Consider the following 60,948-nt stretch of genomic DNA (forward strand, 5'->3'; position numbering starts at 1 on the left):
AGCTTTTCTAAAATCTTTTAAACAGTTTACTGGTGTCAATATGATTTTTAGCAGATGTTTGGCAGCCAAAATGTGTAACAATTCTTTTTATCTTAACAAAATATATATTTTGTTATCATTTGAAACCAGACAAATTGCTTTTTATGAAATGTTATGCTTAAAAAAAGTGTTCTTGCATTTTTTAAATTCTATAAAGCATGCTGTATCATATTTGATATGCTAATGTCTGAAGCCCTAAGTGATCAACACTTTGCTGAAAAACCTGTTTGACATAATATTCTACAGGCCTTTTGTCGTCTGACGGGCATTTTTAGAAACTAAAAGGATTTTCTAAAATTTGTACACATCTTTTGCTGTGAAAATCTTTTTCAATCTTTAAAAAAAAAATGTAATATTAAACGAGACAATAACTTTTATATTGTTAGTAATGTTTAACTTACTTTACTGAAGCAACTTGACTGTCCATCCATCTTTTTTTTTTCTTTTTTTAAGAAAAATAATGTTACATAAAAAAAAATTATTCATCAAGTTTTTGAGGAACATTTATTTGCCTCTCAGTCATCATTGCACTGCAAATGTTTTCCACCACAATAAAAACTATAGATCATCTAAGAATTTAAATATAATCTTACAAAAACATATTGGGATAGATAGAGTGATAACTGATATGTCTATGCATGTTATGTAAGTTGTCTGCTATACAGGATTTCACAATTTACATTACAAGCTTTCAGAATTTCATCTTACTTTCTGGACATGGAAACATCAGCAATTGCACCAATTGCATATTTACAACTATGTTCACTTTTAGCCTCTGAATGAAACTGAGGTGTTTTTTTTTCCTCCATATATATCATAAAAGCATGATGTATCAAACATTATACTCGAAAAACATGCATGCAAAAAAAGAGAGAGAAAAGTAAACAAAAATAGATTTTTCAGACAATTTTTTCATATGTCAGGCTATACAGGGTTAAATAAATTCCATTGGATTTGATATTGGGTTATATAATGCAGTGACCTTCATACATTAAGAGTATGACAAAAAAAAAATAACATTGCTATACCACACTCAATTGAAAATGGAAAAAAAGTTGAGTAAAATAAAAAAAATTGTTTCTAGGTTTCAGTCCAATACAATGCTGTGCTTGTCTGAAGCACTGCCAGAGAAGATTTCAGCATTAAGACAATAAGTTACTAGATAGACAAAGACGACTTACAATGTACTTTATATTGCTATTTACAACATCATGAAACCCCATTCCTATCCTCGCATCTTGACTGCTTTAAAAGCTGTTTGTGTTGTACAATTGGCCAATGTTGTCATCAACAGAGTCACAGGAGTCCCGTGTGTCACTTTTTATCTAATCACACTGATTGTTTGTCGCTCTGTAGGACCTTTTCATGCCAGGAAATTGGGCTAAACAATTCAAGCTTTTGTGTGCACATCTCTGGCAGGCCTTTCCCACTGTATGCAGTTACTAAGGAGATGAGCTGTTTCCACACAGGCTTTATTCTGCTGGTTATCAGACAAAAAGAATGAGAATCTTTGATGCTTTCCATTAGAATACTTACAGCTTTTAAACGTTACCTAGTAAAATATTTATTATAAAGTACTAAAGTAAAATAAATCTTTTCAAGAATGAAGCATTGATGTTTAATAATTAAGCATATTCTAAAGCATATTAGATAATTTCTGAAGGAACATTCAACTTTGGCCTCAACAACACAAATTACATTTATATTTACATTTTATTATTTATTATTATTTTTACTGCTGTCTGTGAGCCTGTCGGAACAGTGCTGTGACTCATTTTTAGCTTGTGACTTTGTGATATTAGTCATCAATATCTGAAAGAGTTGTAAAAAGTGTCTTTACATAAGTTCTGTTGTTGCCCCCTATGTGATCTGATGAGTGTTATTATAGCTTTACATGCACCAGATTGCAGTGAAGTCAGAAAGAAGGCAGGGTGAGGCTTTACCAAACTGACAAATTGAGTGTAATCTTCCCTGTGTGTGGAAACTATAATAAGGGGAATGCCAAATCTGCATGCACTAAACATCACCTAAAGTGAACACAACCTAAAGTTGGAATGCAATAGAAATTCATTTATTGTCTAAATGCATGTCGTTGGTCCTATTGTGAACAATTCTTTACAAAATAATAATAATAAAAAGAAGAAGAAGAAGAAGAAGAAGAAGAAAAAATATTTGTTTTTTTTAGTTTGACTAAGATGTATGTCACAATTCGTAATAAAATATTTGTCACTACTTCTATAATATGTCAAAAGAAATGCAATGCTAAATTTAATAAAAAATTGCATGATTTTACAGTATCAGTCATATTTAACACAGGTAATAATTAACTACTCTTTATTTATTAATTTATTCAGCTAAAAGGTATGAACATTATTAAAATGATGAACAAGGAATTTTCAATTTTCAATTTCAATCTAAATCTTCAATTAGTATGTATGAGATTATAACAAGTTAGATGTATTGATGACAAATATATAACCCTGATTTAAAACACATTCAGTTTATTAGTACTAGGAATCTGACCTGTTTATTACATTTAAGTTTATTAGCTTTTTGGTCATACTTTATTTTATTTTACTCTACAACTTTTGCCTCCATAAACTAAAAAAAGAATTAGCTGCTTATTAACAGTCAGAAAAGTCGTTGTTAAATTTAGGTTAAATTAGAATGGGAAAATAAGAAAATAATATGGGCATTTGACATAATCAGTATTGTATAAAGTGCATACAAAGTGCATACAAATTTGACTTGACTTTATAAGTACCAATAAACAGCTAATATGCTAGTAATATACATGCTTCTTAGTGAGAATTGGTCCTTAAAATAAAGTGTTCTTGTTTGTTTATGATAAAACATGGCAATTCAAAGACAGAAATCTTAAATTTAGGCCTAAATACGTTTTGAGTGCAGTCAACAGTTCGGGAAATGACTGTTTGTGAACCTATTTGATAATTACGTCAATGGTGCTGACTTGATCTCTTCGCATTTTGGCAGACTAACATGTATCTCATATAGATCAGATGTCTGAATTCGATTGTTCATGTCACAGCATGTGTTCAGGGAGTGAACATCACCAGTCTCGAGTCTCTAATCAGAGGGACGGTGGGCGGAGAAGCTCTGCTCCCCGTCCGATACTCAAGCACCAGTCTGGATCTTCCTGTAATCAAATGGCAGCTGAAAAGGGACAAACCTATTACAGTGGTCCAGTCCATTGGCACGGAGATCATTGGAAACCTGCGACCAGAATACAGAGACCGCATCCTTGTGTTTGAGAATGGAACGCTGCTACTCCATAATCTCAAGCTGTCTGATGAGGGCACATATGAAGTAGAGATCTCCATCACCGATGACACCTTCACTGGAGAGAGCAGCATCGATCTGACAGTGGATGGTAAGTAAAATCGAACATAGCACAATCCTAACTGGTATCATCAATCTACTTATAGCGTAGCAATAAAACCATACCATGATATTTTGCCAGAGCCAATTTCTAAGCCACATGTCCACATGGTCACCTCCACCGTGCTGGAACTGATGGAGAATTTCACACTGAACTGCACCCATGAAACAGGCACTAAGACCACCTACGGCTGGGCTAAAGGTGGTCATCCATTACTCAACGAGACCCGTCTGCTGCTGTCCCCGGATCAGAAGGTCGTGACCATCACACGTATTCAGATGGTTGATGATGACGTCTACAGCTGTATGGTGGAGAACCCTATTAGTAGCATGAGAAGTCTACCAGTCAGACTCACCGTTTATAGTAGGAATGGGTTTTTTGAACATAATTTTACATATTCAGTACTGTACATACAGTATTTGTGTCATGTTTACAGTTCTTTAAGAAGTAAGAACGGCTGAAAATGTTCTCCTGTTTCCAGAAAGAAGCTCTCTTTATATCATACTGTCTACAGTTGGCATCTTCCTCCTTGTCACCCTTGTAACTGTGTGTGCTTGCTGGAAGCCGTCTAAAAAGTATGAATTTTTTTTTCTTTGCCCCTCGTCCATCCTCAAGTTAACAATGTTGGTGTAAACTGTTTGTCACCATGAATACTTTCATTAACAGATCAAAAAAACAGAAGTCCAAAACTATCAAACCACGATCCAATTCTCAAAATCATCACATCAGGTATCGAGACGTCAATCCAGAGGGTACGTAATAATGCTGGGCAAACAGACTCACTAATTAAGCTTAAATACGTTTAGTTAGGAATTAAAAGAAATGTTCTAATGTATTGTTGATACCATAAAAAATATATATATATTTTATTTTACATACTGTACAACAGACCTACAATTTGTATTTTTATTGCTTTTAAAGATTTTTATTTAATTGTATATTTATTAATCTTTCTATATTATAATATAATATGATTATGGCAAATTTATCATCACTCCCACAGCCGCTGTATTAGAAACACCCTCAAAGCAGCATTAATATTTGATTCAAAGGTAATATAAGTATAGTGCTATAATTGTACATTATAAAAAAAAATGAAAAGGATGCATAATGCTGGAGAGAACAAATTTAAAAAAATATTGTGTTCAGCAGACGTTTATTATATTATATTATATTATATTATATTATATTATATTATATTATATTATATTATATTATATTATATTATATTATATTATATTATATTATATTATATTATATTATATTATATTATTAATTTTTAATTTATGTTTCTAGATGATGCCATCCCAGTAATGACTGATCACGAGCGCAGGAATCCTGTATCACTCTACATCTTAAAAGAGAAGGTATTATGACATCATTATTGAAGTTCCCTCTCCCAGCACACCTGCTTCATGTTTAAAAATAGCTTTTCAAGTGGATGAGTGGTTCAATACCTCAGTAGAGCTGTCTGTGAGTCAGAGAGCAAAGCATGAACCCTGACTGCAAACATCTCTTTACATCAGACATTAATATTCATGCTTTCACCGCATATTCTAATATACTGTTCAGCAGAATAGGTCATGAGAATAACATATTTCTGTGCTACAAAACCAGCCTAGAAGTTTCCCGCGCCTTCATAATATGAAAGTGCATTGATGTAGGCGTGTGAAGACTGTAAATGTCTGCACTTAATTGACATCCTCAGGATTCTCTTCCTGCCGAACCAGCGTCAACGTGTGAAACATGCACCTCCAACAGCAGCAGCCCACCGAACTACAGCAGCTCAGTACCTCCTCCATCCGACTTGCTTGAGCCGCCAGCGCGCTCCTCTCGCAGATACCCTCGCACCCACACTAAATCCCCACCGCACCATCGCCGGAGGAAGGGACACAGTCAGAGCCCACCAGCCCCCTCCTCGCCCAGCAGCCGAGGGTCTGTTCGAGCCTCTCAGCGCACTGCGTCCTTGTCTCCAACCAGGATTCCTGAGGATCCATCCACCCCTCCACAGGAACCCAGAGGCTCCCCAAACACATAGATGATAGCATTGACCACGTCTACCGACTAGCCCACATGCTGCAAAAAGACAGATACTGTACTGACCTGTGCAAATACTTTTGCATTAATGTACATGTACATGTTTGCTACAAACCTGTTTAGCTTTATCATGTTAAGACACATTTTCAAAAGCACTTTTTGATTGTTTAGTTGCTTCCACACGCTAGGACCTCTTCACTCTCCGTCTGGGTACTTCAATGTGATTGCGTTGGCTTGACAAAGCTTTCAAGCCATATCCACCAAATATTTATACACCAATATTTTATTAAATACTTTGCATAACACATTAGCAACCAGTCAGAACACCTTAACGGCCATCTACAGAGCAACCAGCCAACACCTTTGCAACTACCTAGCAACCAGCCAGAACACCCGAGGACAGGGTTCCTCAAATCCGATCCTGGAGTGCCGCTGCACTGCAGAGTTTAGCTGGAACCCTAATCAATCTCACCTACATGTGATTCTCTAATGATCCTGAAGACCTTGATGAGCTTCCTCAGGTGTGTTTGATCAAGGTTGGAGCTAAACTCTGCAGGGTATAGGCCCTTCAGGACAAGACTTGAAGAACCCTGCACCACTGCCTAGTAACCAGTGTTATTTTAGTATTAGTGAGATACCATTAAAGTTTTTGAAATATTTGAATTCATTTGTATTTCACGTTTTCATTTTAATTAAAATTATAAGTAAATTTGTTGTCATTCTGTCATGTAATTAGTTATTCTTTTTTATGTCTTTATAGTTTCTATGAATTTTATTTCAGTCTTAGTTTCAGTTATTTTAGTACATCAAGGCTGCACCCAAAATCCCATACTCTCAATAAGGTACATATTCTGAAGTAATTACTCCACGACTGCATAAAAGTATGTTCTATATTAGATTGTGTGTAGGATGAATGTATTCTGGAATGTATTTGTACTACATTCACGATATTGTCATTGTCACATGTCCTACCAGCATCAGTTCCATTCCATTACAAATCCTCTCCCATGGCCTCATGGGACAGTGAAGTGTCCTCCGTATGCACACTTCAGAATCTCACCAGAAGCAGTAGGTCACCCATGTACTTTTTGCCTATACCCTTAATGAGTACTATGAATTTGATATACTTCTTTTGTGGAAAACACTTTTTGGCCCACTATATAGAAGGGAAGTGCGGGATTTCAGTTGCAGCCCAAGTTTAAGGTAGGGTAGCAGGTTCTGCTCTAGTGTCATCTAGCAGAACTATAAATATAAAGCAAGTTTTCAGACAACCTTTGAAAAACGCCACTCTCGCCCTCCACGCCTCACCCAAAACACGATAAACCCAGCTCATACGGGTCTATAAAAGTGAAGGCATGTCTCAACAGATAAAAGTAGGCAACTTTCAACAAAAGATCCAACATACCAGGAATACTTTTAAGTTAGAATATTGAGCTAAAAGTTTTAACTTTCACTTACCTGACATAGAAGACACACACAAGTTTGTTGTATCGACTGAAACCCAAACGTTCCATCACATTCCTCCATATTGTAAAAACACCAATGTTTACCCTTTTTTCACTTTGTGTATGTCTCTCTCTGTATTTTGGCATGTCTCTGAAGTCTTCTTTTGGCTTCCACTACAGGAAACAGGAATCTGAGTGTCTTTTTCCCATGCTTTTTCCACACCGGCTAGACACACTTAAGCTCAGCTATAATAGCCATGCTTCAAGCTCTCGCTTTCAGCTGTGTGGATGTAGGAGTGGAGGTAGGACATCCTATCATTGTATTCGGACCCATTTTTATGGTATGGAGTCTTCCATAGGCCCTGCACTTAAGCCTCGCAGTCTTTCTCACAAACATTCATGACATAACACTGCATTGACTGTTGGTTAGATGCATACTGCGGCACTTGCCTCAGTGCATGTGTGAGCTCAGAAATATTAAAATAATAAAAAATAATAAATCAACAATTTCTACAACCAGTCAAAACTCTTAAGCAATGCCCTAACAATACCCTATCAACCACCTAAATAGGTCTGTATAAACTGACCCAGTATTCAAACTACACACTTACAGGTTCAAATTTGTTCAAAACCTGTTGTATTTCCTTTTCTTGTTTCTCTATTTCCTTTTTTATTTTAGTGAAAGTAAATGATAAATAGAGTTGATCTGTAATGAAGTTGTTAAATAAAGACCTGAATTCAATCTTTTACATATTTGATTTTTTCTTGTTTTTCTCCTGCTCATTATCTGAACATTATGTAATCGTCTCTCTCTCACTGAAGTTCATACTGTTCCTGAAAAGGGAGAGACAATGTGACAATGTGAGACAGTAGGCTCCTTGTTATGCATGGGCATGGCTGTTGAGAACAGGCATTGTAAAGGGAGCAGGCAGTTCTTGTGTTGATTCATACCCATGCATAAATGTATAAGTTGGAGACAGAAACCCAAATAAGCGCGGGGAATGCTAACAGATTACCCTGTGGAAAAACAATGCCTAGAAACAGTTCCAGGCATGAACAAAAGTTTTAAAAGACTGTAAGTGGTGGAGGAAGAAAGAAAGAAAGAAAGAAAGAAACTTTTTACAATTCAGATTTTAAAGAGGAAACTAAGGCAACTTAAAGGGATACTCCATGCACCCCAAAATGAACATTTTGAAATCAGAAAAAAATGTTTTACTGTCGTTTTTGATTAACATAACACTTCCCGACTGATTGAAAGTCAGTGTTATTTTAGTATTATTTATATACTTTTACAGCATTTATTAATATTTTTAATTAGCTTACATTTTTACATTTTGAGTTGTATTTTTTATTGTACTTTTAGTTTTGGTAATTTTTTATGTACTTTTATAATTTTATTAGTCTGTTTATATATTATATATTTCTTTCATTTATATTTATTTCAATTTTAGTAATTTTCAGATATTTATTATATTGCCACGGGAATATTCCTTTTTTTATTGGAAGTGTTTCATGTAACTTTTTATTTTTACTTTAATTTCATATATTGAAATATATTTTTAATAGTTAATATCAACATTGATAAAAGTAATTTTTGCAAAAACGTTTGACTCCAAACCTTTGAACGGCAGTGTGCATGGTATGAGAGTGGCTAGTTTTTAGAAAAAGCCTTTTATTGCTACAACAACCATAAATTTCTGAATGGCTGTAAAAAAAAATTTTTCTGAATGGCTGTAAAAGGTTGACAAAAGTCATGTCACCTTATTCTCTTAAAAAAAAGGGACTGGTTTTGCTTACCAAATTTGTCCTAACAAATGCGTAAAAACCCACAATCAAAAAGTTATTTGTGTGAACTATCTTCAGGTTGAATGTGAAAGCAAAGTATCGCAACTAACCAGCAAAGCAGCCCATCATCTTACACCTCAAACCAATTTATTGCCTTCCTGGACACATGGGGAGCGAGCAATCTGCAGTCCCAGGACGGAGGCTGTTTCTTCACATTGCCATACACATAATATACGGGTATTTACAGAGCATGATCCTTATACATCTATGTGGCTCATTTGGTTTTTGTGATTTGGCAGAATGTAGCTGTAAGGGTGAGTTTCTTTACGTTTGTCTTGGTCAGTAAATCAGGAAGCAGGTGAGACACAGACTAGCCGCTCATCAGAGAGTGCAGGAGGGTGATGAATCCTCACAGCTGCCTGGTGGGAGATGGAAACTATCCCCGACTAGAGATGTGAGTCATGCATGATGCATTTGGGTCATTTCTGAGACCTGAATGTTCAGTGTTGTAGTATTAATATCTTCACTTTTTTATATATACAGAAGCCAGAATCACACTCTTGGAGAGATACTGAAGGTACAAATTATGGAGAAGAGGAATACGAGCAGGAAGTGGAAGATGAGATGCTGTTGGGGCAACATGATCAACCTCTTGATTTGCATCACCACAGAAGCAAGACTGTAACTTTTCAAAACGATATGGTAAGAAGATCTTGTGTGGCCTTAAAATAGTCTGGTATGGCGCACCCACATTCATAGACATACAGTGTAAAAAAATAACTGCACAGGTTTTTATCAGTACACTGGAAAGTATGGCTTCGCTTATAAGTTATTGTATTATTATATTAGTGTTCCTGTAGCTCAAGTGGTAGAGCATTGCGTTAACAAGCGCAAGGTTGGGGGTTCGAATCCCAGGGAACACATGTTAGGAAAAGTGTTAGACTGAATGCACTGTAAGTGGCGTTGGATAAAAGCGTCTGCTAAATGCATAAATTTAATTTAATTTAAATAAGTTACCTGGCAATAAGTGCTTCTGTGGAAGAACCAGTATATTGAGTATATCTGAGGTTGTGGAATAGAATCTTTAAAAGACAATGGAGAGTTAATAAGATCCATTAGAACAATATTATATGTTGCTTCATTTTTGTGTAATGTTCATTACAAAAATTCAGGGGTTTCATCTTTAAGATGACACAAATATTATCATCCTTTAATCATTTTTCTTTAAACATCATGTAAAAAACTGATTGATGGTTTTACATGTAGCTCATGCAGCTCCTTGTTTAAGTGGCTGCTTCAGAATAATTGTATACTTTCTGAATCAGCGCTGTTTGAGCACACCAAATTACGTTTATGACATGTTCAACAAATTATGATATTACATAATGTAACACAATGCCTTTTATATTCATGAATCCTGTCCATGTTGGTGTCTCTGATGTCTATGAGCCAGCCACTGTTTGCTTCACCACTGACTACAGAGTTTCCCAAGTGCTTTGGCCTCATGAGAATCAGGAGGAGCTGAAGAGGCAGGTGGGGAATCATGCTTTATTTAGCACCGTGTCTCCTTTTTTATTAAGGAGGTCATAATATTTGCTGCTATGAAAGTAAATATCTGATTGTTAGCATATTAAACCATTCAAACATTTTGGATTTTTAAAAATGTTTTTAAAAGAAGCCTCCTTTGTTTACCAAAGCTGCATTTATTTGATCATATATATATATATATATATATATATATATATATATATATATATATATATATATATATATAGTTAATATCGTGTTAATATTGTGAAGTTAATATTGTGAAATATTATTACAGTTTAAATATTTTACTAAGTGTTTCAAAATAAAATAAAAATCAGTGCCACATGATCATTCAGAAATCATTCTAATATGGTGCACAAGAAACATTTCCTCATTTTCATTGTGCTGCTTAATATTTTTATAGACACCATGATATAGTTTTTTTTCAGGATTCTTTGGTGAATAGTAAAAAAAAGAGCATTTATTTACTAAAATATAAACTTTTAATTATTAATTATAAAAAAGTTGAGTTATTTGATTTCTGTTGAATAGATGTAATGTATAAATTAGATTGAATGTTAAATAAAATGATCAGTTAAATGCATAAATAAATGCATTATTTATATTTCGCTGAATAAATATATTATTTATATTTCCAAAAAAACAGCTGACTCCAAAGCTTTTTTTTGTGTTCTCTCTTTTCTTACCAACAAAATAAAAATTAGTTTTCTTTAAAGCGCCCACTGTGTTGTTTCAGAGGCAGACTCAGCTCCTCGTGTATCGACGGCACTTCATGGACATTGAGCGAAAGTGAGTGAAGGAGCACAGAAGACATGGGAACCAAGAGAACTGCCAAGGTCAAACCTCACACGTTTACAAGTATCTTCTCTATAACAGCATCACATTTACGTTCTTTATTTCACTGCTACTAAAAAAGATGTCTATTTTCATTCCTTTCCACATGATGGTTGCTCACTTCTCTTTTGGTTTCTCTGCTGTTGTCAGGCTACAGTAAATAGTTTAAATGACTGACTAGTTACTGTAAAATAATGATAATAATGGAGTAAAAATAAGACTTTTAGAATAATTGCTAGGTCTTTTCCACAAAAACCAGTATAAAAAAGGCATGACTATTACTCAATTAAATGTCATTCTGATTCAGATAATGTGTAGGATTAAGAATGAAAAAGAACAACTCAGGAAAGCGGAGGAGAAAAAGATAGAGAGGCAGCGACGGCAGGAGTAGGAAAGAAAAGACATGGCTGAGAGGGAGGATTTGATTTTGGAGCGATTGAGGCTTGATGAGGAGGAGGCAGCAGAGAAGGTAGAGAGACAAGAGAAAACAAAGAGCATCAAAGAAAGCAAACGGTACGTACTGCCAATATGTGGCAAAAGTTATCTTTTTATGGGTATGTTCATTCTAACCGTAAATACACACACACACAAAAAATCCTGTTGTGTTATATGATGGTTCTGTGACAGGTACATAGAAGCCATGCAGGCTCTAATGAAAGAGAAGCTGTAGAAGGATAAAGTCGAACTCCTGTGGAGACACTTTCTGGGACAGACATCCTGACACCTGCGCCAACAATTGCATCTTCTACAACAATCCTAAAGGTAAACTGCTCACTCTGTGTCCATTTCATATTTTAGGATAAAGTATTCTGCTTCTCCTTGTCTTGATACACAGTGCATTGTGTAATTCAGATTTTTTTTGTCCTAATAAGCAACAAATGACACAATATTTTCTCTGTTGCTTGGTTCCTATTTCTGTGTCATTGCTTGGGATGGCTCCGCCCACAGAGAAATATCATTGGTCATTAATCCTGCTCCTCATAACTGAACATCAAAAATGTTCTGATTGGTTGTGATTGTGTTACTGGAAACTTGTCGTATCGCATCTGTTTTTATGTCGTAAATGTTCTTACTCACAGTACCATGACTTGACAGACAATGGATGTGGGGTTTCTGTTGCAACTGATGTCTTTTGTTTTTCCACTTTCCATGACATAGTACAACTTTAACTAGACAGTGTGAAGTTTAATCATGGATTTAGTTCATCACAGGAACAGACTTATTTTATAACAGGATGAAAACAAGTTTTACATACCCTTGTGAAAAAAAAGTACACTTTAGCATTTTTATAACTTTAATTCCATTGAAACTGTGTGTACGGTCTACTGTCCATGTCCAGAAAGGTGAGAAAAACATCAAATGCCTCAAATGCATCAAATGCGGGGTAAATCTAACATGTTTTCTTTGGTCTGTATTTAATTTATCTATATGTTAAAATGAAAATAAAAAAGGCAAATCTATATAATATTTCGTTTCATTGTAATGGCTGTATATCCCTGAACTAAGTACATTTATGCAGCTGTTATGTTTAAATGAAAACGAAAGGAGGCAGTGGTATTTGATTTCCTATTTCGTTTTATTGTAAATATACTTGAGAGGAAAATTGCAGTAGCCAAAGCGAGTTGAGTTCACGCAGCATTGATTGAGTTCAACCACCATTTATTCAGATCATGTTCAAAATATTACTGTTATTGTGTCATGAAATGTAATTTTAAAAGTATTTCAGGCGAGAATGTATTTGTTTAAAACTCAAATCTGTGGTTTATTTATAAAGACAGCGCCTATTTAAAATTTAAATCTAACAGGTTATCTTTGGTCCGTATTCAATTTATCTATATGTTAAAATGAAAATAAAAAAGGCAAATCTATATAATATTTCGTTTCATTGTAATGGCTGTATTATTACACATATCCCTGAACTAAGTACATTTCTGCAGCTGTTATTATGTTTAAATGAAAACGAAAGGAGGCAGTGGTATTTGATATCCTATTTCGTTTTATTGTAAATATACAGAGAGGAAAATAGTAGCCATGGTCAGCTGACTGAAGTTATCAAGTATATGCTGCTGTTTGCAGATTTCCCAGTTTTGCGTCGTCGCGGACATCACACTCCCGAGTCGAATGCACAAAGTCCGCACTACCGAGAATGCACGTCCAAAATCAGCGTACTTTGTATTGAGAAACGCGCGCAGAGCTACGTCACCAGTCTATTTGCCTAATCTTCCCGGTACATTACACCGCTGTGGAAACGCAGAAAGCAACAGGTCTGGGGGGGGGGGGGGGGGGGGGGGGGAAGTTCCTGGGAAAAAAAGTTCCTGGTACAAATGTTCCGGGTAATTTCGGTGGAAACGCGGAAAAAGTAGTCCATGTGACATCAGAGGGTCAGTTAGAATATTTTGAAGCATTAAAAATACATTTTGGTCCAAAAATAGCAAAAACTACGACTTTATTCAGCATTGTCTTCTCTTCCGTGTCGTGATTGGTCAACTTCAGATAAATCAACAAATCGGCTCATTCAACCGCACACACGAACTTTTTAGACATGTTTAAAAATGATCGGGAGGTCAGGAAGTGCTCGTAAACCACTCTGCTCGGCTCGTAATTCATCGCAAATGATACGAGCCGCGACCATACGAGCATACGCGATTTCCACACGATTGAAAAAAATCGCATGCGAACTCGTACGACAGCAAAAATCCTACAGTGTACGCCCGCCTTTAGTGCAGTGTGGGTCCGTGCTCTCCCGTGGCGTTGGAAGTCACACTGCTCTCTATGGGAAAAGACAGCGTTAGCCAAGTCTTGTGGAGACATCTCTCTCCTCTGTGCCCGCTTGCGGGGTTTATGAGAGTCTCTGCTGATGAGGCGCAGGTGTGGCCGCTCAGCCGGTGATGAGCAGGTGCAGGTGTGTCTGCTCCGTTGCCAGGGCGACGCTGATGAGCGCTCCGGACACGTGTCACAATACTTTTAAGATGTGGAACACACTTCTTCTTTTCAAGGGAAATCTTGGCCACATTGCTCAACTTTTTTGACTTATGCCACATTTACACATAGCCGGGTATTTAGAGAAACGAATATTTCCCCCCCTCCGTTTTCAAAAATAACATCGTGCACACAACATCGTTTTCAAAAAAGTTGTCGTTTACATCAACCCGCATAAATACGCCGTCGAGCGCCATCATAACTATGCCAAACCTATGGGCGGCAGTGTAGGGAGAAGGATAAAGCCATGCAAGCCAATCAGAATCCTCAAAATCGAGCAACTTCCTGTTCCTTTCAAAACAACACAGACAAGGCGATATAATACAGCAGTTGTGTTTGCAAATGCAAACAGACCAAAAGCGTTTGCACAAACGTAAAAATGAGTACCACCTTAACAGCATCCATGATCAAACAGTAACGTTACCCAAATAAACTCTAAACATAGGGCGCTCACATGACGTTAAGCATTTTCTGGCGCATAATGTGACGTTTGAGAACCTAAAACCCCGTTTCTCCCAGTTGACACGGCAACACATAACCGGCATTTTCAGAAATCTCCACTTTGGCCGGAGTTTTTAGAAATAATCGTTTCCAGGGATAAAAACGGCGTTTTCGTGTAAATGACAGGCCAAAACGCAGGGAAATATCTGCGTTTTCCCATCGTGTAAACGGGGCCTCACATTCATTAAATTTTTGAGTTTATTTATAAGTTATTTATGATTGTTTTCTGCAGCTTATGTGATCTGAAGTAAGGAGGCTTTAGACAGTATTCATCCACCTGGAAGGCATCCTCTATGGATGTCCATTCTCAAAGGAAGTGATTGCAGTCCATCTTTAAAGTCATTATTGAACATGTTTTAAGATTGGACAGCCTGAAGTGTAATGTTGTATTAACGTAATGATTCATGGTGTGATTCTTTTTTTTATTGTACTCATAAATGGTTTTAAAATACCTGACATATCTCAATGTAACCATCATTTTTACTTTTAATAAACCTTACTGAACTGAGAAATACAACTGCTGTGATTGTTAATTGTATCATAATTTGGTTTTCTTAACCTAAATGCACCTAAATGTGTATGTGACCTTTGTACACTTATTCAGCCATTATACGCAAAGTCCCTGATTATATGCTTCAGGGTTGAAAAGTCATTAACAGAATGGCAGTCACATTTATTTCTGCCTTTGTCTGTGGAAATAAGAAGTATTCATTTCCATTCCAGAAAGCAACGTCCTAGTTCCTAGTCAAATGTAGGTCATGTTTAGTTAAAAAATTTCAGTTTGATACACTGCATATATAACAAATTTATCATACTGGTATTTCAGTGTAAGCAGATGCTCATGAACTGAAAATATTTGTGCAGTGTATTTACAGATTTGCACAAACAGATTTGGCATGAACACTGTACTAAAGTGTGTGTGTGTGTGTGTGTTTTTTTGTTTTTTATATAAAGTGTGTTTAAAAACAGGGAAATAAGCACTCAAGACTGGGTTACAGTGATTTTATCATAATAAAGGGTTATACACCTGCTAAAATCACTGTAACTGACAGTGCTGTATTGCTTTAATACATGACCGAAACCTCAATAGACCAGGGTTTGCCAAAATGGGGTTCAAATAAGGAGCCCCTGTCTGTTCCTGAGGGAACTGCAGAGGATTCGTGAGTTTATTAAATTATAATTTACTAAATAATACTAAATAAAAAAATAAATCTTTTTAAAATTACAACCATTAAAACGAAACTTGCTAAAAAAAATTAAATATTTTATTTATTTACCTGGATGCCATGTCACCATTAACATGCGACATGTTTGCTAAATTACGGAAAATGAACATACAATCTGACGATACTTCCTAATATATAATATTCACTAAATAATAAACAAAATGTTTCGGTCAAATTGGTTCGGGTGACAAAAAGAAAGAAAAAAGCCAACAAGCTGTTTAATGAAGGGTTAATTTCCGCCCCGATGACGTCACTCTGCATCACATGTCCACGCCGCCAGATCCAGTTTAGTGTTTGTCGCAACTCCGTCTGGAAAATGGAGACGCTACACCAGGACCGGACGAGCTAAAGATCAATTAATGCTCATGTGATTTTTTTTTGAGACCAGACAAGCCGGTATTAATAGCACCCGGCTTTCAGTCAGACGAACCACTGGCCGAGGCAACCATGGAAATCTTTGGGAGTTTAGAACGCATGAAGGTGTTTCCACATCTGGAAGTGGGACATGACAACACGTCTGCGATACTTTAAATGCAACTTACAGGATCCCGGCTTTCAGCATGATTGTAGATTGTACTTGTAGTTTTAGGTCGTGAGAAATGAGCACAAACTGATCAGAGACACAAAACGATTAGTCAGCTAGTTTCGTTGTATGTTTTAGTTGTTCTTGGTTTTAATTTGAAACTTGTGTTTTTAGAAATAGAAATGGGATTTTTATATATGTGTATATATATATATATATATATATATATATATAATTTAGAACGCCAGTGATATTTTAGTTACTCTTGTTGTTTTAGTTACATTTTTATTTTTTTGCAACGAGACAAATAACAATAAGGGTAAAAATGAGATCGCTTGCCCCGGGAATCAAACTCATCACCTCTTTCTCTAGAGACAGCTGGTGAGTAACAGGCCCATGCAAACACAACATACTTAAACACACAACATGCTCAGTGATGTTAAATCTATCCCATCATCTGGGTTTTTATTGTAACAGACGTTATTATTGATTTTTTGATAATGCTTTTGGTTTTTAGAGCTACTTAACTTCCTCGTTAATCATTTCAGTCAGCGCATTTCAACGTGTTAAATATATGGTCAAAAGATAATTCATTTGCTTACTATGGGAATTGAGCCACAATTTCTATGCACACAACTTAATTTATTTTTGTTGATTAATTTTTGGATTTAATTGTTAAGAACCTTCAATCACAAGTTAAACATGCTTTATGAATATAAACTTAACAAGTTACTTAATGAATGAGAAATCAGTTAAAGCACAGTACTGTGAACTAAATGTTAGTGGTTTCTTAGTTTGCAGCATGCATAACCCTCAAAACTGATGTACACCATGTTAAGCTTGCTTCCCCCACAGGAAATGTAAAAAAAAACGTATAAATCATTCAGTGTTTGTGTGTTTGCCTTCGGCGAGGCTGTTTTCCTGTAGATGTAATGTGGTTTCATGTCTATCAGTACCTGACTGTTTTATTTAATACTGCAGAAACCTCCAGCTTTCGCCAGGCTTAACCACTGTTGATGCTCTTTGACTTGTGAATCTTTTTATTAAGGAATGTATTTCTTTTGACAAGGTACCGGTTCTTCATCCTCATCCTCACGTTTGTCTTCTATACCACCTATCACCTCTCTCGAAAGCCTATCAGTATTGTCAAGGTAATAAAATAAACATGATCTAGCTGCATGATAGGCCTAACCTGAAAAGAAGAACTGCAACAGAGTTTTTTTTATTAAATCACATGACTGAATCATATTTGTTATATTAAATCACATTATTGCATTTGTATGTAATAAATAAAGTGTACAATTTTAAATAATAACATTTTTGCATCTTTTGTTGTTGTGACAGAGCCAGCTGCACAGAAACTGCTCTTATGTTATTCATCCAGCAGACCTCAACATCACTGACAATGACACCTGGTGCGATTGGGCTCCTTTTGGTGAGTTTGATAATTAAAATATTTTGTTTTCGTAGCTTATACCATATCTGTCAGTGTCCTGCACTTCATCTCTATCAAAGTCTTTTATGCTCACATTTATGTATTAAAAAAAAGAGAGAAAAAACTGTTATATGGTGACATATTATTACAATTTGAAGTATCTGTTTCCTATTTAAAGTGTATTTTATGCCTGTGAATGCAAAGCTGAATTTTTTTTAATATGCTGAGTTGGCGCTCAAAAAGAACATTCAAAAGATCAGCATTTATTTGAAATATACATCTTTTGTAAGATTATACATGTTTTTTGCCCTGTTGAACAAATGTATTATTGTAAAAAAAAAAAAAAAAAAAAAAACTTACTGAGTCTCAACTCTCAATGGTATTTCATATTAACCCATCAATGCATTTCTTTTTGTTTTCTTTTTTTTATTCAGACCAGAACAATTACCAGTACCTATTTGGAGTGTTGGACAACTGCTTCCTCGTTGCTTATGCTATTGGCATGTTCTTTAGGTACGATATTGGATTTTCTTGGTTAGACTTTCTTGGTTAGTGTGTTCTGCTTGAAGTATAGCACCTGGTTTTGAAATTGTTTTGACAGTGGGATGTTTGGAGAGCGATTGCCTTTGCGTTACTACCTGAGCTCAGGGATGATTCTCAGTGGCCTTTTCACTGTTCTCTTTGGCCTGGGCTTTTACTGGCAAATCCACTCTCTGTGGTATTACTGCTTAGTTCAGGTAAGTTAGTTCTCCTTTATAAATCAAAACCAATCTATCAAAGATTTCAGTCAATCAGGACTTAATTTAAAGTGTACCAGAATTTCACAATGTGCAACCAAAAATACAGAAGTTATTCTTTTCCAGTGGCACGTTTCTTGTCAGGAGTTTTCAAAGTGAAATTTAAAGTATTTAAACTGATAAACAACCTTATCAGTGCACGATTGAGATGAACACATCGTCTTTTTTTCTTCTTCTTTTCTTAGCCCATTGTAGTCCAGTCTTAATGATCCAGAGCTCATTCATAGTAACCTTGAGTCATGTTGGAGTGAGTCACATGGATAACACATGACTGAATCAGGCGGATTACTTTGCTTCTTGAATATGTCAAACCCATGTGCTCACCAGACTTGCTGATTACTATGTTTTTTCCTTTACAGGCCTTGAATGGGCTGGTGCAGACCACAGGCTGGCCGGCGGTGGTAGCATGTGTTGGGAACTGGTTTGGGAAGGGAAAGTAAGTGACTGTTGTGTTATTTGCTGCTTGCTCAGTTTGTGAGCTGTTGACAGTGCAGAATTGTATCTGCACTTTTTTATTATTAGTAGTATATATACTTTTTTTTTGTTTTTAACCAAACTAAATGCAGATCTAAATTGTTGTTTTTAAGCAACTTCATTGATGCACAATTAGATACATGTGCACTACCGTTCAAATGTTTGGGAGCTTTTGTTTCCAAATTATATTAAGCACCACAACAATTTTAAGATGAATAATAATAATAAGAAGAAATGTTTCTTCATGATTTCTGAAGAGACGCATGACACTGAAGACTGCAGGATATTCAGCCTTGCCTACACGGGAATAATTTATACTTCAAAATATATTAAAATATAAATATTTCACAATATTGCTGTTTTTAACATATTTCTGAGCACATTAATGCAACCTTGGTGAGTATAAAAGACAGAAAAATTAAAAATACAATCCTCAAAATTTTAAATGGTTGTGTATTATATTATATTAGACTTATGTGCCCTCTAAAAGCTTGCATTCTGCAAGTGAACGTCACTTGCTTGTGCCATCCCAAAGAAGCACAAAGTCACTTTTACGGACTTTTAAATTAAATGTTCCCTCCTGGTGGAATGACCTCCCCAATTTGATCCAAGTAGCTGAGTCCTTAGCTATCTTCAAGAATCGGCTTAAAACCCATCTCTTCCATCTTTATTTGACCCATGTGTGTGTGTATATATATATATATATATATAAGACCTCTAACAATAGCTTACTCTATTCTTTTTCTATTCTATCTGTTTTCTTTTTATTTATTATACTATTTAAAAGCCCTTGCTACATGTACTGTGTTAAGCTAACTGAGACTTGTTATAGTACTTATATATCATTGCTCTTTTTGTTGTTTTTGATTGCTTCCACTGTCCTCATTTGAAAGTTGCTTTGGATAAAAGCGTCTGCTAAATGAATAAATGTAATGTAAATGTATTTATAAGTTGGTTTCATGTTGACTTTAATGTTCCAAAATAGAACGTTCAAAATTCAAAAATTCTGAATGATTCTCTGTTCATGTAGGCGTGGATTCATCATGGGGATCTGGAACTCTCATACCTCAGTAGGAAACATTCTGGGCTCCCTCATCGCTGGAGTCTATGTGTCGTCCTCGTGGGGCCTGTCATTCATTGTGCCTGGAATCATCATCGCTTCTGCTGGAGTCATCTGCTTTTTATTCTTGGTTGAAAGTAAGTCACACATGTTAGATTTACGGGGAACTTAGCTGTTTATGCAGGCAGGCTGTTTACAAAGACAGTTACAGAAGGGAAACCGAAACAAAGTTTCTACAACAAAATTTGTCATTACTTCAACCTAGATGGGTGTGTTTTTTTTTTTTTTTTTTATTGTAACCACTTCTGATTACTATTTTACTAGTTACAATTCTGTGATACAAACTCAATAAATAAAGACAACACACTAATAACTTTATCGGCAGTTATAAAAGGTATTTTTAACAAACTCAAGATTAATTTTGCAGAATGTATAAACATTGTTTGTTTTTTACAGAACCTGAAGATGTGAACTGTACTCTACCACAACACCATGTGAGTTCACTTACAATTAAAAAAATCTGCACAATATTGTGCAGTATGACTCTTCTACCTGCATATGTTACAATACCACTATGTCACTTAAAACCTGAATAACCAGCTGAACGGTGGTGCTGCCCTCCAAGCTATTTCATATGTGAGCAGAGTTTGTGTTTTGTGTTTCTGTGATTTTTCATGAGCACTGAATTTGCATTGCATTCAAACACAGATTTAACTATTTTGCCATTATTTTCTAATTAATTGTGTGATAAGTCTAGCTAACACTCATTTACAGCCATTTGGTAACAATAAATAAAATAATTTTTTGCCAAACTGAAAACAGCTGTAAATTTGGCCTCTTATTTGCAACAGGAGAATTGAGTCAGTGAATGTAACATTGTCATTCTGTGCACCTGTAGTTCACAACACTAGTGAATTTGGTTGAGCAGGGACCTGAGAATTGAAAGCAGACGTAATCGTGAACAGAATGATATCTCGATCTGTGTAATGATCTGCAAGAGTGATAAGAACTATGATAAAGCTGTCTGTTGAACTCTGTTGCTCTATAAGATTAACTATGTTGGTCTCAATGATTAAAGGCTGGACAACTTTTAACATTTGAACCGATTTTAAACTCTAGCCATCATACCTTTTAAACACAATAAATTCACACAGAAACACACGCCTCATTGATAAGAGACACATGGCAAATAAAAACAGTCTGTGTTCTAAAATCAGCTCAAAAATCCTCAAAAAAACACTGTGTTTTTCAGAGAAACTCAGATTGCCAAAAATCTGCAGGCTCAGGCTGTGACTTTCAGACTGTAAATTGGGGCAAACATATTATGTGCAAAATTTGTGTCGTGTAATCCAGCCTAGAATATGTACTTAAAGTACTGTCACTAACTGTTTTTCTTTTAGCAGACAGTTTTACCTTCATTGATGTAACACTAACAGGCTCTTATGTGTTTAGGAGAGTGTGGAGCAGGAGCCTCTACTGAGGAACTCATCCAGTAATGAAGAGATCTTCAGCACTAACACCTCCACAGCCGTAGAGCCGGCGGAGAATCACACAGAAGCCATCAGCTTCTGCGGCGCACTCAGGATTCCTGTGAGTGACCTGTTACTCTCAGTTTTACACCCACAGCTGGTAGTCAGCGAATGTAAGGTGTTATCTTTGAGAGATTGAGAGAACAGTCAATCCTGTGAAGAGTCTGGGGCTCTTGGATCACAAATCATGCTTTTGCTTTTCCAACCTAAATATCATTTTTTTCTTAAAAGATTAATAGTCTTACGTAATGGTCTTTAACCATAATACTCTGTTTAGGTCATTTTCACCCAAAACGACAATTTTTGGATTTGTATGAGGAATGCTACAAAATAAGAAATTCATCCTAATGAGTAACATCAGAAATTAGTTGATATGATGTTGCAAATTTGGCTACAGATGGGTACAGAATGGTAACAGTTGGATTCAGTTGTTGCCAGATCCAATGTAAATATCGTAATGTCACTATTGTAAAACGTGCCGTCTTTATGCTCTGCAGGGTGTGGTGGAGTTCTCTCTGTGTTTGCTTTTTGCTAAGCTGGTCAGCTACACCTTCCTTTACTGGCTTCCTTTATACATCGCTAATGTCGGTAAGAAACATTCTTCAGATTCTCACATATTCACTCGGATCTTAGGCACAAATGATCTGTCATAAAATTCCCTTCAAATTCCAACAAGTCACTGGGTCTGCTCTCTTCATTAGCTCATTTTGACCCTAAAGAAGCTGGGGACCTATCTACGTTGTTTGATGTTGGAGGAATTGTGGGTAAGCATGTGGTATTTTAAGATATTTTAATTATTTTAGCCATAAGAAGTATCTAATTGTGATTCTTGAGAATGTTGGTTTTATAAGGTTGTTTTTGTCGGTGTTAGGTGGCATCCTGGCTGGACTGATATCAGACTACAGTGGAGGCAGAGCCACTACTTGCTGTGCCATGTTGATCATTGCTGCTCCTATGGTGAGTCCAACTGTTCTTTTGTTTAGTTTTGTTTCTTGCTCAGACTTTAGGAAAAATGCCTAAATTACCCCAAATTACCACAAAATCTGTTTCAGCAAGATATTGTAGATTGATTTAATTTATTATTACTATGAGTATCTAAAAGCATTATTAAAGGGATCATTGTACTATAAAAACATCCTGTAAGTTTTAGAACGCCAAACGTTTTCTTTAGTCTGAAAACAGCTTATATTGAAGCCAATCTGCCAAAAGGACATGTTGTGGAATGTGCCACTTTACGACGTAATAGTGTGGCTAAAAACTTTGTCCGCAGAAGATGATCAACGCCTGCTTCTACAGCACTACCTGGTTAGCCCCGCCCACTGATTCACACATGTAGTGTAATTAACAAGAGAGACAAACGCAGGTCTACACAGAAACCAAACGATAAAGATGGCTCCGAAGACAAGACACTGTACAGTGCCAAGTCTTTGCATTGGCTTCTTCTGATCCTCACATTAGAAAAGAGTGGATTCACTTTTTTTTTTTTTTTTTTAGATCCAGACGACATCCATTAGAGTTTGGTCCTTTGTTCAGTTCATTTTACTGCAGATTAATGTACATGCAGGCTCAATTCGAAGCAGGATTTTAAGAAAGTTTTTAACTAAAATTCTGTATGATTCTGTGCCGACTGTTTTGGTTCAGAGAGTAATGTCACACCAAATGAGTGTGAGGAACCGTTTTTATTATGTGGTCACTGCTTTGTCTGTTATTACAGATCATTTGATTTGTACTGAGCATTTGTGCATTTTTAACAGAAAATAGCCTATTACTTCTAAATTATTATGCTATTTGAAAACTTTTGTTAACATTATAAGTGGACCTTAGAGAACAGTACAAAATTAAAAAGGCAGTTCATGACCCCTTTAAAACAGATGCATGTTCTTTCCCAGCACCGTAAAATTTTTACTTGGGAGTTTATTCCAGTTTTAATATGCAATGGTTATGTCCAGTTATGTCTCTCTGTAAATGTTTGTTGTAACAGATAGAGTACTATTTGCCTGAAGGAAAAAAAAAGCCAGCCTGGCTATTTCACAGCAACAGAATCTAAAGTGCTGTCAGTACATCTTGAGGTTTGCTCAGAGTCTTTACAGACATCTGTGATCACACAAAACTCTCAAGCTTGAGTTTACCTGTGAACCTGTGAAAATAAATGAAAGTGTTTCTCTTTCCTTCGAGATCTGCTGCTTATTCATGTTTGTTTTTCTTCCTGAAGCTGTTCCTGTACAATAAAATTGGGCAGAATGGCTTGCCGACCACCATTGGTAAGTAATACAGAGTGCCGGTTTAAGGTTTTGGTCATTTTTGACGTTTTGAAGGTTGCATCCACCTCTGAAGACCTGTTGCATGCCACTGGTCCATGATTTCGGACATGTATTTAACTGCATCTATAATAATTATGTCCCTGTAAATTATATCTTTTAAGTGGACTTAAATACATTTTTAAAACATGTTTGTTTTATTATCATTTTTTTTATGGGTGGTTTGAAATATGAAATGTAAAATGAGATCAAATCAGAAGGTTTTTTTTTATGATTAATTGCATAAATATTAACTTTTTCTTTTTATTCGTGTCTCCATTGAAACCATCATAATAAGTCTAGATAACTCTGGATATAATATTACTTTAAGTAATATTTTACAAAGTTGAATGTACAGGGAAAAGATGAGCCCTTGAATTCTCAAAGGAGGTGCCAAATCGACAACAAACAAACACACCAGCATGTCTCTTTAGTGTCTGTGTGTCCTCCTCTGACCTGCAGGCATGCTGCTGTGGTGTGGTGCTCTCGTGAATGGACCCTATGCCCTCATCACCACTGCTGTATCAGCTGACCTAGTAAGTGCTGGGCTCCTTTCCTCCATGTGCTCTTCACATGGACATTTGTAAAGTCTTAAATTAAGGATCAAAACAGATACGCTGGCTCCAACTTAGAAGTCCTGCTGTCAATAACTGATCAATAAACTATTTTGTAATGCAACGAGCGGTTTTTGTTGTACATTTCATAATGTGTTTTGATCTTTTAGGGGACCCACGAGTGCCTGAGAGGGAACTCTAGAGCACTGTCCACTGTAACCGCTATTATTGACGGCACTGGATCAATAGGTATGCAGGGAATTTGGCTTTTTTAATTTTTTCTTGAGCTTGATACTGAACTAACAAAGTCAAAAATGTAATGCACTTTCTGTCATTATCTGGCAGTGAATATTAAAAGTCTGTATTTAAAACGTTATTGACAGTCAATTTAAATGTAACATTCAGAAACCAGTGTTTGTTTTGAAAACTTAACCCCTGTCCCGTGATGGCTGTCACAAGTTGTGTAATGTGTTTAATGGCCTCTAGGCGCAGCTATTGGGCCTCTGTTGGCTGGTCTGATTTCTCCCACCGGTTGGAATAATGTATTCTATATGCTCATTGCTGCTGATGTGCTGGCCTGTCTGGTGAGACTTCAGCTCATGTGTATTATTATCTTTGTTATCATTAACATTGATGATTCCATTATTGTTTATAATATTATCCAATAAATAACTGCAGTTTTTCTGCTATCATGATGGACATGTTATTTTCAAGTTCTCCTCTTGTTCTCGTTTGTGTAGCTATTGTCCAGGCTGGTGTATAAGGAGGTCAGAGGATGGTGCGGATACACTTCACGGCAGAGAGGGTGAATATCCTTAAACACACCTTTGTTATTTGCATGTACGGTGAAATATGTAAGAAGCTTAATCAAATAAATGTAGCCTTTGTGAGCATAAGATACTTTTCAAACATATTTAAAAAATCTTTATTATTCCAAACTTTTGACCGGTACTGTATTTATTTTCAAAAAGGGGGGCAAAATGTTCCATGCTATGATGTTATTAGCAGATGACTTTATTAGGTTTATTTTTGACCTTCTATATTTAGCTAGTGGCCTTTAAATATGCTGAATTTGCCATTACATGTGCTTGATATTAGTGGCATCCAAAAATGTAGAGCGTAATAACCAAAGAACCCTGTTGTTGATTTAATTGGGCCTTCCTGTCCTCAGTATGATTCAGTGGAGGCTATTTTTAGTGTTTGCAAGGCATTCACAATTACTTTAAGAGGTTGCGACCCACCTTGGGATTTGTTCGTTTTCACTGTGTTCCCAAATGACTGGCAGATCTGTGTGTCAAGGTGGAAAATGATGTATGCACTTCAAGTGCAATATCATTAGGTCTCTGACACCTTTATAATTATCAGTACATTTTTGGCTCGAACAAAATCTGGTTATTAATTTTCCATTAAAAAAAAACTTGGTTTGTGCTTTTGTTTTATTATTTTATTATGTTGAAATGGTTTACAGTATCCGCTTTTGACATTTGTCAAAAAAAAAAAAAGTAGTTTATTTTACACTGACAGAATCGGATGATTAAAAGGGAAGCGTTTAATTTTGTACCATGTGTTTGCATTGGTTTCATCTGCTCTTTTCTTTCAGGTTCAAAGAGATCTGAGCCGCCCGTCGAACAAGAGAATATCACACCTGTGACGGAAAATTCCCTGCAGCAAAACGACAAAAAAAGGGACATGGGTTGATCCAACACACCAAGCCTTTTTATGCCCAAGGGTTATTTTATATGAAAATTGTAACATGAGACTTTCATCCTTTTATACTGATAATGAAACGAAGCTCAGCTGCTGCAGTGAAGGAGGAGGAAAGTTACAGACACCCTCGTATAACACAAGACAAACACAAGACGATCGTCATTTTAATACAGTTACTGAAGCTCAATACAAATGTACCTTTTTTCTAGCGTTAAAATATGCCATTAGTGCTTTGTCCTTTTATCTGCGTGATCATTCGTACGTTTCCTGTTCAAGCACATGTCCTGCTTGTTATTGTTATGTATTTCAGTAGATATTGAGGTCGTGTTAATGTGAATACACACTTAATCCCTCTCAACTTCCTTAAAATACTGAGTAGCTCCAAGCATCCCAAGAGAGCCTCTGGGTTTTATCCTCTCATGGTTCGTATGTCTGGAATCACATCACTGGTAGCTGGTGTTCTGGCTTTAGGGTATATAGATATTATCAGCTTCTGTCAAAATGAGAATGTGTGTGAAAGGCTAACAGTCTTCTGCAGAATAATGCTCTGTGATACACACAGCTCCTTTCCATTCATTTAAAGCTATTTTTCATTATAGAAAAGGTCGTGTTGTCATATTATAGTTGTCACGATACTAAATCCAGATTTCACTGAAAAACTGTTCTTTAAACAGTAAAAATGCACAACATATAAAAGTATAACACTGTTTTTAACAACAGAAATTGTAATCAACTGTGTAATTAATGGAATAGTTAAAGAATTGTAACAGTATACATTAACACATTTTCAGTTTGCCCTGACCTGACATTTATGAAAATTATCCTTTTTGATTAAAATCTACACTATCATTGAAAACTTTATGGTCAGTAACCTTTTTTTTTTTCTTCTTTTTTTTTTTTTCTTTTTTTGTCGTTTTGAAAGAAATTACATTTATTTTTAGCAAGGACACATTTAATTAGTGACAATAAGGGCATATAACGTTATAAAAGATTTCTATTTCAAATAAATGCTGTTCGTTTAAACTTTCTATTCATCAAAGAATCCTGAAAAAATATACTTAAAAATATGAGGCAGCACAAATTAATGTTTACTGACTGATTTCTGAAGAATTATGTGACACTGAAGACTGGAGTAATGATGCTGAAAATTCAGCTTTGCCACCACAGGAATAAATTATGTTCTAAAATCTATTCAATAGAAAACAGTTATTTTAATTTGTAATAATATTTCATAATATTCTTGTCTTGACTGTATTTTATAAATAATTGCAGGCTTAATTAACAATAGACTTCGTTCAAAAACATAAAACATCTTACTGACCCCGAACGGCAGTATACCTTTATGATTATTTAATTCGAAGACTGAATTCACAAAAATAATTGTATTAAAAAGTTGTAATTTAAGATTGCTACCAGAGCAAGACTTTTACCAAAACACAACTCTTGTGAAAACCAGCCTCTGTTTACCTTTTAAGTATATTATAGCAAAAAAAAAAGACACTACTGCAGGCAGATTTGATGTAGTCTGAGTTAATAAAAATATGAAATTATCCCGTTTTTTCCTAATAGTGTTCAAATCAAAGACTGATATTGTGTATTCCAACATGCACATCAAACCTGTTTTACTTTCAGTCACAGTGTGAATGTATTACCAAGCTATTTACAGTACATCATATTCCTCAGTATATCGTGTGTGTGTGTGTGTACACATACATATATAATAATTCTAAATAAAATTCAAATAACTGATGATGCATAAGGAAAAATGTTAGCAGGTTAAAAACAAGCATTCTTTATTGAATACGTTTGGGTAGATATTGCACGTGTCATCAAAAGGAACAGGGTTGTAATGGATACGTGTGTCATCTCCAAGATGACATGGAGTACATAGTCAGCTCTCTGCTTTTACAGTTCCTTGGCAACGCTCAGAGTGAGTGACAGCCTATAAAGAGCAGAGCTGTGACTCCTGCTGAAGGGACTGCATCCATCAGCTTCTCTGAATCAGCGGCTGCACAGACTGAATGGCACATGCTGAGGTAAGGCAACAGTTCTCACTGTACTGCCAATTCTCACCCCACACTGTTTTAGTGCCATGAATCTACTTTATATCCTATGAAATAAGTAGTTGCATATTACTTGTGTAGGAGGAATCAATACTTTCTTTTTAAATGCTGTTTTTTTTCTTTTTAAATGCTTTTTAAATTCTTTTTAAATGCTTTAAATGCAGAGAAGGAGCTAGCCATAGATTGTGTATCTATTGCCAAAGCATCAGAGGTCATCATGGGGTCGAGTTCTTCGTCTTATGCCCCTAAAACTATTTATCTGGATGTGGATGGAAAAGTGCAAAGGGTGAGTCTCAAGATTTCAAACATAAGAGCTGTATGTTTAAGATACCACTAAAATAAGATGCATTTTAATTGCTTATGCATTTGCTAATTTATGATTAGGTATGTCAGGTATTCAACCAAACATTCAATGAACCTATTTGGCGGCACACCTACAAATGTATGCATGCAATGAACCGATGGGGTCAGAAAATAAATTATGCTAGAGCTTCTCTGAACTTACTTCAGCTTTTTGGAATCATTTTTTACAGTAATTTCTAATATAGACTGGTGTGGTAACAACTTCAAGTGAATCTCTAAAAGTTACCACAGTAGTTCATCACATTATCTAGGGACATGATTCACCAAGGTTTGACAAACAGAACTTGTCACTGCACAAATTCTCTTACATTTGAACACTATTTTTATTGTTTTATCTTTACATTTTTTCAAGTTCTGGTTAAAAGTATTCTTGTCCTGGCTTACTTTAAGATAAATGCCAGGTTGTTGTGATATTTTTGTGTCTAATACCTCAAGGCTAAAATGTCCAAATACTTTTTTCAAGAGTTTGAGGTCGGTGGGATTTATGCTGTTTTTGAACATAGGAAGTCTCTTATGCTCACCACAGCTGCATTTATTTGATACAATAAAAATATGGTGAAATGATATGATTTATTTTGCCATTTGAATATATTTTAAAATGTCATTTATTCCTGCGATGAACTTATTATTCCAGTCTCTGAAACATTTCTTCTTATTATGAAAACAGCTGAAAAACGGTTTCTTTTTCTGAGCCTGTGATACAGTTTTCAGGATTATTTGAAGAATAAAAAGTTTAAAAGAACAGTGTTTATTTGAAATGTAAATATTTCTTAAATCTTAATATCCACCTACAATTTCCGAACAGTATCTACTTGTATAATAGAGACAACATTTTAATAATATGAATGTTATTATACTTACACGCTGTATTTGTTTAATGTGTTTTAAGACAAGCACTCTTTTTAGGATAACATGTTAAAAATATGTTGAGGGTCATTGTGAGTGACAGATGCCTTTGACATAAACAAGCACCTGTGATACCTGCCAAGGGCAAAATCAGCCCCACTCACTAGAGACACGGTCTTATTATGATGCACCTCTAGTTATTATTTAGTATTTATGATCTCTCATGTGTTTAGGTGATTTTCAGTCGACACTGTAGCCCATGTGATATTAAGGAGCTTCTTTGCTCATCATCCAATATTGCCAGGTCAGTCTCATAAATGAAGTGTCTAGTCCAGATTATTGTCCCAAATATGTCTTGAATTTGTTGCGTCTCTCCAGAAACCCGGCTATACTTCTGATTGACTCAGAAGGAGCACTGGTCTCTATTGATCCCAGCATGCCAGCAAACTCTCCAAAGTAAGAATTCAACTTAGTTGATCATCACAATAATTATTTTATTATTGTACTTTAATGAATAATAAAGAAGCATTGTTTCTTTCTTCGTTTCAAGCAACTTATATAAGGTTATGCCTCACTCCACAAACCAAGGAGGAGGTATGAAAAAAGTTTTATTCATTAAATCGTTCAGAATTAGCCAAAAGAAAACTGCTGATTTTATGTGTTAAGTAAAACTAGATTAGAAATAAGGCAAATAAAAGTGACGTAAACTATTTTGTATTCTCTCAAAAGAGAAGGAAGACATTTTCCAGAACGTTTTGTCACAAGTGACAGATCAGTTCAGCAGGTGAGCCATGTCATATCAATCATGTTATGATTCAGATGAGTGTGTGGAATTACATTATGCATGCATGGTAATGAATGCAATTTTTGTTTCAGGGCTTTTAGGATCAGTGAGCTGAAGACTGAAGTGACCAACCGACTGGCCATGCTGGAGAAGAGAGTGGAGCGTGAGTGATGCTCTGAGGGCTCATGCATGTCAGAACTCACACCTGATGTTGTGAGCTAAAGGTCTTTGTATCATTACAGTGGAGGGACTTAAAGTGGTCGAAATTGAGAAGTGTAAAAATGATCTGAAGAAATTAAGGGATGAAATGACCTCTAGAGGAGGAGTGAGGTAAGAACAGCTGTTTTTCATTTTATTTTATTTTGCACAGTAATTTCATTAGGAGTCTATGTTCCTTTACTTTTTAATTGGTTGTTTGTCTCTTTCAAACAGAACAAACTGCAATTGCAAATATAACTTTTCTGATTATGGGAAGAAACTGTCTCCCAGGCGAGATGTCCCAAGCTACCCAAAGGTAAAATGAATAAATACATTTCTGGGGGATACATACTGCAACCAGATAAAATCATTGCAGTGCTGTTGCAATCATATGTAATTCTGTGTTTTGTCACTCTGTTTTGTGTTTTTGCAGTACACACTTTCTCAGGAAACCATAGAGACTCTGAAAAGGCCCACCTTTGATGTATGGCATTGGGAACACAATGAGGTTTGTCGTCTTTTTTTGTGTCAAGATATCTTAAGGCATGCATGTTTTTATTTTTGCACAAGCCCCCACTAACAGGATTTTTTACATTTTGTATTATTGCTGTTTCATGGCTTAAGAGACTTGATGGAGTTCTTAGTTGTGTTTCACTTAAGTATCAGTTTTTGGTGGATTTTTTTTTTTTTAATCAACTAAAATAGGGCAGATAATTAAATAAACACTTAATCACACTTAAGGACACTTAATGGCATGTTAATTGCAATCAATCAATCCATCCCTCCATCAATAAATAAATGTAGATATTTAAAATTGATATCAAATGTACACTTAAGTAGGACTTAAATATAGCTTTATTTGTAATTTGTTAATTATTTCTATTGTCTTTGAAATATGGTAAAAGTGTAGTGCAAGCATTATTGTAATAAGCATTTATTTACTTTAATGCCATTTATAGTGAAACGTGTCATTTGTAATAATGTGGTCACAACTGAGCACATTTAAGCTATATTAAGTTTAAATATAATATCAAATAACACACCACAACTAAAATTATGATCAAGTACAGATTAAAATAAGTGTACTTCTTAAAGCACAACAAAATATTATTAAAACATTACTATTATCTGCAAGTACATTCTTAAATATATATTTGAAATATATATTTTTAAGATTTGATGTACTCTACCAGTGCACATTCAATACAATTAAGCACACTTCACCGAGGTGTTTTCTAGCACAGAAATTGGGATATGAATTAGATCTCATTAGTAATTTCTCTTTGTAAAAAAAAATGAAGTGTGTGGTTCTCAGCATTAGTTGTTTTATCTGACAAACGGGTCATGTGGTTAATTGTGTTTTTTCATTAAATGAATGGTGTATACAGATGCTTAGCTGTCTGGAGTATATGTATCATGACCTTGGACTGGTTAAGGAGTTTAACATGAACCCCATAACTCTCAAAAGATGGCTGGTAAGATGAGCTTTCCTGCATATTTAGAGGGGTTGTATGATGCTTTTATTTTGTGAATTAGAATATGTTGGCATGCTTTAATGTCCAAAAAAACACATTATTTTTCAACTCCTGTACATTATTGTAGGTCCTCTATGCCCCGCCTCTCTCAGACGCATCATTTTCTACAAAGTCCCTCCTTCCGACAAGCGCATTCTGCTCTGATTGGCCAACTGACCCAGTGCATTGTGTTTGGCCGATTACCACGGTTAATGAAACCACACCTTGTTTCTTTGCGTGAACATATATGCGGCATTACGCAAATATTTCCACATAGTGACATAGAGATGTGGGGGGCGTGTTTGAACGAGCCGGTTTAGGGGGGCGTGGCAAAGTTTTAACTTTGATAAATAATATCTCTTTGGATTTGAGACTTTAGTCTTTACAACTTTACAGATCTTCTTTATGCACCAAGAGCTATTAACACTCCAGAGAGAAAGGAAATTTTTTTTATTGCATCATATGACCCCTTTCATTTCTGAATGACCCGGAGTACGAGGCTTTTTATCTCACCTGCTGTGTCTCTGCTAAATAAAGCTTGCGATTCAAGAAAACTACCGCGACAACCCTTTCCACAACTTCCGCCACTGCTTTTGTGTTAGCCAGATGATGTATGGAATGATCCATCTGTGTAACCTTCAGGTGAGGTCATGGCCACACGTGTACCTGTCCTTCAGAGAGAGCGCTCGTATGCATTTGTCAGGTCAACATGCTACTTTTGTTCCCTAGAAGAGGCTTACCATGACAGACATGTGTATTTTGATGACTGCAGCTGTGTGTCATGACCTGGACCACCCGGGATACAACAACACGTACGTATATATCACTGACATATCCACTCTTTGAGAGAACAATACCACTGACAACACTGTCTGCCTTATTAGTTTCCCACTGACTAGTTGAATGTGTGTGGGCAGTTATGATGTAAATTGTCATTTATACAATAGGAATTGATAAAGATTTTGCCCTCTGTAATCAGGTATCAGATTAATGCTTGCACTGAGCTGGCCTTGCGCTATAATGATATCTCTCCTCTGGAGAACCATCACTGTGCTGTGGCCTTCCAGATACTCTCAATGCCTGAGTGCAACATATTTGCCAACGTGGAGCCTGACTCCTTCAAACAGATACGACAGGTACCTCCGATCCACCATACATGCACTTTAAATGGATGCATTTTATTATTTGAATGTATTGTCATTTATTCATGTGATGGCACAGCAGTCATTACTCCAGTCTTCACCGTCACATGATCATTCTGAAATCACTCTAATATGCTGATTTGCTGCTCTGATGAACAGAAAGTTGAAAAGCACTGCAAATCTTTACTGTCACTTTTGATAAGTTAAATGCATCCTTGCAGAGCAAAAGTATTTAAAAAAAATCTTTCTGACTGAAACTTTTGAGTGGTAGTCTATGTTAAACAAATATACAAATTATTGCAATTGTTGGCATTCTATAGATAGACTGTAACTTCTGTGCATTATAGCTAAAAATCTAAACAATCCTGCATGCTTTTTTTTTGTATCTGTTGTAGGCGATCATTACTCTTATATTGGCGAAAGATATGGCTAGAAATGGAGAGATACTGGACTCCTTCAAAAAGAAAGTGGACCGCTTTGACTTTACCAATGAGGAGCATGTTAAATGCGTATGTTTTGATTTAAACTGCATTCTAAAAACGTGTTGGCTCTGTACTTCATACTCAATTCTGTGTCTTTACAGCTGAAGATGGTGTTGATCAAGTGTTGTGACATCTCCAATGAGGTCAGACCCACTGAGGTGGCAGAGCCGTGGGTGGACTGTCTCCTGGAGGAGTACTTCATGCAGGTACTGCAATACAAGAAGTTTTATGAAAGCACTTTGAAAATAGATGTGGTAAGCTTATTTCGCTTCTATTATTTCATTATATGCTTACACTACCGTTCAAAAGTTTGGGGTCAGTACGATTTTTAGTTTTTCTTTTAATCAGTATGGACACCCTAAATATTTAATTTCTGATTATTTACAACAGAACTGGAAGATTTTGATTTGATCAGACTTTGGGACCCCATATAGCGTGGCTTGCTTTTTGGTTTGTTTTGGCAGAGTGACAGAGAAAAGACAGAAGGTCTTCCTGTGGCTCCATTTATGGACCGTGACAAAGTCACCAAACCAATGGCACAAATTGGCTTCATTAAATTCGTCCTCATCCCAATGTTTGAGACCGTCATGAAGGTTTGTACAAGCGTTTGTACATGTGAATTGAAATTGCATAACATAGAGACCCTGTGTCTGTGTTCAGCTCTTTCCACAGATTGAAGAGATCATGGTTCAGCCTTTGAGGGACTCCCGTGATCACTATGAAGAGCTTAAGCAGATAGATGATGCAATGTCAGAGGTAACAAGACAGTGCATGTAGAGAAAGTCCTAAAGCTTTGTAAATGGCCTGGTGTCCAAAACATAAATCAGAAGAACTACACTCATAAAAAAAGTTGAATGGGGGAGTTTCGAAGTGATTCCATTTTGGGTTCCCCAAAGAACCTTTCAGTGAACAGTTCTCAAAAGTACCATTTTTGTTCTTTGTGTGAAGAATGGGAAAAAAAATCTAAAGAACGTTTTGTTCATAGGAAAGGTTCCATGGATGTTAAAGTTTATTTGTGAAACCATAGACCTTTATTTTTGCGGGTGTAAGAATCTTTATTATTTTGCCTTTGCATTATGGTGTACTCTCTTTTCAGGCACAGAAGAAGAAATCAGAGAGCATGTCTTTAGGCGGAAAAAAGAAATAGGCAACCTGCTTCTTTTATGGTATGGAGGAACAACAACCGGACTTGTTGTTTATCAAAACAGCTACAAGATTGTCGTTCTTACTTCAGATTCTTCAGATTTGAGCCTGTTATTTGTGACCTTTGCATGAAAACTTCATTCATATCAAGCATTCTTGAATAACAGATGAAAATGAGAATCCTGTCATCATTTATTCATCATTTACCCTCATGTTTTTCCAAAACTGTAGGACTGATTTTGTCCAGGCATGTCATTGTATGGACAAAAAAAAAAAAAAAACAGACTTTCTCTTCCTCTAGGGTTCTCAGGCTGATCCAGCTCCCAGTTTCCTGAAAACTGAGGTTTTGAACTGTTTGGGTTCTCCAAGCACCCGTTTTCCGAAGGAGAGTGTTGGACCCCACGCTATGTGTGGAAACATCAAGAATGAAATGAAAAGGCAGTCATCCGTAGTAAAAAAGGCGGTCAAAATGACTGATTCTGTCGGCATTGCTGGTCTAATTATTTTCCACAGATTTATTTGCACTATTGAAATGAAGTGCTTGGCCCTCAAATATTGTTGTGTTGTCAAAGGCTTCAATAAAATAAACACCTTTCGGAAATGAGCAGTTGAGATATTTAACTTGAAGATACTTTATCAGATAATGGCATTATATGACTACACAAAATGATTTTTTTTTTGGTATGTATTGTTTTGAGTTTTGCAGGAACTGATTTCACCAGAGCAGCTATTAATAAAATGTACTCATGGAAATAACATGTTAACCGTTGCTCCAACGGAAAACCTTATGAATGAACAAAAATCAATAAAATGTACATTCAACTTGAAACGTGTCAGAATTGGTGTTGTGTTTATATTTTGAACAGGAATGTAAAAATCCAAGAGAAAAGCTATGTAAAATGAAAGTTATATACATTTCTGCATGAGCATGATATTAATCCCTGAAAAAAAATAAACTGAGGCATGTTTCAAGAAAGGCATTTGGTAAGGGGATGTGTCTAAGACACGTGTTTTTTTTTTTTTTGAGGGCTGCAGGTGCAAGAGACACGTCTGTTGCTCTCTGTCCTCACTGCATCTGGATTTGACAGTTAATAAACAGTCATTTACAGGATTACATATTTAATACTTAAATGTTGTGTTATTGGCCAGAAGAGGAGACAATTAAACACTTTTCTCACATACTGTATTCATGAAGAATAACATACAAGAAATGTAAATATGTAAGATGTGTCAAAATTTGTGCGAACACACCATTCTCTTATTTGGGTGGAAGAAATAGTCAATTAGGAAATCATCAGAAAAATCTAATCCAAACATAAATTAAGACATAAATATACTGTAGGACTGGACTGCCATGACAAATAACACATTTTTTGTCTCCATCCGTCTGACATTAGGTCAGTTTTTTTTTTAAATTCATTTTCTTTCCTTCATTAGTTTTCTGATGTAATGTGCAAAATAACAGTTCAGGGATATACAGAAGTAAATATATTTACATTAACGTATGGGTCATATTTGTAAGCCATGAAAGGTCTTGGCTACAAAAATCTATCAAACATTTAGAACCTGTTATTTATGGACACTGATTTGACAAGATTTTTTTTTTTTTTTTAATGAAATACTATAGTAAAAAACTAACACACGATATGTGTTTAACGTGATTTTTTTCAAACAAAAATGGAAAAGGCAGCATACAGAAAATTTAGCCTACAGAAATTGTGATTAATTGTATAGTTTTCAACATATTTCAACAAACATGGCAACATTTGACAATACCTATAAAATCAGTTTTATAAAATTATATTTATTATTTTATAACATTCTTTTATAACATTCTCCAATCTATTTATGAAAATCATCCTTACGTAATTTAACCTTTAGAGTCAAATACAGTATTTATATTGCATTCCTTTGTTTATGCAAGAGCTATTATGAAAATATACTATTGGAACTTCTGTTTTAAGAATAGACAGCATTTCTAATGGATAACCTTCTAAGAACTACATTCTTTAGTCATTGATTCATGCCTTTAGTTTCAGAGCACTTGTCTGAATCCCCTTGCCGCAGTAAGGGGCTCTGCTCATTTAAAATGACTCCAGAGAGTCTGGTGACAAATGAATTCATGAGGTTGATCTCCATAAACCTCACAGTCAGTCTGCTGGGGTCACAGCAGGTCAGAAGAGGCTCAGTTGGAGCACTTTACAAGACAGGCCATGTATTTCACAAATTAAACTTTCATGATGTTATGTGATAAATTTGGAGAGGTATGCTGGCTTTCTGCAAAACTGCAGAGAAACTTTAGTCGTATTAATTAATGTGTTAATTATAACGCACTGCTGTTTTATATGGTTGTGCATAATTATGCATAATTTACTGTTATTACTATTTAAAATACGGATAACGTGTAACATTACTGTAAAATAACGTTTTATCAAAGCTTTTAATATATGCCCATTATTTTATCTGTGATATGATGACATTATACAGTCTTTATTTTTTCTCAAGTATTATTAATAATTATATGGTGTGCAGCTGTCCTAATAAACGTTATGTAAAGTGCACTGCATACCAGGATTGTATGTTTAATGTGAGCCTACAAAAGTCTTAAGAAGATCAAAAGGTTAAAGTTCAGAAGGCTAGAAGTGAGGGTCACCCGCCACCTTCTGGCATCCTGCTGCCCCCCAAATCTGACATGAGAACTTCTTGAGAATTGTTTTGCATGAACAGTGTACTGGAGATTTGTTTGTTTGTTTTAAATAATACTACTTGGTTTGATTTGTGTGTAATGTAGTGCAATGATATTCATATATTTGTAGGTGTGACTTAAGAGTCCAAAATTTTGGAGGACATTTTTACAATGTTTGTTACCTTGCACAGATGCTTTACTCAAATCTCAAATAAGCATGTGGTGTACAGAAATGAATAGTGTCTTATTGTGAATAAGTCTGTGAATGTGATGAATTTTCTATGTGTGTGTGTGTGTGTGTGTGTGTGTGTGTGTGTGTGTGTGTGTGTGTGTGTGTGTTTTAATAAATATAAGACAACAACAACAATTATTATTATTAAATAAATTAATTAATTAATATAATAACAATAACACTACTAATACTACTACTACTAATTATAATGATGAAATGTATTAAAGCTCAGGGAAAATAATAATTCAAAAATGTTTTTTATTAAAATATAAGCCAATCTCCATGTCCCACAAAGGGTAATAATGAATTAATTAATATAAATACTTATAAATGCTTCATTCATTCATTCAATTCAATTATATTCATAAAAATTATGGCTAGCATATTGAGACAAAATTAACAACTTTTTTTTTACGATCCTCATCTCCACGGTAAACAGAGTAAGTAGCTTTAACAGTGTGAAATCTGAGCCTGTGTCTTTAAGAAGTGGCCCCATGCAGTGGGAGCCTGTGAGGCGCCTTTAGCCAAATTACTGAAGTTCAGAGGAAGTGACGGGAATACTGGAGCTTTACATGTTAACGTTAGATGAACAGGAGAAAAAAACTGTATAAAGAGAAGGCTTTTAAGAAGAAAATGCTCGTGTATAAATAACCCAGTGTTTTCTGAATCACGAGTAAACATTAAATGGAAATTCATACTTGATGGAGGCGCAATTTCTGCGATCACGATCGAGCTGCAAGTAACAGTTTATCTTACGTATATCTTACTACGTTATATGATTTAGTAATCGAACGTTAACTAGCCTAACGGCACCTATTTAAAAAGTTGTTTACATTCGCTTTCCACCGTTTTGTCGCCTGTTTTAAGTAATTTGCTCTGACGATATGTCCCATTGTTGTGTTAAATGAGTTTACATCCTTGGCGTCTTTTGTAATGAACTCGAGAGCGACTTTACAGGCTTCAGTCCAGACAGCGTTCGTCGCGTTTGCGCTGCTGTTTTCGGTAACGTTAAGTGTTTGCTCACGGTTGACGGTGCTCGTGCGTCTCAACGATGGACAAATAACGGAGGAGCTTTTAGAGGCGGATAGTGAGAAGGACATTATAACAGTTGAGTTCAAGCAGACAGACGGGACTCTCATCACATTCCTGTCTGATTTCAAGAGCGTGAGTATAAATCCAACTAAATATAATTCAACCACAAGTGAACTGAAAATAATTATAAAAGCGCACTTTTAAATTCCTGCGCAGCCCTGTTTTATCTTTATTACTGTGTGGCAACAAAACATAAAGTCTAATTGTGCAAAGGTTAAGTGTTTATGTTTGTTGGACATGCAGCACTGTTGGTATTCTTATACTTTGATATGTGAATTTAAATACTATGGTATCTCAGAGCTATTACGTAGCATTTTTCCTAAAAGTACCATGGTATTTAAAAATACATGGTATATTCCAAACACATGGATGTACGATGATACTTTTTTTGTTAGTTTTTAATTTAATTTTTTAAGTGACGTGATTATTATTTTTCTGTCTTATTTTATGAATCACATTACACACATGTATTTTTTTCCAGCTTTTTATGAATGTTATTTTAAAGGGTTGGGGAACTTTAAAGTGGCCCATATGCATCAGACGTTCAGTCAGCGGTCTGTGGGCGTGATGTCTGAGGCTGAGACTAGTGTTGATGTAAATTACTATCTGAAGATCATATTTTGTCCATAAAACTGTCAGCACACTGAAACAGCATTTTTTCTCAATAGACATGTAGAAATCTCTTCAAGACCACATTTTAGTCTGATTCCTTTTCATCCATGGAAAGTTGGATGAAATCAAGCTGCAAGTTGCCAAATAGTCTTGCAGCCAAAGTCATGCTGTGGACTGTATGGGAAACATCATGCAATATGCAGTGCAGCCAAAGAAATACAGGCCAGGGAATATCGTAGACTCCGTGATTATATATTATACAACATTGCAATTAAATTCATCTGTCATTCATTTTTTGTTTTTGTTTTTTCACACTAATTACCCCGAAACGTTAAAGCACATGATTTGGATGAATTTAAAAGAAGGTTTTGGGTTCAATACAAGTTATTGTTGGCATAGTGTAATAACATTAAAATCACTTTTCAGTGGGGTCTCCCTACAGTCGAAATCACATTTCAGGGGAGCAGGGAGATTTGCTTCGTCCATGGAAAAATAAAATAATCAGCAGTATAACAGTAGCTCAATTCCTCACTCTGTGTAACAAAATCTGCAAGACCTTTCCAAAACAAAGTATATTCTTCTAGCTTTTTTTTTTTTTTGAAGAAAAAGAGCCTGTTCTCTTGCTGATGTTCACACAACTCCAGTCATATTCCGTGTGAATACAGTAGTGCAGTTACCACTAGGACGGAGGCAAAGAAAAGCAGTATTGTTGTCATGAAAGAGAGGCTGTACTCTTGGTTATATGTGCATATGGGAGCAGTTAGCATGCTTTGCTCTGGGTAAGTTAGTGGATCAGCTGATGCTCTGAGCGTGGTAAGAAGTTATGCTTGAGTGATGAAGAAATGTTCGACAGCCTAAAAAACGTTATTACATCTAACAACATTTGTTGAGGTTTATAAAAAAAAAAAAAGAGAAGAGATTTATAAATATTCTTATCTTTTGCAGTTTATCCTCTCTATGAATTCCAAGTAAATGGCTATTGTTTAAGGATTAAATATTTTTACTGGAAAATAATAAATGTCTGTAAATGTAAACTTGTTCTTCTAATTTGCATGTCCTGTAATTTCATCGGAAAAATATTCTGGTAATACAATCCCCTAATTCATGGATTAAAATGTAGGTTATGACTCTGTGTCTAAGCACACATTTTCTTCTTCCTCTTTTTTCCTTCTAATAGCATGTAAAGATTTTTCGTGCACTGGTGCTTGGGGAGCCAGAGAAGGGCCAATCTCAGTACCAGGCCCTCTGCTTCATTTCACATTTGGATAATGGAGAGCTCATCCCCAGTGAGGCCATGGCTCGACTCAGACAGGTCCAAATTTAAAGAATTTTACAACACCATCTGTGGCACCCTGCTGAAATGAACAGCTTTGGCTAACTTTCATGCTGGTCATCAAATTTGTCTTTTACTCACCCTAATGTAAAATTCAAACCTGTACAGTATACAGTATTTCTTTCTTTATTCCATTTACTTTTGATGTATGGACAAAAGTAACTCCTTTTTAATCTACTGTATTTTGATGTCTTATAATGTCTTATGAATTATATCTTGTTGTAAATAAGTAAAAAAATAAAAAATCAGTAACACAAACTATAGCACATGAATAAATGTTAAAAACTCAAAAGTATAACCAAAAAAGTAAGACTTACACATGTATATAATGTATTAATAATCAGCAAGATGAGAATTATTGAATCACTGATGGTGTATTATCAGTATTTTCTGTGTTATGTGTCTTAATTTCTTAGCACTAACTTTATACCCTGAGGTGTTCTGAAGTTTCTTATTTGAACCCAACAGAAAAACCCTCATGTGGTGCGAAGTGCAGAGGAGAGACGCGGTGTGGAAGAGTTCACTATGAATGCGGTGCTCAACATAAGTCATTCCTGGCACCTCAGTACTCATATTCATAATGTCTGCAGGGATGCACGAGACCTTGTGTACACAAGACAACAAGATGTCAAATACTGGCTGGACAAAGGTTAGACAACAGGGCCATTAATGCAATCCCGCTAAGGCTGCAAGTGACTTTATCGCTGCATTTAGCTAGTGTTTATTCTGTGTCATTTATGCTCATGCACATTCCAAGTGCTGTCATTCTTATGTTATCAAAAGACTGCACATCTCAACACAGCAGAAGAAATAAGCAAAAGAGCCATCAATGTAGGAATCAAACTCAATAAGAATGCTGACAGTTCATTTTCATGCATTATTTCTTGTATCCATGAGTGTGTTTACAGACCAATCATATAGAATAGTGAAATTTTAGTTTTTGCTCTCGAAAGCTGTTCTTTGTTTGCATGTTGCTGGATGTCACCAGCAAAATAGTTGAATAGATGGATGGACGGACAGACAGACCGACCAACAGACAGTGAATGACTTACTGACAGGCAGGCAGACAGACAGACAGACAGACAGTGAATGACTTACTGACAGACAGACAGAGACTGACTGACTGACTGACAGACAGACAGACAGACCGACCAACTGACCGAAATACAGTGACTGACTGACCGACCGACTGACAGACAGGCAGTGAATGACTGACAGACAGACAGTGAATGACAGACAGACAGACAGTGAATGACTGACAGACAGACAGTGAATGACAGACAGACAGACAGTGAATGACAGACAGACAGACAGACAGACAGTGAATGACAGTAAGGCAGACAGACATCAATTGACAGACATAGAGACTGACCAACAGACATACAGTGAATGAGTGACAGACAGTGAATGACAGACAGACAGACAGTGAATGACAGACAGACAGACAGTGAATGACTTACTGACAGACAGACAGAGACTGACTGACCGACCGACTGACAGACAGACAGTGAATGACAGACAGACCGACTGACAGACAGTGAATGACTTACTGACAGACAGACAGAGACTGACTGACCGACCGAATGACAGACAGACCGACTGACAGACAGTGAATGACAGACAGACAGACAGACAGACCGTGAATGACAGACAGACAGCCAGACAGTGAATGACAGACAGACAGACAGTAATTGACAGACAGACAGACAGACTGACCAACAGACATACATTGAATGACTGACAGACAGACAGTGAATGACAGACAGACAGTGAATGACTGAAAGACAGTGAATGACTGACAGACAGACAGACAGTGAATGACTGACAGACAGACAGACAGTGAATGACAGACAAACAGTGAATGACAGACAGACAGACATTGAATGACAGACAGACAGTAATTGACAGACAGACAGACAGACTGACCAACAGACATACAGTGAATGACTGACAGACAGACAGTGAATGACAGTGAACGTATGCGTTTTGTATTTTTTGTATTTTTTGTATTTTTTTTTTCGCACCCATGATAACGCATTCCAGCGTTCACACGGTTGCGGTCCGTCAGTCCGTCGTTTTTTTGTTTTTGTTTTTTCACACTAATTACCCCGAAACGTTAAAGCATTCAGTGAATGCCTGACAGACAGACAGACAGACAGTGAATGACAGACAGACATACAGTGAATGACAGACAGACAGACAGTGAATGACTGGCAGACAGACAGATAGACAGACAGTGAATGTCTGGCAGACAGACAGACAGTGAATGACAGACAGACAGACAGTGAATGAATGACAGACAGACATACAGTGAATGAATGACAGACAGACATACAGTGAATGAATGACAGACAGAGACAGTGAATGACTGACAGACAGACAGTGAATGACAGACAGACAGACATACAGTGAATGAATGACAGACAGACAGTGAATGACTGATAGACAGACATAGTGAATGACTGACGGACATACAGACAGACAGTGAATGACTGACAGACAGACAGACAGACAGACAGCGAATGACTGACAGACAGACAGACAGTGAATGACTGACTGACAGAGAGACAGGCAGACAGTGAATGACAGACGGACATACAGACAGACAGACAGACCGACTACAGTGAATGTCTGACTGACTGACTGACATAGATTTTTTTAGGAAATTACTTATTTTATGTTGCATTAAATTAATCAAAAATTAAATGTATCAAAAATTTGTTATTTCTAGTTTTAATAAACACCGTTCTTTGGAGTGTTTTATTAATCGAAGAGTCCTAGGGAAAAATGTCACAGTTTCCACAAAAATATTAAGCATGGTTTTCAACAATATTGATATTAAACTGTTTTCAACATTGGTAACAATAAGAAATGTTTCTTGAGCACCAAATCAGCAGATTAGAATGATTTCTGAAGGATCGTGTGACACTGACAACTGTTATTATGATGAAAATTCAACTTTGTCTCTAAATTACATTTTGAAATCCATTCAAAAAGAAAGCACTTATTTTAAATTGTAATAATGTTTTCCAATATTACTGTTTTAGTGTTAGGGTTGAATTTGAGTGCAAAAAATGACTAATAACCTGCAAATCTCATATCACTCTATATTATTTACAGTCATTTTGTTTTGTGTCAAGAATTTATTTATTTATTTATTTATTGAAAATGATCATGATTGCATGCTGGGCCTTTTAAACCGAGTCTTTTTCTCTTTGACAGGGGTGGAAGGTTCAATATTTGAGGTCTTTCCTCAGAGTCTGAATGTGACTGGCTTGCAGAGCTGCAGCTCCACAACAGACCCGTGGCAGCCCTGTGCCTGTAGTTACAGGTTAAACCTGGAGTGGCTCCCCTGTCAGCTGAAGTACTGCCGGGGCCAGGGGCCGAACCCTTACAAGTGTGGCATTAAGAGCTGCAGCAAAAGCTATCGCTTTGACTTCTACACACCTTATAAACAGCTGTGCCTTTGGGATGAGGACACTTAGCAGGACCTCACAAAGGAAAATTACTTTTCCTCAAAATGTTTTTTTGTTTTTTTGTGGAAAACATTTTTGTAAGGTACTCTACAACAAAGTAAATCTTTTACTGAAAGGAACCGTTTTGATAATGAGATTATCTTGAAATTACTTGTGCGATTCAGTGTTTTGAATGCAGCTATACATTTTGTCACAACAGAGAACTTTCTCTAACTTTAATGGGAGTGGAAGAATGGGTATTTTTATATGGATTGTCAAGCCATTTGTCTTTTTTACTTTTGGACATCACTACAATGGTACCTCAGGGCAGGAAATTGTGCTATTATTGAAGTAAAGTTTTATATTTAGTTCTGCTTAGGGTAACTCTTGTTTTCATTCTTTTTAGTTTTTTCATGTTACAATTTTGAATGTAAAATTCTTAGCTATCCATAACATTCAAAATGTTGATGGTAGAATTAGTATAAAGGAGAGTATTTTGTTAAATATTCAAATCCCATTGTACAAAATAATTACAGTATGATGTCAGAATGCGTTTTTTTTTTTTTTTTTTAAGAAGGTTTCTAAGCTGTTTGATAGTTTTTTGTTTTATGTTAAACCTTATTCATGTTCTTTTACTTGCTTTTACCATGTTGCCTTCAGGAATAGTTCAGACAAAAATGAAAATGTTACTCACCCTCGGGCCATCCAAGATGTAGATGTAGCATGAAGCAGAAATGTAGCATTACATCACTTGTTGACCAGTGGATCCTCGGCAGTGAATGGGTGCCATCAGAATAAGAGTTCAAACAGTTGATAAAAACATCACAATAATCTACAAGTAATCCACATCACTCCAGTCTATCAATAAACATCTAAAAAGCTATGTGCTTGTAAGAACCAATCCATTTGGGACTTTTTTTAATTCTTTTTTTTTTTATTCGTTTTTGGGTGAACTATTCCTTTTAGTGCTTCAGAAGCTTGTGATTCTGCCTATTGCATTGTCAAATTATTGCCATGCAATACTCTGTAACTGCTGCAACATAATTTCTTTGAGTTTTCAGGATCATCATAAACATTTAAACAATTCACACTTTTGCTCTGTTTATAAAGCTAGGAATGTAAAGCTGTAAGAAAATGGCCTAAGTGGCAGCTAAGATTTTGTCTGGACATATTGTGGTGTCAATTCATTGCAAATTTATTCAGTAGATGCTAAATTTCTTATTCTCAGCTAAGTTGCTCTCCATAGCCTTGACTAATTCTAATTTACATTTCAATTGCAGCTGTCTTATGAAGAGTCTTTCGCTTTGGTTTGTGATATCTAACATGGGTGTGTGAGCTTCGGTCAGGCGAGGCTTTCTAAAGATACAGCCCATTATTCTCTTACTTGCTGCTTTCTTGTGTCATTGTCCTAAAATAATTAGCAAGTTTCTCTAATTTATATTTTTAGACTTTTTGTATTTACAAGATAAAGCATTTGTAATTGGTTAATGTGGTTTTGCATGCAGTGTAATTTTTCACATAACTGTACTAAATCTTGTGTACTTCCTCACAACAAGAGACCTCAATATTTATTTTTACATTTCATGTATAAATTTACAGTTATCTACACCTTGGTACTAATTTCAGAACCCCTTTGCCTTTTTTCTTCTTCGCACACTCAGATGGCTCAGACTGCACTTTTTTCTTCTTTGCACACTCAGATGGCTCAGACTGCATAAACGTTTTAGTCAGGTATGTCATCGTGACCTCTAATCAGTATTCATAGGTCTGTGTGGGACACTTAACACCGTTCACTTTGCGAAGAGACACTCTGGGTGCCACTGAAAAAAAATGGTGTAATTCAGAAATTATTATAAAGACACTGTAACACAAGTAACACATTAAACATAACATTTGGAAGAAGAAAGACAGAGATCGTATTGTAAAACACTCCAATAATTATAATGATTTGAAATAAAGCATTTTAAAATGCTTTAGTAGGCCAATTCCTACTATTTTAACAAGTATCTGGTTAATTGTTTATTTAAATTTTATAGTGAAAACACTAAACTATAGGCTACTGAGATGTACTGTACACTAAAACACTATCTGTAAATGTATGTACATTAGAAATGTGTGTAATATAGTATTGCTTATGCAAGAGTGCATACTTGTACTTCATCTGACTGAGTAGGCTATCTTACACTGGCTATTTATGTCGTGTATTTTTGCCTCATTTGTTATGATGCGGGGGATCCTTCAATAACTACTGTATCCCACTGTAAAGTCACCTTACCTCAACATGTTAAAGGCATTTGATTTCAGGTAAGCCTTAAAAAACATGATGTGCTCAAAGTACACAATTGTTTGTTTTGTTAAACCATAATCTACGTACAAATCTCATATGTAAATTGTCAACATTACGAGCACTATGCAGTGTCTCCTCTCCTGAGAGACTGAATGCTGCCCTCTAGTGTAAAGTCTTCATTTATGTTCACTCTGGATGGTGTGACGGTAAAATTCATCTTTAGAAGGTAAAGTTATAACTTATTAACGTAACGTGGTTAATTCATGAATGTAACGTAGAGGTGGAACTTTACCTGACAGAGTTTATATCTGCACAAACACGCTCTGCCATCCGCGAAAAACCAAACGCAGCTGTGCACACACGAACTGGATTAGCTAACCGATGTTAACGGTTTTTACTTTAGGATAAACGTTTAGTGGTAATGAAATCTCCGAAATGCAGTACAATGACACATGGAACAAATGTGACATGGATATTATTATAAATGATGGTGGCATTAACTTAGTCTAATAGGAATACATTTCATAATGCCTACATACACAAATAAATTGATATAACAGAATTAAAAATAATAATTATTATAGCTATTGTTATTACATCTCCATAAATGTTTACCTTCATTTGAAATCAAACCTTGGTTGACGCACACTCCCATTGGATTTGAATCTATTTGAACTAAGTTAATCGAAAGAAATTCGCAGAAATCAAGGTTTCCGTATAATAACACTCCACCCCTGCACTTCACATCCTGTAGTCATGAGAAACCTGCTGCTGGTCTAATCAATTGGAATACTGTGGGGGATATAAACAAAATCTCTTTGGATACAGTTTAATAACTGCAAAACGTAAATTAAAACTCCTAAGAGAGACTTTCAGTTGGCAGTTTTGCTTTCAAATCTATTTCCACAGAACTCTGGCTGAGAAACAATCTCTTGGTCTCTGTTGTGCAATGAATGACCTGTCGCCCTTTTAATGCAAGAATAATGAGGCAGACCTCTGAGATGTATGTTTGTAACCATTACATTTGACATAAGTGTAAAAACATCACTTTGGGAATTTATATAAAATGTAACTGAAGTCAAATCTGTTCTCACTAGTAAAAAGAACAATCATATTTCCTGCCTTTATGCATAGTGATGTATTTGAATAAATAGAGTTATGCCATGTTCAATCAAAGACAAAGCACACTTCAAGTTTGCCAGTGTACATACAGGCAGGCTTTCACGCATGCTCTTATTCTCAAGCTTTTCGAAGTTTGCCGTCTGCCTATTGTTGTTTTATGCAAAAAGTCAGAGGCTGGATAGGACACATGAGGGCCTTATGCAAATGACGTGTCTATCGGCTGGTGTGGGATACTGAAGAGGTGAATGCTCTTCTACTAACCCACTTGGCTAAATGTGCCTCTCTGAACCTTTTTGAGAAAAGTTCACTCAGTTTGGCATAGAAGACCTGAGAAAAGCACCACAGACGCAGGGATATAATCTACAGAGCCTGGACCCGGGGAGCTTTCCTGCTATAAGGTTAGTGTACTTCTCAAGGTTTTTATCCAGATGCCTGCTTTCTTCTCAAACAGTGACCGTTTTGTGGAATCATATGGTTTTGCATTCTACCTGTTCGCAGCTCTCTATATTGACAGATTTAAATGTTTTTGACTAGAAGAGATTAGGGTGGAGAGACAGAGTGATTGTGGTGAATGGTGAATGGGGATACCCTTGCTCTTATGAATATTACAACAAGCCCTTTACATAAAGGAGACCATTTGAAAGCTGCACGCATTAGAATAAACCTCAAGATGATTTTACTGGCTGGGTCATGACATGAATTGCCCCAGTGTCTGCATAAAGTTGTGATCCTGTAGGTAAATCAGCTGTATTTATCATTACAGATATTAAGATGAGCACAGAGGCTGTTGAACAGACAGAATCTCAGCATGAACAAGCTGGTAAGGAGACTTTTCACTCTGTGGAATATTGTCAGTTCCCTCGAAATGGTAAAATGAACTTTTAACTAATGTATGATAGCATTTGAATGTAAATAACACAAACATATGTTATCAATTATATGCCAATTATAGTTTTCTGTTTACGTCTTTTAATGCTGTAAAATGGCAACAAGCTGTGTGTCTTGAAACAGACTGTAATAAGTGAAAAATTATAATAAACAAATGTAAATGTTAAAATATTCTGTGGTACATTAGAAATATTATGTGATTGTATACTTAAATCCATCAAACAATTTCACAGCTTTTAGATCTAAAGGTGGATTTTCATTGTGTAGAAATGGTCTCAGAAAATTGTCTATTTTTCCAGTTATTGAGTCTTTTATTGATCTGTGGTTGACTGCGAGTACTGAGTTGACTGATTCAGTTTTACGTTCCTTTGAAATGAGGATCATAATTTCAAGAACTGCCACCGGGCTTCTTCACAATAACCGTTTGTGGTTATGACCAAAAGTTTAACTCCGTGTTGATGGGACACACTGGTCGTGCTCTCGCTTTGTGCCAACCAAGTCGTTTTTATGTGGATTTCTATTTATACATTTTCTTTTTACATTTTATTTGCCTCCCTAAATATGTGTACTTATAAAAACGAGTTCATCTTGCAGCTTAAGTTCAGTTGAATTCAGAGTTCATCGGACGTTTGTGTGCGTGATAAACGCAGGCTGATGGATGAGAAGTCTACCAGGATGTGTGTGGCGGTTTGTTTGCAGTGAAGCACTCATAGCCTCAGGCAGTACTGAATCAGGGGCTGCTTACAATGGCTTCAGTACGGAACCATCTTCTTCAAATGAGGAACCTGACAGAAATGCCAATTCAGAGAGAGTAGGGTATTGTCACTGAATGTTGAATATATATTTCATTTATGTTCCATCACCTCTATGGTGTGAAATGTTTGAGTAGGGATTAGGGTTATGGTTAGACCTATCAGATGTCCAATCAGGTCATGTGATAACTACAAATATTTGAATTGAACGAAAAATGTTGTTCATGTTAACAAGAAGTCATGTTACAAAAAAAAAAACCTACATGCAAGTATATTTATATCTAAATCTAGGTTTTTATTTTTATTTTTAAAATGTTAAAAAATATATTAAAATTAAATTTATGCATTTAGCAGACACTTTTATCCAAAGTGACTTACAGTGCATTCAGGCTATCAATTTTTACCTAAGATGTGTTCCCGGGGAATCGAACCCCCAACCTCGACAATGCAATGCTCTACCACTTGAGCTACAGGAACACTTATTTTATTAGGAACACAATTTTTAAGGACATTTTATTATTTTGGAGATACAAAGACACGGAGGGGGGAGAGATTTGATGTAAAAACTGTTTTAATTTAGAAATTGCTTGTAAATTTTACAATTAGTTACAAAGAAAAGGCAAGAAACGTTGAATTAAAGATGACGTTTTTAAAGTCTGAAAATGTAGTCCTGTAATATTTTTTATTTACAACTTTGAACAATAATTTTAAAAGCATCATCATTTATGTGCAAACACATGACTCTAAACATTCTGACTTTAAGATCAGCGATTTTCAAAGGATATGATGTCATTCAAATACAGAAAATAGGATACAGCAGGTTTTATAATCATATTAATGTATAATTTAAAACTGTGTGTGTGTGTGAGAGAGAGAGAGAGAGAGAGAGAGAGAGGTTAAGAGATGCACCTGGAGGTCTGCAAGTATTCAAATGTAAAGGCCTCTAAAGGTTGCCATGGAAACTCATTTGCATGATCTGATGATTTCCATACTGGAAGTTTGGCTCAGGAGAAGGGTAGATTTCCATATTGTAGAGCGAGTGAGTGCCGTTCTAACCACGGCCTCATAGAGATAGATTTGAATTTCAAATGAAGAGAGATTGCCTGGTATTGATGACCTTTGAACCCTCCCTACTCAGTTTAATGGATTATTTGGGAGTTTGTTTTCATGGTATAGTCCATTATAGGTCTAATAATGAAAAACCCTCGGAAGAAATCGTGATAAAAGTTTAAATGAGAACTAAAAGGTTTTGTCAAATTAGCAGGATCCAGTGGGAGGCAGCTTGAATGTTAATGCGTAACTCTCAGTTTGATGCTAAATGTGATTATCTTTTCATTTTACAGACATTGAACAAAACGGCTTCACCAGACAAGTGAGTATTAACAATGTTTTACTTAATATCCCTCATCTACTGGTTTGGTATTCAGAGCAGCTCATTGCTCCTCTTATAAAAAGAAACTCTTGGGTAAACAGTTTGAAGGATGGCAAAAGTTTTCTAGCGTTACTGTACATGAGACATCTGAGTCATAATGAATGAGCTTCCTTAGTTCATCAGATGAGCCTGTCATATGATCTAGTTTTGAGGACAGTACAACGTTTCGTGCACAGGAACTAGCTTTAGGCTTGTCAGGGCATTTGCATACTGTGCCTGCGGGAAGGGAAGAAATGTTTGTTAAAGGCCCTCTCCTGCAGAACGAGTCCAGCAGCCTTACTGGTCTCGGAGTACACACAAAGAGCGCATGCATACACACACACACAAACACACACAAACACACACATGCCTGAGGACCAAAACACAACAGCGAACCGCTCCACATCTTCAAATGTTCGCCAGGTTTGTGTTGTCTAACAAAGCCGTTGTTTCATGTACAGATTAAGACTGAGAACCTGAATGATTCACCTCATTCTGGAGCGTCCCACAAGACATGCCACTTGACTCAGGGATCACCGGTGCATGGAGGTCACCTCACTGGGGTACGTCCTCATCAGTCCAGTCATACGGAATCATGAAAGCCATCAAGTGCATGCTCGGGTCATAGATTTCACATTTATCAAAGACGGAAACTTAAAGCCTGTTTTGAGAATCTCTAGGCTTTTTGACACTGTAACAGTACTTTTTGTAATAATACCTAAGCAACACTTAGGCAACACATTTACATTTTTAATTTCTAACTAAACTAACTAACTAAATTTAATGAGAAACATTTATTTTATTATTCAAGTATTTATAAAACGTGGTAGTATTTGTTAACTGTCTTTAATTCCTAGAAATAAAATACGCTAAAATATAATCTAATGCAATTCAATTTAAACTTGAAAAAATATGTTAATTAAGTATTCTGTTATTCAAGCATTTATGAGAAAAAAAAGCAATTTATTAAATATTGGTTATCATAATTATTCAATTATTTATAAAACTTTGTAGTGTCTGTTAACTGTTTTTAAATAATAATAATAATAATACGGTAAAAAAAATCTAATTAAAAAATAACATCAAATATGTATTTTATTATTCATGTATTCATGAAGACAAATGTGATATGTTAAAGATTATTTTATTGTTCAAGTATTTATGAAATTAAATATTTATCTTTTGTTTGTAATGATTTATGATTTATTTTTTAATACAGCTAAATATAATCTAGTCCATATCACCATTAAGAATAATGTAAATTAAAAACAAAAGCAAAAAGCATTAGGTTAATGAGAGTTTGGGGGAAATGTGCTTAACTGTCTTGAAAATAGTGTCATAATGCAAACCATCTTAATAGACTTTATGCAAAATATGTTTTCTTCGTTCTTTCTTTTTTGTTTTTGTTGATGAAATGTGACCTGAGCATGTTTTTGTGGGATTCAGTCCTCTAAACTTAACACAAAGTGGGACTGTGGTAAAAGATGAAACAAGCAATGGCTGATGATTGGTGTTTTTTAGGAGCTGTCCTCCCTGCACCCTCTGCCCCAGCTCGTCCTGATGTCTGGATCTCACCTGTCCTCTCCTTCATCATTTCTCCTCTCACAGGCCCAGTCAGGACACCAAGGTCAGTAGATGTACAGGGTCATTTTAGGGGTAATGCATCAATGAGAACATTCTTTTTGTCTGATGTAACTACAGTACATGGGTATTTAAATACTGTTTTCTTCAGCACTGCTGCAGCCCAATCTGCTTTCCTTGCCCTCCCAGTCCCAGACAGGACTCCTGCCGCACCAGCCTGGTCTCGCACTCACACCCCAGGTACATCACAGCCATCACAGTCTTAGATTACTTCTTAAATTGGAAATAAATAAATAAAACTGAAAGTGTAAAAAACAATAACAGTAGAGTCAACACTATGAAATATCATGGATACAAGTATGAGAATAATAAATCAAAACTATATTTCTTTTCTCACCCCATTTTTATTATTATTTTTTATTTTAATATTTTATTAAGGGACTATTACTTTTATTTTTTTTAAGCTTTAGTGATTTTGTTGTGTTTTTGTCATTTTTTAGTTTTACATTTAATTAATTTAATTTTTTTTATGTCTGTACAGTTTTTTTAATTCATTTTTATTTCAATTTTAGATATTTTAGTGTATGAAGTTAAACTAAATGAAACTTGGCAGTTACCTTAATCTAAGTACTTTTTTATTTCAGTTGAAGTTTATTTTATTTCAAGTAAGGTTTATATATATATATATATATATATATATATATATTTTTTTTTTTTTTATTTTTTTTTTTTTTTTTTTAGATCATGAGAAATATACATTTGGACAAACCCTTGATTGGTAGTGTATACAGTGCGACTAATTGGTTGTTATATTCACCTACCATGGAATTCATGCATTTGGTACTTGAATGAATTTCCATCACTGTAGTGTGCAAAAACATGGTATTGACATATTACCATAATGCATAACACCAGGTTACTTCTTTAAGGCCATAAGGAAAGACGGATCAGATAATAAGACAAATAGCATATAAGCAAACAGAAATGATAACAGCTGATTGCCTAGACTCTAATGGTTTTGATTTTCTCATAAGGCAATGGGCAGGTCAGGTCTGGCCAGCTCCTCAATGGACGGACACCTGGATATGTCTCACTTACAGGTGCCTAAACATATGGGGTCACCACAAGATGAACCCAGTGACCTGGAGGAACTCGAGCAGTTTGCCAAAGCCTTCAAACAGAGACGCATCAAACTAGGCTTTACTCAGGTCAGACTACCTGCCTGATATTAGAACTGTTTTAGCTGTATAGTTTATAGTTTTTTATTTTTATTTTAACCAAGGATCTCTATCTCTCTAATAATAATATTGATTTCCCATTTATATGAAAATCTTTTTATTTATTATTCACTTTATACATAAATTTCTATTTAAAAAACAGACTGTAAGTTATAAATATTATCAGCAGCAGAACAGAATTGAGAATGCATTTTAGATTCTGATTCAGTTCCTGAATTTGAACTGAAAGTAAAGCAGTGAACGTGATGCAGAATTGTAACTCATATTTGAATTTTAGGAATTAAATAAATAAACTTAATCATATAAAATAAAATCATATAAATTCATATAACCACTGTAAGTGTTTTTTTTTTCTAATGCATTTCTTTTCTCACAACAACACAACATGTAAGAAATGTGTATTTTCCAATCTATAGGATAACTGCATTTAAATACATTTCATGATAACACTTTACAATAAAGTTCCTTTTGTTAATGTGTTAACTAACATGAACATTATATTACAGTATTTATTAATCTTTGTCTGCTTATTAATCTTTGTCTAATCTTAATGTTAGCTAATGAAAATGCATTAACTAATGTTAACAAGCACAACTTTCCATTTTAATGCATTAGTAAATGTGGAAATTAACATTAACTAAGATTAATAAATGCGCTAGAAGTATTGTTCATTCTAAAGTAGTTAACTTTAAACTGAACAATACTTCTAGAGCATTTATTAACTAATGAACTTTATTCTAAAGTGTTACCCATTTCATTATATTTAATACATTAGTTTTTATTGACTATGGTGGCTTTGTGTTTATTCAGTGAATAATCAAGCATATTTAGCCAAAATTGATGATGTATTTATGCTTGTCAGACGGATTATATATATATATATATATATATATATATATATATATATATATATATATATATATATATATATTGATTTATTGACTGTTTTTATTACTGATATATATATTTGAACTAAAAAGAAGCCAGTTGTGTAATACTCAATGTTTCTCAGCTCTGCTGTGGACCTGATCCAGTTCTCTAACTCTCGTGTGTTGTGGCTGCAGGGTGACGTGGGTCTGGCCATGGGAAAGTTGTATGGAAATGACTTCAGTCAGACTACAATCTCACGCTTTGAGGCTCTCAATCTAAGCTTCAAAAACATGTGCAAGCTCAAGCCCTTGCTGGAGAAGTGGCTGAGTGACGCAGGTATGTGCTGCTGCCCTCTTGTGGACAGAACTGACTAACGTTTTCTCTGTAAGCCTTTGTTTTGAGGACTGGACTCCAGTAAACCTTCCCTTTCCTCTCATCAGAGAACTCACCATCCGACTCCATGACCAGCCCCACCACCTTACCACCCCTTATGGAGGGTTATGGGAGGAAGAGGAAAAAGAGGACAAGCATTGAAACTAACATCAAACTCACACTAGAGAAACGCTTTTTAGATGTGAGTCTGTGGTATTTTAGTCATATTTTTATTACTATTTTAAATTGTAACATTTTCTGCTTTCATTTACATTTTAGTTCACATTGTAGTAATTTTGTTACATTTTGTCATTTATATATATATATATATATATATATATATATATATATATATATATATATATAGGCCTATATATATATATAGTTTTAACAGTTATATATTTTGTCTAAATATTTTTATTAATTTTTTATTTTAGTTTTAGTTACTTGTTTTTACTTATAGTTACTTATTTTAGAAAGTGAATCTGAAAGAAAATGAGAAATGTTGTCTTGCCGAATTTTTTTGTTTTGTTTTTTTTTTGTTTATTTGTTTAAGTTTTAGTTATTTAAAAATCTTAATGTGAACTTGCAGTTTTTACATTTGATTAATACAGAATGAGCAAAAAATGACAAAGTGCAGCAGTTTGCTTGCAGTGCCCCCTGCAGGCTGTGATACATAAACACACTTTCTACCTCATACAGAACCCAAAACCCAACTCTGAAGAGATCACACTCATCTCAGAGCAGTTGTCCATGGAGAAAGAAGTAGTGCGGGTTTGGTTCTGCAACCGCCGGCAGAAAGAGAAGCGGATATACTGCCCCATCTCCAGTTCACCCATAAAGTCTCACAACTACAACCCTCGTCTGGTGAGTCTGAGCCAGCATTATTTAACCGGTCTCTAGTAATGATATATTGAATACCTTAATCCAGTTCAGATAAAATTAATTAGAGAGAGAACATGATCGATAATGCACGTTCAACCTAAATGGTGTCATGTCTTATTAGGAATAATCTCTGGTTCAATGTGGAAAGAGCTAGAGCTTAGATTCTCTGCCCCCGGGTCGGGTCGGGCCCTTGATAAAGTACGTCACGTGTCATGCGCAGCGTCTCGTCCACTCACAGTCTCACATCACACCTGCTGTGCGTGCTGTACTATTAAGTAGAATAAGTGCAACATGGAGCTTGAAGAAGCAAAGAAAAAAATTAAAACAGGATAATTAACTTTGAGCAAGTTTGGAGGTAATTAGGAGGTATGGAAACATTTTAAACTAGTCGTGGGGAGTGACAACATATGTGTTGGCTCTGTCTCGTGCATTATATGCGGCACGCATATATATATATATATATATATATATATATATATATATATATATATATATATATATATATATATGTATGTATATAACTGCGCAGCTCCCCCGTAGCCTAATGATCTAGCACAGCAGCACCTGCGGTAAAAAAAAAATAATAATCTGGCGCCGCCCCTGGTTATAACGGCCCACATATTAAAAAAGGTCGGGTTTAAATTGGGCTCGGGCTCATATTTACAGTGAACGTGTCGGGCCGGGCTCGGACACAACGTGCTCGGGCTCGGGTAGGGTCGGGCTTGATTTGTTGGGCCCGATCTAAGCTCTAGAAAGAGCCACACTTGTGTCAACCAGGATGTTTTTAAGAAAAGTTTAAATTTATTAAAGAAAACATTTTTAACAATATTTTGCACTAGAGAACAGCTCTAAACATTAGATTAATATTATATGGTTCAAAGGTTTGGGGTCACTAGGACTTTTTTTTTTTTTTTTTTAGAACTTAATACTGGATTAATTAAATAGCTCAAAAGTGACAGTAAATGCATTTAAGACTGACTGAACTAATGTTTCCTGAAAACTCAGCTTTGCCATCACAACAATAAATTACATTATAAAATAAGCATTTAAATCGTAAAGTTAATTTTAATTGTAATTTTTCACAATATTACAGTTTTTCTTGATTTTTGTGGAGTGTCTTTCGTGCTTTTTTAAATCTCTACTTGATGAGATAAACTAGGAGCCACAATATAATGAATCTTAAATGAATAATTGGTCTTCCTAGCATGTTTAAAACATTATCATCCTCTCCATAAACATGTTCTCCACCCAATTTCCCACTAATCTGGTTCATTTCCTGTTTCAGCCTTCAACTTCCCGCTCATTCAGTCCACTCGCCACTGGAGGTGGTAAGTACTGAGCTGGTGCCTCGACAAGCCACACTACTGCCATTGTAGGAAAATCTCATCTTGGGGGATTTAGAATTTTTTTTTTTATCTGCCTGTAATATCCAATGATATTTCATGATATTTCGCATTACAAACATAACAGTATGATGCTCTGTAAAGCTGCTTTGGAATTCTATGTATTGTGAATAGCACAATACAAATAAATTGGATTGTTGTGTTGTTCTTGCAGTGTCATCAAGCTCCTCCCCCAGCAGTCCCAGTCGAGGCTCCTCCCCCAGCACTCTGTCCACTACATCCAGTCCACTGACCGCACAGGGGGTCAACCAGACGTTCAACACCACAGGGTAAACCCACAGCATGTAACTTTACATGCACACCCATCTTAAGTTCAACTAACCATAGAACCAGAAAATTTACAAAATGATGAATTGGACTCTTCCTCAGATCCTGGTATCGCTGGAACACCACATCATACCACCACTGAGCCCCCCTGAAGGCAACAGCATCACTGCATGATTTACCAGATGAGAGAGAAATACTCATTCTGTTATGTTTACAAGCAGCACTAAATGAAACGTCAGAACGCAGAGAGCCACTGTTCTTCTTCAGGGCTTTTGAACAGAGCTTCACTGCTAATTACCGAAGGGAAAAAGCACTACTATGCAATGGCACATTGTTTAGATGTGCAATCTTGCTACAAAGAACATGACAGGCATGTTAAGCATTTTCAGCCGAGCTTTTATTTTGCATGAAACCTTATTTCACTTTCTGTGTAAAATCTCTGTGCCAATTTTGTTGAAGATGAAGGCTCATATCTGGCTTTTTGTTTATTGATAACATTGATGTGAAAAACTGCATGTAACCCAAGACAAGAACACTGATTTTTGAGTATCTTGTTTCAATATTGCTTTATTAGACTGTTGTTTCTCCACTTTTGTTTTAAATGATGTAGCAGGATAATTTTATGATAAAATTTCATCCGCTTGAGCGTTATTGTCTCTGGCTCTGATATGTGCAGTGATGCTGAGACAACATATAGCAGATTGGTCAACATAGTTTACAGTTCTCAATATATTTCCGGCACACACCTAGCTTTGTGTTTCTGAACATTTATGAGGATTTCTGGCAGGGAAAACATTTTTATATGCCTGGTGTGGAATATGTGCATCTCACACTATTTTTATGCAACATTGTCCAAAGCATTTGAAGTTCTTTGAGTTTCACATTTTAGCTTTTGTGTATGATTAATAATATCTAGTTATTGTTTAATTGGTTGTTCTTTGCTTAGAAAAAAAGAAGAAGAAAAAAAGATTTTGAATAACATTTGTATATTTCAGTTTCACTGTTTGACATTAAAATTTGCACTTACGATGTCTCACTTTTTTATATATATATGTATATATACTTTACAACCCTAATGCAATGTACACTTTCCAGTTAATAACTTTTGAACAAAGTGTTGGACTTAAGAGCACAGAGCAGCGAGCTTTGTGATTGTTTTATACATAATGAGAATTCTGACAGTGTTCACTGTATATACACATATAAAAGCATATTTCTAGCTCATAAAAAAATGCCTGGGTCAATCATATTTATGAAATAAAATTTATAATTTTGAGAGGGAAATTATGAAATGCAAGGGATAATTATGAAAGAAATTTGAAATTATGCAAATCTAATTTTTAATTTGTAAATCTATAATTACAAATCTAAACTTTTTGTCATAACTATGATTAGTACCTTTAATTTTTCAGTAATATATCATTTCTACCTTTCATCACTATTTCGACTTTCTAATAAAACGGCATGATGGTAAAAAGTCAATGACTTCACCTGAGTTTCAACTGAGTGCAGAAAACCCATGATATAACTTCAGACCTTTATCGCAAAATCATCATTTACGTTAAAACAAAAGTAAAACTAAATTGATAAATTAACATGATCCTTAGACAAAACATAAATCCGTCACATGCAACCTAAGAGTAAAGATTCACAGTTATCATTAAGGGACACGTCATAAATTATTCTGATAGTAATAAATACAAAAATGACAAAGCAGAACTTCAGGCCTACTAAAGCATAAAAACAATAAAGAGATTAGCCTATATGGTCTTAATAATCAGTTTTGATTTCACAAGAAGACATGATGTACCCTATAAATATTTTGATCTTACGCTTAGACTTCAGAAGATGTTGGATATAGTGTATTAGCTCTATGGACCACTTTGATAACACCTGTTTGAAAATTTTGCATTTTCTGTTCCACACAAGGTCTTATGGGTTTGGTAAAGTTACAAGTGACTATCCTGCTTGTTCCAGAAACAGGTGTTACTTGATCATAATACAGTACAAAATGTTAGTTAGTCATTGTCCCTCAGCTAATCTTAATATAATAAAGGATTTAGTGCGTCAGTTAAAGCATGCATACAGATTGAAGGTGTATCGCAGGGAAGGGCTTTTATTTTATACTCACCTGGACAAACCTGTTTTCTGAGGACACTGATTGGCTCAAACGTGCCGTTCTGTCCCGCTCGTCTGGTTTTAGCTGTACTGTTATTTCCCATCCCATAGTTTTTATCCAGAGCATTCTGAGTTGTACACACATCTGGACTCTACAGGACAACATGCTGGCTCTTCTCTTCATCCTGGGGATCTTGTGTCCCTTAAACTTTGCAGGTAAAAACTATGTTTTTATGGTTTCACATTTCTACTTCAAGCTACTGTTGCATAATATTTGTTGTTAGTAATTAACTGTTATAAAACACATTTTATTCCAAGGTGTCAATTATTATTTTCTTCTTAGAAATAGAAATTCGATTGCTGGATCCTGAAATAGATGGTGTGCTGGCGAGTAGGTTCCCAAACTCTTTTCTGCTGAGTCTGCCAGACTGCAGCGTTTATGGGAACAAGTCTGCCGAGCTGCTGTACACAGAACTGCCGTCCAATGAAAACAGTACGCGCATCACTTTCATCCTGAATGTGGCTCATGTGACATCATTTAAATGTTAAGCATTATGACTTATGTGTGCTGCAGAAACAAAGAGTTTCATCGTTCCATCTTGTTCTGTCAGTCGGCTGGGGTTCCTTCTGCAAAACCTCAAAAATGGCACAACATACAAGTAAGTGTACATGTTTGCATGCATATGTGTGTGTGCAGATATGTATCATGTGTCAGGTTTGTGTGAGGTTTTAGGGATATGGTGTAGCTATAAGCTATAGTAAATGTCTTAATCCATGGGAGTTCTTTTCTATAATGTCTAAGGTCTATGTGTGTGTGTGTGTGTGTGTGTGTGTGTGTGTGTGTGTGTGTGTCTTCTTAACTGTGTGTCAATCTTAACTGTTTTTCTTTTTCAGTATGCAGTACAAAATTGCAGGCTCAAATGATACAAGTGCAAACTTGACTATGGCGACTACCAATGGTATATACAGAAAAAAATACAGTCATTTCAAGTGAGCTTCTTTTAATATACTGTATGATGTAGGCCTATATGGTTGTGATATATCTCATCTTTCTTTGTAGTCATTGATTTCCAGCAGATAGACAGTGGTCTTCCAGCGCGCAGTGGAGCCATGGTGGTCATCACCGTCATTCTGTCTGTGGCTATGGCGGCCCTCCTCATCGGCCTCATTGTTAGCGTCCTCTTTTCCGGCTAGCCTGAACATGATGCACTTCAACACTATATGCATGATGTCTGTTTAATTAAAAAAAATATATAATATAGACACATGTCAGATACTTTGAGAGATCACTTTCTTTTTCAGTTTAAGTCTAAACCAGTATCTGGGTGCTTAATGTAACAGGGAATTACACAAATGTATATATTAATCAATTATTTAAAACTAAATTTCACAAAATTGTAGTGGTGTAACTGCATTTAAAATAAATCCTGTTCCTAAAAAATTTCTTTTTTTCCAACAAGCAGATTTTAGCCAAAAGGCTGAAATAGGATCTAGAAATCTAGGAATTTATACTAGATATTGCTTTAATAACTACATAATAACTAGGCTTTTATACTGGAAAAAAAGCTTTCATGGGCAGACTAGAATATCATGCACTTTCACAATAAAATAAACTTTTTTTCTTTATTGAATAATA

At 35.6% G+C, this 60,948-nt stretch overlaps 6 protein-coding genes across 6 annotated transcripts in view; all 6 read left to right on the forward strand.

Moving 5' to 3' along the window:
• LOC132134321 (hepatic and glial cell adhesion molecule-like) overlaps positions 1-6,372 on the forward strand; it is a 6,906-nt gene extending 534 nt beyond the window's left edge. Inside the window, exons 2-7 of the mRNA XM_059547056.1 lie at positions 3,089-3,430; positions 3,521-3,802; positions 3,921-4,014; positions 4,106-4,191; positions 4,736-4,806; positions 5,148-6,372. Coding sequence (XP_059403039.1) covers positions 3,089-3,430; positions 3,521-3,802; positions 3,921-4,014; positions 4,106-4,191; positions 4,736-4,806; positions 5,148-5,477 — 1,205 coding nt within the window. The 3' untranslated portion in view covers positions 5,478-6,372. The remainder of the gene's footprint in view (positions 1-3,088; positions 3,431-3,520; positions 3,803-3,920; positions 4,015-4,105; positions 4,192-4,735; positions 4,807-5,147) is intronic.
• Positions 6,373-16,585: 10,213 nt separating this feature from the next.
• Positions 16,586-26,722, forward strand: LOC132134337 (glucose-6-phosphate exchanger SLC37A2). The gene is made up of 18 exons (XM_059547057.1): positions 16,586-16,701; positions 17,390-17,471; positions 17,665-17,755; positions 18,190-18,268; positions 18,357-18,492; positions 18,912-18,988; positions 20,057-20,223; positions 20,543-20,580; positions 21,539-21,676; positions 22,113-22,203; positions 22,317-22,379; positions 22,487-22,572; positions 23,828-23,876; positions 24,375-24,448; positions 24,637-24,715; positions 24,953-25,050; positions 25,207-25,271; positions 26,067-26,722. The coding sequence occupies exons 1-18, from the start codon at positions 16,646-16,648 to the stop codon at positions 26,080-26,082; spliced, it is 1,485 nt and encodes a 494-aa protein (XP_059403040.1). The 5' UTR covers positions 16,586-16,645; the 3' UTR covers positions 26,083-26,722.
• Positions 26,723-28,403: 1,681 nt separating this feature from the next.
• Positions 28,404-35,448, forward strand: LOC132129578 (high affinity cGMP-specific 3',5'-cyclic phosphodiesterase 9A-like). Its single transcript, XM_059541215.1, has 19 exons — positions 28,404-28,522; positions 29,679-29,749; positions 29,824-29,901; positions 29,996-30,039; positions 30,175-30,229; positions 30,322-30,392; positions 30,472-30,559; positions 30,662-30,743; positions 30,861-30,935; positions 31,816-31,902; positions 32,479-32,583; positions 32,671-32,753; positions 32,921-33,077; positions 33,479-33,592; positions 33,667-33,771; positions 34,030-34,158; positions 34,226-34,321; positions 34,662-34,731; positions 35,010-35,448. The coding sequence occupies exons 1-18, from the start codon at positions 28,454-28,456 to the stop codon at positions 34,710-34,712; spliced, it is 1,560 nt and encodes a 519-aa protein (XP_059397198.1). The 5' UTR covers positions 28,404-28,453; the 3' UTR covers positions 34,713-34,731; positions 35,010-35,448.
• A 2,955-nt stretch (positions 35,449-38,403) lies between these two features.
• oafb (OAF homolog b (Drosophila)) lies at positions 38,404-45,606 on the forward strand. Its single transcript, XM_059547066.1, has 4 exons — positions 38,404-38,790; positions 40,508-40,642; positions 41,132-41,312; positions 43,886-45,606. Exons 1-4 carry the CDS (start codon positions 38,560-38,562, stop codon positions 44,146-44,148), a joined length of 810 nt encoding a protein of 269 aa, XP_059403049.1. The 5' UTR covers positions 38,404-38,559; the 3' UTR covers positions 44,149-45,606.
• Positions 45,607-46,207: 601 nt separating this feature from the next.
• On the forward strand, positions 46,208-57,362 carry LOC132134427 (POU domain, class 2, transcription factor 3L-like). Its single transcript, XM_059547069.1, has 14 exons — positions 46,208-46,422; positions 47,831-47,925; positions 48,291-48,347; positions 50,511-50,539; positions 51,040-51,141; positions 52,100-52,205; positions 52,311-52,399; positions 53,194-53,367; positions 54,462-54,603; positions 54,708-54,841; positions 55,342-55,506; positions 56,810-56,852; positions 57,082-57,196; positions 57,297-57,362. The coding sequence occupies exons 3-14, from the start codon at positions 48,299-48,301 to the stop codon at positions 57,334-57,336; spliced, it is 1,188 nt and encodes a 395-aa protein (XP_059403052.1). The 5' UTR covers positions 46,208-46,422; positions 47,831-47,925; positions 48,291-48,298; the 3' UTR covers positions 57,337-57,362.
• A 2,068-nt stretch (positions 57,363-59,430) lies between these two features.
• On the forward strand, positions 59,431-60,534 carry upk2 (uroplakin 2). The gene is made up of 5 exons (XM_059541225.1): positions 59,431-59,528; positions 59,656-59,805; positions 59,887-59,971; positions 60,207-60,271; positions 60,373-60,534. Exons 1-5 carry the CDS (start codon positions 59,477-59,479, stop codon positions 60,504-60,506), a joined length of 486 nt encoding a protein of 161 aa, XP_059397208.1. The 5' UTR covers positions 59,431-59,476; the 3' UTR covers positions 60,507-60,534.
• Positions 60,535-60,948: the final 414 nt, after the last annotated feature.

This window comes from Carassius carassius, chromosome 4 (genome assembly GCF_963082965.1).
Source record: "Carassius carassius chromosome 4, fCarCar2.1, whole genome shotgun sequence".
Lineage (NCBI taxonomy): Eukaryota > Metazoa > Chordata > Actinopteri > Cypriniformes > Cyprinidae > Carassius > Carassius carassius.

Bases quoted from the DNA above. Each gene is read 5' to 3' on its own strand.
- LOC132134337 (XM_059547057.1), top strand. From the start codon at position 16,646: ATGAGATCGCTTGCCCCGGGAATCAAACTCATCACCTCTTTCTCTAGA. The intron at 17,472-17,664 runs GTAATAAAATAA...TTGTTGTGACAG, and splicing joins AGCCTATCAGTATTGTCAAG to AGCCAGCTGCACAGAAACTG. The intron at 18,493-18,911 runs GTAAGTTAGTTC...TTTCCTTTACAG, and splicing joins GGTATTACTGCTTAGTTCAG to GCCTTGAATGGGCTGGTGCA.
- LOC132129578 (XM_059541215.1), top strand. From the start codon at position 28,454: ATGGGGTCGAGTTCTTCGTCTTATGCCCCTAAAACTATTTATCTGGAT. The intron at 29,750-29,823 runs GTCAGTCTCATA...GCGTCTCTCCAG, and splicing joins TCATCATCCAATATTGCCAG to AAACCCGGCTATACTTCTGA. The intron at 34,322-34,661 runs GTAACAAGACAG...CTCTCTTTTCAG, and splicing joins TAGATGATGCAATGTCAGAG to GCACAGAAGAAGAAATCAGA.
- oafb (XM_059547066.1), top strand. From the start codon at position 38,560: ATGAACTCGAGAGCGACTTTACAGGCTTCAGTCCAGACAGCGTTCGTC. The intron at 38,791-40,507 runs GTGAGTATAAAT...TCCTTCTAATAG, and splicing joins TCCTGTCTGATTTCAAGAGC to CATGTAAAGATTTTTCGTGC. The intron at 41,313-43,885 runs GTTAGACAACAG...TCTCTTTGACAG, and splicing joins CAAATACTGGCTGGACAAAG to GGGTGGAAGGTTCAATATTT.
- LOC132134427 (XM_059547069.1), top strand. From the start codon at position 48,299: ATGAGCACAGAGGCTGTTGAACAGACAGAATCTCAGCATGAACAAGCT. The intron at 54,842-55,341 runs GTGAGTCTGTGG...TACCTCATACAG, and splicing joins TAGAGAAACGCTTTTTAGAT to AACCCAAAACCCAACTCTGA. The intron at 55,507-56,809 runs GTGAGTCTGAGC...TTCCTGTTTCAG, and splicing joins ACAACTACAACCCTCGTCTG to CCTTCAACTTCCCGCTCATT.
- upk2 (XM_059541225.1), top strand. From the start codon at position 59,477: ATGCTGGCTCTTCTCTTCATCCTGGGGATCTTGTGTCCCTTAAACTTT. The intron at 59,972-60,206 runs GTAAGTGTACAT...TTTCTTTTTCAG, and splicing joins AAAAATGGCACAACATACAA to TATGCAGTACAAAATTGCAG. The intron at 60,272-60,372 runs GTATATACAGAA...CTTTCTTTGTAG, and splicing joins GACTATGGCGACTACCAATG to TCATTGATTTCCAGCAGATA.